The following is a 64404-nucleotide window of genomic DNA, read 5'->3' on the forward strand; positions in this document are numbered from 1 at the left end:
GTCCACCACTCAATCAGGCCAAAATTGGGGGTTTTGGGGGTTTACAATTTTTTGAAAAGGGTGACGAAGGCATCGTAGCCAGTTCCCGTATAAACCATTTTGTGCAGAATTTTACGGAAAACCCAATGGTGGAATCCGCAATGTTCTAGTTAGCATAGTTTTTAAGTTATTTAATAAAACTAAACCCAGAAATTGTAGTGTTTTTTCTTATTTTTGACATCAGTTTTCGGGCAAACCAGACCTTTAAAAACAAATCTAATTTTTCAGGATGAAAGATTTTGCCCCCCTCCAGAGACATCTTGCCCCGTTTTTATTTTAAACGGTTATTAGCAGAGATATTGGCAATTAAAAGTCTTGGAAATTTTTCGACATTTTCTGAAGATTTTCGCCATTGAGAGACGTCATTTCGCCACGCCATTTAGCGGCCGATTTTGAAAAAAAGCAAGGGAGATCTTCTTTTTTCTTCTGGCCATTAATTTTTTTTTCGAACTTCAACTATCGATAGCCCACCAAGCCCAGCAGTTTTACATCGATTCCATTCTTTTCTCAATCATTCAATCAATCAAAAATTAATGGCCAGAAGAATAGATCTCCCTTGCTTTTTTGAAAATCGGCCACTAGATGGCGATGGCGAACACAACATTTTTAAATTTTATTCCAAAAAATAAAAATTTAAAACGAAATTAAGATTTTAGTCTTTCGAATTTTTATTTAACAAAGAAAAGCAATATTCTTTGTTATTAAGAGCCATATCGAATTTTTGGCTCTTCCCTACCAAGACAGGTTTTCTGATATCGAAAAACGATTAATGCAGGGTTGTAGATCTTTTTACGCTGATCATTTTTAATATAGGGTTTAGGGTGTGCAAATGAGCGGAAGTGCCCGTAAAACGCGTTCAAAGTTTTGAGTTTTACGGAGCTGACGCGCAGCCCAAGCCGGCCAGAAAGGGGGTCGAGCGGGGCGGGGTGGCGCGTACCCATGGGAGAGGGGTGAGTGCAGGGGGGGGTATACCTGGGCCATACTATACGATCCCGTATTTCCCCAGCTGCACCCATGTCACCGGTGGTCTAATGGTCAGCATCAGGGGCTGATATGTCGAAGGATCGAGGTTCGAATCTCGGCCAAGTCGAAAAGAAAAATTCAAAAAAAATTAAATTTTCAAATTTTAAATTTTAATAGTATCAGTCACTGCTATATCATGCAGTCACATGTTGCATTACATAAAGCTATGTTTGTGGGGAGCTACCATAAGTCTCATGCTTTCCCTTAATTCAATCATGTCAATGGTAGCCTTATGGTCAGCGACTTGTGCTGCCATGCCAAAGGTCCGAGTTTCAAAACTCGGTCGAACTAATTCAATTTCTGATAAATTAAATTTAAAAATCTTCCGGAGTTGATGGAAGTGGAAGATCGGTGGTAAACTGGTAACTCACGACGACGCCACGCCTCCCGCTCTTGTCGCGGTCGTGAGTTACCAGTTTACCACCGATCTTCCACTTCCATCAACTCTAGAAGCTTTTAAATGTAATTTATCAAAAATCGATATAGTTTTCCTAAGCGATTTCGACCGAGGACCGAGATTTGAACCTCGGTCCTTCGGCATGGCTGCACGGGTCGCTAACCATAAGACTACCGTTGACATGATTGAGTTAAGGGAAAGCATGAGCCGTATGGCAGCTCCCCACAAACATAGCTTTATGTAATGCAACATGTGACTGCATGATATAGCAGTGACTGATGCTATTAAAATTTTAAATTTTAAATTTTAAATTTTTTTTGAATTTCTCTTTACTTTCACTTTTTTTTTACTTGGTCGAGATTCGAACCTCGGTCCTTCGATATATCAGACCGGGATGCTGACCATTAGACCACCGGTGACATGGGTGCAGCTGGGGAAACACGGTGTCGTATAGTATGGCCCAGGTATACCCCCCTGCACTCACCCCTCTCCCATGGGTACGCGCCACCCCCCGCTCGACCCCCCTTTCTGGCCGGCTTGGGCTGCGCGTCAGCTCCATAAAACTCAAAACTTTGAACGCGTTTTACGGGCACTTCCGCTCATTTGCACACCCTAAACCCTATATTAAAAATGATCAGCGTAAAAAGATCTACAACCCTGCATTAATCGTTTTTCGATATCAGAAAACCTGTCTTGGTAGGGAAGAGCCGAATTTTTGTAAATAAAATTTTAAAGTCACTCTTAAGTCGCTTTCAAACTCACGTTGAATTTTTTCGAATTTTCACTGCCAGTACCCATGACCCCAGTACCTACGATCCCAGTACCTACGACCCCAGTACCCATGACCCCAGTACCCATGACCCCAGTATAGCTTTGAAGTATTTTTCCCTTCTTTTATTCTTGCCACAAGCTTAGGTTGGCTTATAGCTTAGTAACGTAACGATTAAAATTTTTTCTAGATAACCGATTATCAGGCACATGAAAAGCACGGTCCATTTCTTGCTGGTATGATTCGATACTCCTGTTGCGGATTGAGGATTCTCTGTCTGCACGTTTCAATTCTGTTTGGCATTTGCATTGACTCATCCTGGCTCAAGAGAGATAATCTTTCAGCATTTTGAGCTTTAGATAAGACTAGTGTTCCAAGAAAGATCAGGTGATACCTATTCTCCTTTTTTGGAATCGTTGCCAGTGTTCCCAAGCTGTCTGCCGTTTTGCTTTCTGAAATCAAAATGTTTCAAATCATGCAGCATCACAACAAAGAGGATGTCCGTGAAATGGTGACTCAAAACCTGGCCGTTGTTTTCTGTCAAAGCTACGACATGCTCCAGATTGACGCGCTGATTCACGACATTTACCGCAACCTCAAAGAGAAGCCATTGGAACAGCAGCATGGATCCATTTTGACTCTGGGCTACACCGTCGGCTAAATCGTTCGCAGTAACTTGTCCGGGCCCGGTGGTAACCGCGAGGAGCTGGAAAAAAGTTGCCACCACCAATTCTCGCCTCGATTGTCGGCTGCCACTTCCTTGGTAATTGATTTCCTTTCGATTTACCACATCAGATGACGCTGAACGCCGCGTGCCTGTCTTTCGGCAAAATGGGCGGTCCCTGTCGGTTACGGTTCCTGCCTTGATTCGACGGGGGAGTCTACACGCGCCGTAAAACAGCTTCTCGCTGTTGTTGATGACGTCAAAATCGGTAGAAAAGTCAGAGAGAAAGCTGCACTCACTCCTGGCTATCTCTTGTTCAGCGAACTAGAATATCCTAAACGAAAGAACGTCATTGATCAATTTTTAACTTCCACTGAGGTGAGACTATTCATTTAGATCTTCTGGCTAAATAATATTTTTTTCATCGAATTTTAATAGGAAATGAAAAACACCGAGATTCAATTCTTTTGGGTTCAATTAATTCCCGCTCTTTGACGGTCAATAGATCCCGACTTTTGATGGAATTGAGACCCAAAGCGGCCTTGTACGAGAGGCTCTAAATGCAATTTCTTAAATGAACTTAGAAATACAGGCTGGCTCTAGTGCAAGATGGGGTGGCTGAGTCGAAAAATTATTTGGTCGTTGTGTTTGCCTTTTAATGACAGGGAGGAAATTATGAGCATTGCCACGTTTTCATTGGACGATTTGATCGTGATGAACGCTTCTGCCTGAAGAGAACAGTTCAAAAACGTCCGTGAGGGTGACCATATATGACTCTGTCGAACCTGATGTAAGACGTTCAATCCGAAAACAGTTTGCTGAGTTACACGAGTGGGTGATCAAAGTGGATGATGAAATCTTGCAATCCACAGAAGGATATGCAATACATATCTTTACAAGCAACAAAGATATGCACGTTGAAAAGTTTTAAAGAGAAAGTTGAAAAATCCGAGATAAGGGGCAGCTTAAAAGATCACCTATTGAGAGGGCTCTGTTTGAGAATAATAGCAAAAATTCTGCGAATGCATAAAAGATGACCGGTATCTTTTACTGTCTAATGCAACGTACAACGCCTAACCTGTCTGCTATAGTAGGCTAGTCTAATAGTATTTCTTCCATTTCAAATAAGGTTCCCGAATTCCCGAATGCAAAATATTCTATACTTTTACTTTTTCATAATAAGTCTAAAAAAATGACAACAAAAATGTCCCACATAGCCCCGGTCTCCCCTACTCTAATGCTCTTATACAAAATCTGAATTGCAATGTTTTAAAATAGTTAAAATGACCATACCATTTTCTTAGATTCAAAAATTGAACTTCACAGTAAATTTTTATAATTTGATGAGAGAATTTGGTGAAAATTTTCGGATATTTTAAATTTTCGCTGAATTCCTTGAAATCTATTGGATTTTTCAACTTTCTTCAGAATTTTCGGAAAATTTTACCTTTTTACTGGGAATTTTGAGAGTTTTCTAGCCCTTGTATCACTGGCCCCTCATTCCATCCATTTAAAGACATTTTGTGTAACAGCTTTGATCATCTCGTCCAACGGTGGCAATCCATCCGTTGTTTGTTCTTTTAGACTCAAATTCAACTTGCTTCGTCCTAACTGAGCTCAAACTCGCACGCAAACTATTCGTCTGCCAAGCAAGTGACCCTTATAATATACTAAGACACACTTCAACAGCTGCGCCAATTAAGAAATTATTGCTGACGGCTAAAAATCTCGTTTTCATAGAATTCATGACGCCTGGTTATTTTTATAATAATTAATTTTTTTTTATTGAGGGTCTGTCAGTGGATCGCATCGCAATGATGTTCTTGTTATTTTGTGCAACCACATCAGGAATTCCAATACATGATACATACTGTATATTACGAAAATTATATTCCACTTGTGTATTTTAGTTGTTTTAGTTCCCATCTTTATGTTGTCTGTGAAGTATAAGATGAAATCACCCAAGCATCGAGTTATGTGTTATGGAACGTTTTGTTTCCCGTGCACGTCAATCATAATGCCAAGTAAAGGTAAGATTCGCAGTCAGTTGCTAGATAGGTATGTAACGTTTAACGAAAGGTTTTTGCATTATCTTCACCATGAATCAATTCCTTTTTGGGCTGCTCCTCAACCGGATTACATCTTTACATCTATCTTTCACGCTCCTTTTTTTTCATTTCGTCTCAAACGGATGTATCAAATACGAGCCAAACTATTTCGTTACGCAGACGTGTTGTTCCGCCCTTAGCAGTTGTTTGTTGTCCACACCCACTCGTCCCCAGTATGATATTTACAGACATCATTTATGGATCATACGATTTGGGAAGGTCGATGGATATCTATAGGACATTCAATATTTTCTGTCCTTGATGCATCAAATTGTTCCCGCGCGCAAGGAGCCAGAATTGGAGGTCCGTACGACGACTTAAAAGAAAAATCCCATGGATATCCCTAGTAGCACTAGTTCCCAAAGAGACGAAACGTCGTTTGGACGAAGGGACTAACATGTGAAATCCTATGGATATCTTGTGCTAGCAGGGGTGGCAGTGTGTAAATGATTTTTTTGTAGATCTTGATGTGGGAAGATAGATAAGATTTGGGAAGGTAGATTGATATCTATAGGACATTCAATATTTTCTGTCCTTAATGCATCAAATGTTTCCGTCGCAAGGACGTAAGAATTGGAGGTCAAATTTGACGACTTAAAAGAAAAATCCTATGGATATCCCTAGTAGCCCAAAGACGAGACGTTGTTTGGACGAAGGGACTAACATGAAATCCAATGGATATCTTTTGCTAGCAGGGGTGGCAGTGTGTAAATGATTTTTTTGCAGATCTGAAGCCTAGTTTGAGGCTCTTCCATGTTCTTAAGCTGCTCGGCAATAGTTTTTATGCAGTAATGTGGTCCATAGCGCTGTAGCCTGGGTGAGAGTTCAAACAAAGAAAAAAGGGGAATATTTAGTCGTTGACTTTTAATTTCGAGTTTTAGACAACGGATAGTTTACTCATTTGGTATTAGTAGTTTAAGAAACTCCTCTTTATAATGTACTTGAACTTGCACACTTATTGTGCTATGAGTTTAGGCGAGTCCAAATCTGGAATGTTTTTTTACAACCAACCAACGTATATGGCAGATTCAGATCGATCGTATAGTGAAGAAAATGCGTCGTGTAGTACAGTCCCTGATTTCCCACTCCCTAATAGCGTCAGTGTTGATGATGGGTCCATATGTTGGAGGTGCTGGGCCTCATTCGACCGAGAAATGGAGAAGAAAAATAATGGATTCCGTTTAAAAGAGGTAAAATTACAATACATAAAATAATACATGAAACCTTTCAACTATTTTTTCTAGGGGACATTTTAGATAAGTCGTATGACAAATTCTAGGATCTGCTAGATAGATATGTAGAAGACCAATAATGTAAAAAAACCAGGGGTTGAAAAAAACAGGAAGGGGTGGGATGCATGCACCTAAAAGAATGTTTGCTCCATCCTCCATTCATGAGCAGACGCCAAAATCTGTGTGCTTTCAGCTGTGGGAAAAAGAAGGGGCAAATTAAATGAAGGTTGAGCTCATCCCACACTTCGAAATTTTCAGTATTTCTAGTGCATTTATTTTTTAACAATATGAGTAATAAGATCAAATTCAATAAATTCCTGGAATTTTTGACGGTTTTGGGTTAGTTATAAGTTTTAAAAAGTGTTAAATGAAGAGAGATTTTGGAGATTTTACGAGATTCTACGGGATTCTGAAGTTTCTACGAGATTCTGAAGATTCTTTGAGATTCTGTGGATTCTTAAGGAATTCTTGTTAGGATGTATGAAGATTCTGAGAGTTGCCAACCCCTCCGATGTGATCTTAGACGAGCATTCTCACCCCAACGATCGTCAACTTATAAGGAACCTTGAGATGAAAAATTGTTGCCGCCTGGAAGCCATAAACTCACCTAGATCTCTTCATCAAATTTATACAGATTAAACTGAAAGTTAAACATAATAAAGTGTAATGATTCTTGCATCAGAATCATCGACTTTATTTTGGCATCAGGCTAAGTGATTTTTTTTATTTGAGTGATACATTTTCAATCATAGCAGGTAGCTTTTCTGAAATTTCAGATTCTCGGGTGTGACCTTGATATTTTACCAGGTTTTGAAGGATTCTACAAAGAGTGCGCTCATGAAAGAGCGCAACCGAGAATTACAAGTTCCCTCGAGGACGTGCACTAGTTAATTGAGAATAGCCCAATGTACAGGCATAGCACAAGAATAAATTTCTGTCTCTTCAGTTAAAGTATATTGCTTAATTACTTTAGGATGTTGCTTAATGGGCAACACCAATTTTATTTCGAATAAGTAAGAATGATGATGACGATGAACTCGCTTTGGTTTTGGTCAACACTCCTATATTGCGAGTTTCACGAATTACGACGTAAATTACCATGGAACTTTTCGCTGCGTCCCGCGGTTTTCCAACAGCTGCAACCTTACACACTCAACCGAACCGATATGTAATGGCAAGATTTTTAGGGGGATAGACCTCATGAAATACCTCCCGTCAATCGACCTCGAAGAGAGATTGCTCAGCAGTTGAAAATGTTTTCCACCTGTAGAGGCCCTAAATCCAAAATCAACCTACCTGGCCACACCTTCTTTCCCAATTTTTCACAGGGACTTGGAATAATAAATCGTTTAGTGTGATTTTTCCATTGTATTTTAATTTCCAACAAAAATATGAAACAAATTTTCTTGTTTGGAAGAAACAAGGAATTTGAACTTTCATTAATTATTTTTTTACGAAGCATGTTCCCACCTTAAGAAGGGTCATCGGATTTTTACTTGGCATACCAATGTCTTGTCCACTTTGCAGATGAATCATCCACAAAATTCAATTCCTTCTCGGAAAAAACAAAAAACAAAAACGTATATAGATTTTTAGTGGGATAGACCTCATGAAATACCTCCCGTCAATCGGCCTAGAAGAGAGATTGCCCAGTCGTTGAAAATGTTTTCCACCTGTAGAGGACTTCACCTCTGCCCTAAACCCAAAATCAACCTACCTGGTCAAACCTTCTTTCCCAATTTTTCTCAGGGACTTGGAATAATAATTAATAAATCTTTTAGTGTGTTTTTTCTGTTGTATTTTAATTTATCCAACAAAAATATGTACATTTTTTTCTTGTATGGAAGAAAGAAGGAATTTGAACTTTCATTAGTTATTTTTTTACGAAGCATGTTCCCACCTTAAGAAGGGTCATCGGGTTTTTACTCGACATACCAATGTCTTGTCCACTTTGGTGCTTTTGGTGATTTACGCATTTCATGGATCGCGTTGTAAGTGTTATAACCCTTAAAAAAATCTAGTAACCTCTTTCCAGTCTAAGCTTTAACCTTTTTTTTGTGCAGAGTTGAACTTCCAGGGAGATCCGGCTCTCAATATGTTACCTCAGTTTCAGGAACTAAGAATTCTCATGGAAGCTATGGATCCGGATTTCATTGCATGTTTCGACGCCAACAATTGTGGCAACTTGATGTTTTTTTTTTGGTGGCTTTTGGTTCTCTTCAAGCGCAATTGTGCAGATTACCCGCAAATCCTGCGCCTCTGGGAAGTCCTTTGAACAGTAGGACCATTCCACGGTGAAACACAGTCCTCGGCAGCTAACAATTTTCACCTGCTAGTTGCCCTTAGCATGTTAGAAATCCAACAAGAGGTAGTTATTGAAAGTAGTTTACAGGCTGAAATTGTTGAGGTACAGAACCATTAAAGTATTTTCTAATTTCGTATGTTTTAATGATTTATTGTTGACAACATTTCAACAACCTGGAATCGAAACTCTCTGACCTAAATCCAAAATCAACCTTTCTGGTCAAACCTTCTTTCCCAATTTTTCACAGGGACTTGAAAATCGTTTAGTATGCTTTTTCCATTGCATTTTAATTTCCAACAAAAATATGTAAAACATTTTTTTGTATGGAAGAAAGAAGGAATTTGAACTTTCATTAGTTATTTTTTTACGAAGCATGTTCCCACCTTAAGAAGGGCCATCGCGTTTTTACTCGACATACCAATGTCTTGTCCACTTTGGTGCTTTTGGTGATTTACGCATTTCATGGATTGCGTGGTAAGTGTTATAGCCCTTAAAAAATCTTGTAACCTCTTTCCAGTCTAAGCTTTAACCTTTTTTGTGCAGATGATGAACTTCCAGGGAGATCCGGCTCTCAATATGTTACCTCAGTTTCAGGAACTAAGAATTCTTATGGAAGCTATGGATCCGGATTTCATTGCATATTTGGACGCCAACGATTGTGGCAACTTGATCTTTTGTTTTCGCCATCCCCAAGACCAGCGGGTGTTTAGTATAGGGTCCCTAAGCTAAAATTTATTCCCTATCCTATTTATATCAATTCATCTAGATTAGGCAATTTTTATATGTTAAATTCGTGATTAAATTCAAAAAATTTTTGAAAATTGTGCCAAAAAACAAATAAAATGTTTTTTTAATTACTACTTATTTATATTTATTCTTTTTAAAATAATAAAACAAGAATGTGAAAATGTCATTCTTAAATCATCTGTAGTTTAGCCGATAAGCGGAGAAATCTAGATCTATAAATAACACAAGACGTTCAAATAAATGAAATAGGCAATGTTGCGAAAGGCGCAAATTTCAAAAAATTTTGAAGTAAATGGTACAAATTTTGAAGTGGGAAAACTTTGAGGTATAGGGAAGGGTTCTCTGAGTTGGTTTTATTGTAAATCATACTTTATATTCGTATAAAGAGTCAAGAATTGTGCATCTTTTGGCACAAAGAAAAAGATTTCGCTTGATTTTTTGTATTTTTTGTATATGTTTGAAAACACCATACCTAATAAAGTGAACGATGCCGTAACGCAATGGGGTTAATCCTACCACGATTTCATGGATAAAAAATGTAGATCATCATTAGATCTACTCAAAAAAAAAGAAAACAAATCTAGCCCAAGCCGATCAAGAGTTATTGCACTTTTTCTAAGAAATGTAGTGCCATAAGAATGAACTGAAAAAAGCAGAAAAAAGGGGGGTTTACCTAATAGCTTGGTGGGTGCTGTATACAGTAGCTACCCGAAGTTTGGGAACGCGTGCGCGCGCGCGCGTGAGAGAACCTTATGGAGTTTGGCTTTTTTTCTCTGCGATCCGAAAAATCCAATTTTTGTCGGATCGCAACGAAATTTTTAAGTAGCCATTATGGATAGCATTAAGCTGATTTTTTTCAGATTTTTCCTATAACGGGGAGGGTAGGTTTAACATGGATCCCTAAGTTTGGGAACACTCTATAGTGCTCCATGCAAAGTAGGGTACTTTAAAGGGGAATAACTAAAGAACGGGTAGAGCTAGGAAGACGCGAAAAACTCTGAAATGATGAACTTTGCAAGCTCAACAGAAGTCTTCATTTTCAAATTTTTCGCGTCATATAGTTCTTCGTATTTGGGAATTGAAAACCGCTTTTTTGTTTCGGCCCTATATGACGCGAAGGTTGCTGAACCATTTAAATTGGAGCTTTCCCAAGGGAAAAGGGGATTTTTTTTTTATTTTTATTTATTTAATTTAGTTCCCCTAGACCTTTGGAAGTGTTGTCACTTCCCGGTAGATCGTGTTTAGTCATTATCAAGTTATTTCAAAATGTTTTGGGGGCGGCACCCAAGGATAGGTTCCCCTCTGCAGACTGCAGTCTGCACTGCCAGTCTGCCCCAAAGCCCAAGGGGTTCACCACAAAAAAATTTTCGTACACCCTGCCAAAAGTACGCAAAAATTACGCGAAATACGCAAATATTCGTACACTCAAGACCTCAGTGGTGAACCCCTCGCCAAAGCCAAAGGTAATTGGTCATCTATAATTCTCATTACAGTACTAAAAATAAGTAAATAACTTATTGATTTTGTAATTATAATTATAAGAAATAAGACTTTTTTGACAAAATCCACCGACTTGTGAAGGGCAGTCGATTAAATTGGCTAGACAATCGTTGACATTAAAAAAACAAACGGAAGTATCTATAACCGTAGCGAAAAATTAAAGGAGCCTTACTATATAATACGATTAAGATCTTTAAAGCCTTAAAGCTAAAGGCAGTCAAATACAAATAATACATTAAAAATAAAACTTTCATTTTGTCACGTTGCTCAAAATTCAAATGATCTTAGACTTGCTGGCTTCTTCCGCTTCCCGTTTATTCCTCGTTATTAACAGTTGATGTTATTAGTTAAATCCCTAATTTCTTTCAGAGGAAGATTTTATCGAACGATGATTTGGAATGTAGAAAAAATACTCAGTTAGCTACTCCATCTTTTGTAAAATTCTGACTTAAGTGTGAATTAAATTCTGGGGAATATTCAAATTTGAACCTTTTCGTACTACTACATCAACGCTGGAATTTGTATCAGTCAACTATCAGGAAAATAGTAGGGAAAACAAACGTAGCTTAATCATTTTGTCACACTTTTACCACCTAATCATAAACCTGATAAGAATAATCCCCCGTTCTGTTATCTTTTCGCGGTACCGGAAGTTGTCTTTAAGAATCTATGTGAATGACAAATTTCTTACAGCCGTCGTTTCTTTTTGAGTTGACTAATTTTGGTTTGCCAATAACATTATAAGAAAAGATAAGTTCAACACATCTTTCTACAAGGTCTCTAATAAATTTTAAAAACGTTTCATATTTATAATAATTAAATCCACTAGAAGTGATGTAAAATTGATTTGTGTCGTGTCTGGTAAAATATCAAGTAGGCCTAACTTCAGAAATCTTGTGCGTGTTCCAAAGTTTTTAGGGAATTATACATATTTAAGGAATTAAAATGGGTCTTACTCTTAAGACTTGAGAAATGAGAGTTTTCTGCTTTCCGTGTTCACCACTTCTCTTCTCCTGTCTCCTGCTCTCCTCTGGTTTTCGTGAGTCTCGTAAATCTTGAAGTTGTAAAATGCAACGCTGGAATTCGTAGCAGTCAACTATAAGAAAAATAGGAGGAGGGAAAACAAACGTAGCTTAATTGTTTTATGACACTCTTTTCAGTTTGCATCTCTATAATACCTGATAAGTTTTCCCTCGTTTTTATCTGCTCTGCTCACGGCTCATGACCATTATAGAACGAGCTAAAAGCCAGAAAACCAGCTTTTCCGAAGTTGTCTTTAAGAGACTGAACGAGTGAATGAAAAACTTCTTTCAGCTATAGACGTCTTTTTTTTAGAACTTTGGCCAATTGTGGATTGCCAATAACAGTAAAGATGAGGAATGTTTCTGTAAGTCCAAAACACATCTTCCTACAAAACTTCTAGTTATTTTAAATTTAAATTCATGTATTAGTTGAAACAACTAATGATACTCGAAACAACTAGAAAAGAGACTCTGTTATGCTTAAAATAATCTAGTCAAACTGTCTTATCAGGTTACTTCAGAAATGTTGTGCATGTTCCTAAATTCATGTTCTATTTAATCAATCTTTTTTCATATCTCTAGATGATGACGAGTGCTGTAAAACGAGAAGTTTTTCATCTAATTCACTGTGCTGCCTTAACTGGAACAATTATTTTGGTGATAAGTCTGGGTGGTGGACTGGGAGAAAATAATTCAATCGCCTTTGAAACAGAAGAAACTTTGAGCTCATGGGAACAGTATGGATTTTTTCTAGCTGCAGTTCTCTATGTTACTAGGTTCTTGACACTGTTGTGCCTACCCTTGGCTTTATTCAACTTTTTGGGTCTTGTGCTTTTTAATGCATTTCCTGATCAACCAAAAACAAAGGTGACTAGAAAAATTATTGTTTTTATTGTTATTTTGAATATGAACTGTCTACTAAAATTTAAAATATTATAGATTTTCTCAAGGCGCGACCACATCAGTGTTCCTTTTGTTTGCTTTCGTGTGGTTACTAAAGGAGATTTCCCCCAATTGGTACGCAATAATATTTTGAAGAACCGAAACATTTGTGAGGAAACTGGTCTTGAGCACTTTACATTTGAAGTTGTGACAGACAAATCAATATCCTTGGTCACTAGCAAAAAAGTACGTGAACTAGTTGTTCCGGAAGATTATGCCACCAAATCTGGAGCTTTGTATAAATCAAGGGCACTTCAATATTGTCTGGAAAAAGAGGTTAGTTGCGTTGCTAAACGTACATACAAAATACCACAGATTCATTTTCTGTGTGCGACGAAAATGTAGGTCAACAATTTGAATGATGAAGATTGGATCGTACATCTTGACGAAGAGACCCTACTTACGAGCGGTTGTATCAAAGGGATTGTAAATTTCATTTGCGAGGGGAAACATCATTTTGGTCAAGGCGTGATAACATACAATAATGACGAGGTAATGAAAACAATTGTAAAGTAAATTTTTCTTAATTTATGATAATCTTTCATAGGTCGTCAACTTGATGTTAACTTTGTGTGATTCAATTCGTGTCGCCGATGATATGGGAAAATTGCAATTTCAATTAAAGGTGATGCACATGCCAATTATGGGATGGAAAGGATCGTATGTCATATCGAATGTAAGTTAACTGATACATTTTATTGTTCTAAATAGTATTCATTATATATTGTTTAAAGGTGGGAGCTGAGAGAGATGTAAGCTTCGATCATGGACCAAGAGGCTCGGTGGCAGAGGACGCTTACTTCGGACTCATGGCAGCCAGCAAGGGCTACTCGTTTGGTTTCATCGAAGGTGACATGTGGGAGAAATCGCCTTTCACTATTAAGGATTTCCTGCGACAAAGAAAACGATGGCTACAAGGACTTTTACTTGTTGTTCACTCGTCAGAAATTCCTTTAAGGTAAATAGCCAAATTTTAATTTTTAAATTTAATATATCATTTTGACAATCTACTTATAATGAAATTTTAGGTTTCGAATTCTTCTTGGTTGCTGCGTATATGCAACAGCGACGGCACCGTTGTCCACTTTAAATGTGTTTCTTCAACCATTGTTCCCAATTCAGATTAGTCGTGTAATTTTACACTCGAGCACATCAATGGCTTTCTCACCCAATTAATTTCTATTAATAGTTTGTAGATCTCTGCGGATGCTTCGTTGGAGGCGTTATCATCTACATGAACCTGTACGGAACGTTCAGATCCTACACCTACAGTGCCAAGCACGTTGGGATAGGCAAACTCCTACTTCTATTCATCCTAGGATTTGTCTTGCAACCATTTAAATACATTTTGGAAATTATTGCTATTTTGTGGGGCTTAATGACACCCAAAAACGGGTTTGCAATAGTTGATAAAAATGTAGAGCAGAACGAAATGGAAAACACGGTTTCCGTAGTTCCTTGCTGAAATCACTCAAGTAATCAAAATCTATTTATACGCTTAAACTGCCTTGTCCACCCCATTGTTTCTGAATGCCTAGCTGTTAATGCTAGCGCAAAGTCTGGCAATATGGAAATTATGTTGTATTTTTTCATGTAATTTTATATGCCTTCTCTGCCACAAGTGTAGTTTCATTAAAGTATGTTTTTTGATGAAAATTGGCTGTTGAAAATTACTGTTCTTGTCCATCGAACCGACGCTTGCTGATGATCATGGTATAGGGTACGGTATCGTTGAGTATGGTCTTTTTTTTTCGCACAACAAATAAGATTGCAGAAATATGGTTAAGTATGTTACACACAAAAGGGATGCATTGTCCTTCATGGATTCTTTTTCAGACAGGAATCTTCAAAATTAAACTATTTATTTTTCTTCCAGGGCCTTGAATTAGGTTCAAGGCAGTTAACCAAAGACATATTACAACCGCACATCTTGAATTTGTGTGTTGACAAGTGCGGAACATGATGTCCCAAAAAGAATAGCCATCTCCATATTTTCTCTTGCACATATAACAGTTTCCGTTCAAACTGATTTTCCTCAATCGCGGCCTTATGATTAGTGATTACGATGCCATCAACCCAGCTTTGTTGGGTATCCATTCGTTAGAAATTGATATTTTGAGAGCTGTCCGTGTTTCGGTGTTTCACACACTTTTTGTCACTGGTTGTCGTTAAGTTGAAATGCCTTATTTTTCTATGATTATTATTTTTTTTATTTGAAACAATAGAGACTGAAACGAGAAATCGACTGGCATTCGATAGAATTCGCAGCGGCTTGCCGGCGTTGTGCCTCCTTAAACCCTAAATTTGACCGGCTGCCAGAGAACCGCTATCATTGCCTGCTGTCTCGCATTCTCGAATGGACATACCACCTGGAGGTCTTGACTAAGAAACCACCAGTTAGTATTAAACAGATCGATCATTACCTGCCCCCCCCCCCCATTTTTTTGTCCGTTTCCACTTGGACCAACATGCAACATGGGCGTCTACGGGCGTCTACGAGTTTAAGCACCCGGACACGGATTCGGTAAACTCCTCGAAAATAAACTCGCGGCCACAGAATTCCCGTATATATAGTATAACCTCTACGTACTGAGTGTCACCCAAATTTCCGGAAGCATTTATTTTGTCGGTTATTTATGATTTTTTATGTTTGTCATATTTTTAGATTGCTCAAAAGGATGTAAGGGTTGGGCGCGGAAACGCTCCAACCTTTCTGACGGGATGATGATTCGTTCGAACAACAAACGGTCGATTGGTAATGACTGCTGACATCAAGGACTCGAATCTTCTTTGGTTGCTCTCAGTTTGGGCCCGAGTTTGGGGTAAGCCAGCGCGGACGGAGGGCGGCACCGTCAACGCAGAAACTCTGCCCGTCTTGATGTCCCAGTCTCGTCGGGGTGATTTCAATGCACATATCTTCTTCTCGGGAGTTAACAATTACATTGCAATCATGCCGAAGCTCTCGGCTTCGGCCACTGTGATAAACCACAATTGAATCTCTGGGTTTCTGTATCACTCGCCGATTCATCTCTCTGAACACGACCCCTTTTTTTTTGTTCTCTGTTCGTCGTTGTTCATCGTTGTTCGTTCTCTGTCCCTTGCCGGATTTATTCCCTCTTTTTCCTTTTGTTGCCGGTGCGCACCAAAACTTACGGAAATTATCCCAGTGACTTACCAGAGTAAAGCTTTGACCACAGTCCTTAAGTTTTTACAGGACTTACCACAGTCTCAGCCAGCGCCAGCGAAGACACGATTATAATAAGCTTGGTTGTGGATGGTCTGATTCACAGAAATTAAGGGTGTCGCCAACCGAGCCAAGGAAGGCCGTTCTTCCTTCGACCATCAAAAGAATCGATCGAATAAGAACGCGCCGATCATTAAAAAGTCGAAATCAGAAATAGATAATCATAGTCACTTTTCTATGTTACAATCGTATAAAAAAATAGGCTATTGCGTTCCCGACCGCAAATTCGAAAGATCGTGTGTTGGTAAAAGGCCTATAAGCCGCTCAGTCACAAAGCTGGTTACCAAATCCTAATGCATACTAATGTTATTGAAACTAATTTGTCAAATCGAAACAATCTCCGTCGCATGTTTACAGAGAACCTGCGTCATTCATTATCCCTCCACAGTTAATCACTAAACGGTTCAATATCCCAAAACGAATCGATACTTATGTAAAAAAATTCTGTCTAATATTTCGTCAGAAACTGTGAGAAAATTTAGTATAAAGATAGCTCGTTTTATTAACTTGATCATTAGTTGAGTTTGAGTGCCAATGTCATTACTTGTACAACTCAGCCCGCTCAGCAGTATACGTCGTTCACTTTGCGCTTCACTTTATCGATAATAGAAATTTAAATATCTTTCACTTTGTCTAGTTGGGAATTGACATTGTAGAAGTGGAGAACAGTATGTGTGCTTAATTTTTTAACTTTAAAGGTCAGATGAAACGATTCTACCCAAAGACATCTTCCTCGACAAGCCCTCCAATGAAGTTAGTTTAATGGGTGCGGGGCTGCATTATCGTGAATAGGGACCGGCGCAATATAGGAGCAATCTTATTTGATCACCAGCATCACCTTTACGAAACTGCAAAGTAGACTGAACGGAAAGGTTTCAAAAAAAGTTTTACTGTACCCCTGACCTATTTTATAACCAATCTTCAATTTCAGTCTTCATCTGCAAAAATACTTGTTCCTCATTGCTTTCACTAATTCCCAAATATCCAAATTAATATTTCACCGGTCTTTGAGCTACGAATATTCCTGTCGGAAGGATCATGGGATTCCCCACATTGATACCGTCCATTAGTATCGTATACCGTATTGTATCGTATATCATGGGCATAGTACCGTAGTCCATTAGTACCGTTATACATGGTATTTACAGGAATTCTCCCACATTTCATTTCTTCGAATAACCAGCACTATTGTATATCAAAATGATAATCCAAATTCATTTATTTATAAGGGATCAACATGATAAAGCGATTCAGTAAAAGCATAAATAGTCAAAAATTAGGATTAATTGTACAGCCCCGTAGCACAATACGTTTATACGTGGAGATAATGTGAAGTTGTGACGGACATTATCCGGACATGGGCCGGGCAAGCGGATCGTGAGTCTACCGAGGCTGAACTAGTTCAACATTTTTTTAAACCTTATTAGTCCTTTTAATTAAATTTCTAAAAATTTTCAGCTAATTTAGTGGATTTGATTTTTCACGCGGATTAAAAATTTGTGATTATTTAATGATTTGTTTGGGTTTTATGAACTTCCAATCATAATAGAATGTGCAACCATGGTTTAATGGTTATGGCACGCAGTGTAGTTAATTATTAAGTCTCTTGTCTCCTCCGGTGGTTTCCGGGTTCTATTCCCCCTCCCTCCATGGTTCCCTTTCGTGCTTGCATAAAATAATCATGTATGTAAAACGGTACCGAACGAAATTTTTTTTTAAATTAAACTAATACTATCGACAAAATTGATAAATTAAACAAATCTAGTTAAAAAATAAATTTAAAAAAAAACTATCACGCCGTACGCCGTAGGCACTTTGAGCCTTTCATTCACCAAATCACCAGGCTAAAGCGTCGAACGGAAATACCATGCGTATATAGATATGATATGAGATTGAACTTTAAATATTATCGTCATAATTTTCATTTTTTAAAATTTTTATTGAATTGGAACAGTATTTCCCTACTCATACTCATCCTCGCTGAGTTGCCATGGTTGCTGTCCAAGAGAGAAAACATTAGACATCTAGCGGTAGAATTGCTAACTTTATGCATTCATATGATTGTGGATGGATTTGAATAATAAATTTGTAAATTCAAGGGTAATATGAAGCAAAATAACATTTATATAAAATATTGTTTAATGATTTATTCATGTTTAAATTGAACTTCCAATCAATATAGTATGTGCAACCATGGTTTAATGGTTATGGCACGCATTGTAGTTAGTTATTAAGTCTCTTGTCTCCTCCGGTGGTTTCCGGGTTCTATTCCCCCTCCCTCCATGGTTCCCTTTCGTGCTTGCATAAAATAATCATGTATGTAAAACGGTACCGAACGAATTTTTTTTTTTTAAAATTAAACTACTACTATCCACAAAATTGATAAATTAAACAAATCTAGTTAAAAAATAAATTTAAAAAAAAAAACTATCACGCCGTACGCCGTAGGCACTTTGAGCCTTTCATTCACCAGGCTAAAGCGTCGAATTTGGCCTTGTCGCTCTCGCGTTTCTTGGTTTCTTCCAAGGTTTCTTCATCATCATTGGGGAGTTCCAGACCCTCCTTGGTGACGGAGAGGGTAACAGCTGTCTTGAAAGTGAAATACATAATGTCAATAAGTCTCGCGTCATTCATTCGGCGAACATCATAGAGGCCTAGGGCTTGCCGCTCTTCACTTTTTCCTATTTTAATAAATTTTAAACTATTTCGCTGCCATGTAGCCTCAACCCCCCCCCCCCCCCCCCATGTTTTAAAGTATTATCCTTATTACACCAGGCTCTGATCTCCCGTTCGCTTTGACGTCATCTCCCATGCCCCAACCGCGAGCTCTTCTCTCCATTCGAACACACGTTTCCCTATTTGACACAATGGTGGGACTAAATAATAACCTTTTTGGACTCTTCTTCTTCTTTGATTTCGAGCCTAGACGACCTTTTTCGTCAACCGCACCACACTTTCGAATTTTTTTCTTTCTTCGGTCTTTGGTGAAATCCAGGTTTTTTGTATTGAATTTATCTTGGTCATATTCCTGACCAACATCAACCACTGCGGATCTATAGATCCAGTCGGAATTGGAAGTGGAAATGACATTTGGAAGTGGTTTGGATTTTTTTAGGAAGATACCGGAAGATACGATGAAGATGTTCGTTCGAGGACTTGTCATGAAAACGACTCAATGATTTCTAAGTGATATGTTACTTAGCCATTTCCTCTTTAAATCACTTCTTTTTGTGGACATGACAAACAAAAGAAAGAGGGTCGTGTTGAGAGAGAAGAATCGGCGAGTGATACAGAAACCTAGCAGCAAATAAAGAACAGATTAAATCGTGGTCTATCACATGAGTATTTAGCTTATATGGTATATATTCAACGCATAGTTTTGAACTCGTTGCGAACGATCACATCGACTCCAGTGGATTACAGTTCCAGGTCTCGTCAGGCTTGTCTGGCAAACCCGTCTCGAAGGAAGATGGTTTGTCGACCGATAACACGACATGTCATGATGCTGTCGTAGTGTCCGATTTTGCCTTTGTACGCGGTTGGACGTGGTCAGCAAATCCTTGTCCCGAACTCCCGTCTGTCCATCTTCCATCCAGGCAAAATGAAATTGCTGATTGACTGCTACCGTCACAAATCGACACGATCGACACATAATTAATACCTATAAGCACTTTCTCCCATACATCATCAAATAAATAACCATATACAGCGAGAATTGCAGCAAGCGTCATATTTATTTCGAGATTATTTAATTTTAGAAGATGAGTCCGTAAGGACTGAATTCAAGAAGGGAAAACGACATTCAAAACCAAATGAAACATTAAATTTATCCGGGAAAATGGACTATGCTAGTACGTTTATAAATTCAACATAGCTAGCCCTATTAATTCCCAATTAGGTTATCTTGATTAAATACTCAGGAATTTTTTGAGACGGAGACGACTGTTTCAATAAAGTTGTTGCAAATAATTTCTTTATTAAATATCAGTAGGCTCTTGGTAGGTGGCGTCATCAGTTTCATCAGTTGATCACTTATATTTATTTCATGGCCTACTGAAATAACGGCCCATCAGCTCGCTATCTCCCTGTTGCCGAATGGTTCCCAGCCCCTACCCCTTCCCATCCCCTACTTTTCATAGCCAGAGGGTCGTAAACTACTTCAGAAAGTTCCACATTCCATGTCATCTTTCCGCGGATTAAAATTTTTTTGACGAGCGGTAATAGGTTTTCGTCGAGGTTTTCGTCTTATAACTTACCGTAAATCTTGTAATTGGCGTGCTTCGTTCTTCGAGATAATTTGTTTTCTTCATCTGCTTTAGCGTCGGATCAAATTCTCAGTAGACGTCTTATAACTGAAATTCTATCAATTTTAGAACCAGCTCTTGACGATTATTAACTTATTGGCGATTCAATCAAATAATGAAATTTTTAAAAGGTATCTTCTATTAAAAAAGCGTGACGGTTTATAGAAACAAAATGTTTTCACTAAGTGACGTGTAAAAGAAATAAATGAAATTATAGTAGGCCTACTGAGTCGCATGGACTCGGGTGTAGTTATTCTCAGCAGCCTTTTGAAGTTGATTAAAAGATTTAATCGGCGGATCGTAGTAAAAAGTGTATTTCGAACAATAATCATTGATTACGATGATTGCTGTTGATCAAATATTCAGAGAATAAAGGCTACGGTTATAACTTTATAATGGGTGTAGTTGCCGGTGGTGTGCACACAGTCTGCCTTACTAGTAAAGGTAAGTTTACAATTTACTCGTTTTTTTTTCTCGGATTCAGTCTAATTTTCTAATTTTATTTTTAGGCGAACTTTATACACTTTTGGATGTACGGTAATGATGAAGGAGCCTTAGGTCGTCGTGACACTAGCGAAGAAGCAGCGAATTTGAACCTTGCTTGCTTTAGCTCAACATCTTATTGGTCCTACAACCTACAATCAACTTGGTACTTGGCAAAAAAAGCCCTTAAACAATCAAACAAATGAATAGGCGAAACAATATTTTTGTTTTTAAATGAAATTTATTGAAATCAACTGACAGAACAGTGACGACAAGTATCAAAAGTAAAACAAAAGAACCAAACACATGAAATTTCATCTTCCATCGGAAATATCTTATTAATGTCGCTGAATGAAGGTTTGTAGAGTGGGTGGAACCTTCTCTGCATCGTCGAATGGAACTCCACTTTGGCGTAAGACTCGTGCAGCCAAGCAGCTCAGAGGCAGTGGCAGAGCGTCTCTGATGAGCAAATGGAGGTTAAGCTCGTTATCCTCATCACGGTCGATTATTTGGTCTGGCCATTCCTGGAAGAGCATCAAGGGGGTCGTACTTGTGTTGTCCGTCTGGTCTATGTGAGCCCCGTATTCCAGCAGCAGCCGACCTTGAGCAGCGCTGCCACGATTCAAGGCCACCAAGTGGAGAGGAGTTGCTCCGTGCGAGTCGGCCGCGTTAGGATCGGCTCCGAGTCGAAGGATCCACTCGGTCACAGACAGCTGGAAATCCTCGTCTGGATCATCGTCGCTTTCGTCGTCTTCGTCACGAAAATCTCGAATCAGTTCAAAGTCCTCGTCGTCACTTTCGTCCGCAGACATCACTTCGTCGTTTCCGTGCCCACACGACGAACATCCGCTCACGTTATAGTCGTCACTGTAATCACTGAAGCTATCTTCATCCTTCAACGCACAAATGATGTCAAAGTCAAATTGGCTCCCGCCGGCAGGGTCATCATTCATGTCGTCATTGCTGTCCAGCAGATCGTTCACCGTGTCGCTGTTGTTTTCAAATTCGCCATGATTCAAGTCGCTTGTTTCATCCAGGTCGCTGCTGCCCATGTCTTCGCTAGTCACAGAGTCGCTGTCTCTGTCCATCAAATCGTGAATTTCAGCGAACGTGTGACTCGTACTCTCCAGATGGCAAATCGTGTGGAGAAGATTCTGATTGGCGTTTCCCCATCGGTGATCTTTGGCTATGAAAAGGGACAGGCTGCGCTGGAACTGTTGACGATCCACGACACTCCATTGCGGCACCAGCTGGTGGGCCCAATAAATCAATCCCACGATGAAACTTGCCAGACCGAGTCGAGTGCTCGGGTCAATCTTTTGTTGTCGGGGATTTTCTTGCAGATGCGCCATGTACTGAGTGGCAAAATCGAAGGTGGCCATCACACTAGCAAACGGAAACTCGTCTTGTTCCGGATTCTCTTGCAGATTGGTGATGCTTGACTTCATGATGTCCAGGGCCCAGTTGATGATTCGACTCGTCTTTAATCCCTTCCACTCAAGTGATTGTGATTGCTGCAGAACGAGCGTCAGTATGTGGATGGCGCGGCCGCTCTGCCCTTGGCGGAAGGAACACATCGAAGCCCATTGGGACAAGAAGGTGAGATTGAAGATATGGACACCAGGACGGACCATGTCCAGGACTCGCTGGCTGACCAAAATTGCTTGGGTGAAGAGCTCGAGTCTAGACAGCTGCTCCAGTTGTTCTAATGTGGTAAACTCGGAAGTCAAGCCGAAAGCCGAGCCATAAGCGTCCGATGGAAGAATCTTTTTAGGTATTAGGTCCGGTTCACCATCGACCGTCGACTGGCGAAGATGCGTGGCTGCCCTCCAGTACATGAGGCCGTTTTGCGGGGCTGGATGCGTTTCGTAAAAGTAAAAATTGACTGCACCCATCAGTTCCAGAATGTTGATCTTTTCCTGTCGGCCGTTGGGACTTGAGACGATGGATTCGATCATTTGGGCGGTTTGTTGATCCGATTCAAATTCCATGGAAAGGAGATAGGCGGCAATGTCCAACTCTCCGCAAACGATGGCCGCGTACAGTGCTGGGACGTCCAGGTATTCAACCCCATTCGACACCATTCGTCCAATTTGCTCGATAGGAACGCCCAGTTTGCCGACCAAGAATTTAACCATGTCCAAGTTTCCTCGGCGGATGGCCACCAGAAGAGGGGTCTGCCCATGTTCGTTGTACGATTTTGACAATTCGGTAGTCACTTTCGGTCCGTGGATGTTGAGAGTTTTAATCAAATCCTCCCTGGAGCCTCTGGTTACAGATTCGAAAAATGCCTCGCAGTCCGCGTAAGTTATCAGCTGAGGATTCGTCGCGGGGTGCGGGTACGAGGATGGTGGTGAATAATTTTTCGGGACTTGTTTCATCACTCTTCTCCATTTCTTGACCAATCCCGATCCCATATCCCAGTCGTAGTACCAGAATCTTTTCCAAACCTTTCTCCATACCATTTCAACATTCGCTCGAGATTCCATTTTGCTTGCTGGTTTTAATCACAGTAACTTTATCTAGAAGGCGTAGAAGCTTACAGATGGTGTACAATGGGATCATATGCGGTGGCGATCCCTTATGTATGAAAAAGAAGGGCAAATCTTTGTTCGCAAGTCGACTTCCTCCTACAATTACGGCTATATCTCGAAATTGTGTCAACCAATTAACTTGAATTTTGTTGCAGTGATTCCGTTTTAATTATTCAAATATTAATCAGTTGTTTTATTTAAGGTAGAGTAATACATTTTTATTTGATTATCGTTTCGATTCAAGATTCGTTCAGTTAATTCGCGCCGATCGTTATAGTGCGTAATATGCCCGCTTGGGGTGAATTGTGCAACAATTACGACATTATGTCAGTGCATTTCCAATTTACTCAAAAAGAAAGCGATTACAATTTTGTGTTGATTTTAAGAAAGTAGAAACAAATTTGTGTGTTTAATCACACATTCACACATCATGCCTGCTTTCTACAGTCTGGTATTTGGTAATAGGACAACACCGCTCATTAACGACATTCGCATTTCGCAGTTCGGATTTCGGAAGGTCGTCTGCACTCTTCAGGACTGCAAAAGCTGTTTTTGTAAGGTTAAGGTGTCACACAGTCACACTCACAGCAACACAAACAGCATTGACGGTAAGGCTGGCATGAGCATTATATTGCTGCCAAGTTGCAATCTGCGTTGTATGATTCTAGTGAGCATTTGGTATAACGCGGCCACGGGTGTCTCGTTATACCTTCTAAGTTCTAACGTGATTGTAAAACAATCAAATGAAGTAAATGTTTGCAACGGCCCATGTTCAGGTCACATTGGTGTAAGAAGTGAGGCATGAATTATTTCGCCTGCATTATTGGATCTCCCCTAAATTGTGCTACAAGAAGATTTATTTTTGTTTTGTGTGTTTTTATTAGGTAAAAATCATCCTACCACTAGGCTCCAATGAAACAAATCTAAGCTTTCAAGTGCAGTGTGACTGTCAAAGTTACCTCGGCCCATGGAGACGCCAGCAATGTAGAACAAATACTTAAAGCTATACCAACACTCATCTATATGTGGACTGCCATCAGGACGTTTGCCTGAAACAAGAAGAATTCCAATCTCCAGTCTACATGGTGATTGGCGTGGATTACAGTTCCACTATCGGCAACAACAACAAAATCTGTTGAAGAAAAGACACTGAGAAGAACGTCAATGCTGGTGTGGAATCGTCGATACAGGCAACCCAGTTTTGCTTACGTGTTTAAGATTCAACGGGAAAAAAACCGGATATTCGTTCAACATCTTCTACAGACATCCCTTACAATGTGAATAACAATATTATTGAGTAAGAATTCAGAACTCGTGATTGTGTGATTTGGTGAAAATAACCTTTTTTTTTTATATTTTAGCGAAATTCCTTATTTCTCATTTCAGACTCTGTAATCTTTGATTACAGCCGACCGCCTTCCAGGGTTCCGCAGGGTTCCAGGGTTTTCTTATCAATAATGCAGGAGTATTGTATTAATGTATTCCATCCTCCTAAAGAAACTGCAGATAAATTTGATGTCACCTTTCAGACCAATTATTTGGGTAGGTTTGGTGTATAATGTTAATGTATGTTGGTGAATGAAGTTATTTACTCATTGTTATCTTTCTACAGGGCATTTTCTTTTGATTGAATTACTGCTTCCAGTATTATCGGATCAAAGCCGCGTAATATTTTTGTCATCGGCTGCACATTTCTTAACTATAGATCGATGGTTAGACTTGAAGAGTGCATGTATTTTCGACAAAGGAGCACCGGAACATCAGCAAGATTTCAGAGTTACGCTAAAGCAAAGCTATGCTTATATTGTTGTATAGTATGACTTTTGCACGTTCCAAGGGTAAACTATTACATTACTATAATATTGCATTTTGAATCATTAATATTTTGGTTTTTTTAAACAGATAGAGGCATTCGTGTTTATTGCGAGCCCGAAGGGCGAAGCTAATAATCGCATACGCAGAAAAAAAAAGCCATGTCACTTTGTCTGTATGTATGTATGTATGTAACGCTCCATAGCTCGGGCGTTTTACGACACATTTCAGTTTTTGGTTTTAAAAATTACACAAAAAATATGGGGTGCGACCAGAACAAAAATAATTTCATTTACTTAATTACTTCTCCCGTAATTTATGAAAAACTGTTAAAATAATTGCTTAACGACTAGTAGCATCTGGCGGTTGCGACTACAACTTTTTCACTTTAGGTAAAAATAAATCACCACCAGATGTCCATAGCATCGCCGTGATGACACAATCTGTAATGTCCCAACCATGACGCAACAAGCAGATTTGCATTTATGTTTTGCAGTAATTAAACTAAAAGATGGTTATTTTTAAAATTCAATCATTGAACTTTATGTGTAAAAATAGGAAAATATGACTTGAGCAAACTAAACGTAAATAACTTGCAAGGATATTGAACAGTGTCGGAAAAATCCCGTTTTAAGACAAAAAGTCTGTGAAGAAAAGTGTGTATAACAGATTCACAACAGATTTCGGACTTTTTGGTCTTAAAAATGACACAAAAAATATGCGGTGCTGCCAGAACAAAAATAATTTTATTTACTTTGATAATGGATCGAATTAAAAGACGAAAAATAGATTTTTGGTTATAGCGCTGGATTGATAATGAAGAGGGTCATGGTTCAAGTCTCATTATAGATTTACTTTTTTTTAAAATGAAAATATTGTTTTGACCCATGCCCTTTGTTAACCATGACTCAAACAAATCAAAATTTCACGATAGAATTTTTTTCCAGAAAATTTCAGAGAAAAAACATAAAATATACAGAAAAATTCTGAAAAATTAGGAAGGCATTTAGCAAAAAGTCCGACTTAACAATAGGCCCTGAATTTTTCATTTAAGACAGTTTTCAACTGGCTTACGACTATCCCTTCGCGGCGAGCTGATAAGCTTGCTTTTCTATCTTAGTGTAGATCCTGGATCAGTGGAGTCACCGATATCGTCATTTTCCTTTCTTGTTAACCCGATTTTGAAAGCAATCCAGAAACCGATTCGCTTTATTGTAGTTCACAGTCCATTCCAAGGAGCACAGACTGTTCTTCACTGCGCCTTATCTCCCAAACTAGTACGTTTCAAACCGGCTTAATTTTTTATAGGGACCTGGAAACCAAGACCCCTTCCAATCTATCACAAGACATTCAACTATCGTCCCAACTGTACGATTGCAGTCGAGTTTGGGCAGGTTTGTCTGATTTTGAAAAGAGTAAGTCTGTCTAGTTTCAACTACTCTACATGGCCGCAAAATGACGTTGAATGGATCGAAAGAGTCAAATTGATGGGAAAATCTCAACCTGGCACAGAAGAAGGAAACCCAATATCGATAAAAAACGAATTCGGATTCTTGACTTGTGTTTACAGCTGATTGACAAGGGCGATGTGAGCCTATTCCGCGCCTTAATTTCACAGGCATCAACTATTCGGTGTTGAGAATTCTTGGGGTATGGCAACACAAATCTTTAATTTGTTTGTTTCTTCTTTTCTTCTGTGTGTTGGTTTTCTTTAGTGATTTCTTGTACAAGGTTTCTTAGATGTTTTCTTCAGAGACGTAGTCTTAACCTGACAAGGGGAGAGAAGGCCTGGCCTCCTCAGCCTGGCCTGGCAGCCAATAAAAATCCTTTTCTATTAAGTGTGTTTGGAGTATTACTTAATCTGTTAAAACAAGTGTACAGAGAAAATTGTGCATTCTTAGGAATCCTAAAGATAAGAATATCTAAATCCAATCACTTAAAATTACTGTTCGCCGTGGTATATAAAGACAAAATCGCAAATAAAATATATTTAAAAAAAAATTTTTTAAAAATAAATAAATAACGAAAGAAAAATTATTCTTTCGACAATCGACATAGCCCATTTTTAAACATTTCTATGGCCATTGTGTAATTTCTCTGTGAGATTGGGACTAATTAACATCTGTAATAGTTAGGGAAACATTTAAAAAAAGTTTATTTGAATTTGAAAGATTTTCAAAAATTTGGTTGAATCTTGGTAACCATAGCAACGCAGCAGACAATTTGTTAAAACACCATTTCATTCAAAACGGTTATGAAAGAACCCTTAGTCCTGACTGCCAGAGTGCCAGTCTTGACATTTCTCTGACACATAAATAAAGAAACATTGTTTCTGGGTTCTAACATATTAAAGTTCTAAATAAATGTCTTAAATTTCAGCCAATCCCTATCCTTGTGGTTCAGTTTTCAAAATCGTTTTTCAAATCTTTTGCAGGTCGGTGATTTTCGAAGACTCGAATCCATCTATTCTTTTTATCGTGTTTGCTACCAGTACCACCCTATCAGTGATTTTTAAATAAGTTAAAATTTCTTAATTTTTCCTTAAACTCCTTTTCCTTAAAACAAAGTAAACAACGGATAAATTGCTAAATAATAAATAATTTGGCAACGGTTAAAATTTAAAATTCAAATTCAGCCACTAGGGGGACTTCAGCTGTATTAATCCGCTTTCTCAGAACTATTCTGAATTGCTAATAAAGAAAGGCGAGAATTTGAGAATTGAGAATTAGATTCGTTAATAAGCCACACGTCCAGTCGTCGTTAAATATCTTAATCTTGAGATCTCTCTACAACTCACTGGGACACTAATTTGAAACGTTAAAGTTAGTTCGACGTCCAAGTTGACTATCTCGGACTATATCTCATTAGTCATTACAAACAGTGAAGGTGGCAATTTCGTTGCACACATGTTTACCTTGAAAACTGGTAAGTTACCTATGGTTTCTAATCATGTATTGATTAAAACTTAATAAGAGATTATCTTATTATAACAGATCATTCAAATCCAAGATGCCACAATTGATTGGAGTGAAGTCACTATACAAAACGTGCCTTGATTTTGTTGTAAACAACATGGCTCTGTTGTGTGAGAAACCAACCAGTGATTTTGATCAGTTGCGTAAGTTGTCAACTATTACTGATCTATCCATTAGTATTTTTATATTGTCTTATTTTGTAATAGCTAACAAGGTATTGGAGGAAATCATCATTGCTCTTAGAAACAGAGGATGTTTGAAAAGATTTCTTGGTTTACTGGCCGTTCCTCATTTGGAGACCTTGAATCTGGGATTTATGCAAAGTGAAGATGATCGATCCATTGACATTGAGCTTGATAATTCAATCAGATGTGTAGTAAGAAATTTTACATTTACACTTGCTTTCAAATCAAAACACGACACTTTTTCTATTTCAGAACTTAAAACATCTGGCTTTCCACTCAATTGCTTTTAGCGATGAATTCTTTACTTCTTTCATTCCTAAACTTTCAAAATTACAAGTACTGGACATTTCATATTCTAAAGCAGATGACAGCAGCTTGGAAGTAATAGGAACTTGCTGCACACATTTGAGGTAACAAGTTTGTATGATGCCAAATTTGTAAAAAACAATAATTATCGTTTCTTTCGTAGAGCACTAGATTTGTATGAATGCAAGAAAATCACAGATATTGGAGTTAAAGGATTGTGTGACGGTGCAAAGCATAATCTAGGAAGTGGAGTTGATGGATTGGGGCTGCCCAAATCTCTTGTACAGTTGCGTTCGATGGGTACATCAATTACCCACGCCGGAATCCAAATAATCTTAGAAAACTTTCATAGTCTTCAAGTCTGGGATATGGCTACTGTTCAAACCTTAGCGCGAATTCACAAAGAGTTTTTCTTGAACCAAAATTTGGAGATTCCAAAGTATTCTTTGTTATGTTTAAGAATCGCTTCCGCTTATTGTGACGTCTACATACCTAAAACTCTGGGATTTGTTGTCTCTCTGTGCCCGTCTGTGATCCAGGTGGAAATCAAAAGCTACAAAGGACTGACAGACAGTGATTTGCTTAGTTTGTTGTCTCTTAAAAATCTCCGTAATTTTAAAATGAGTTCGGATTTCCCTTCTAATGGTAACGTCACGTTTGGTGGCGGTGTGACCCCAATTTTAAAAGCCTTTGGGAATTCATCACTGAAGGCACTTTCCCTATCCAGGTTGAGTGATGTCAATATTCTGGAAATCACACAGCTTTGCCCGAACCTTCACTCCCTTGAACTTATCAATAATTTGAGCTATTTCACCGCCAAACTTGTTAAAGAATGGGTTAAGACTGAACCGACTGAACCTCAAGTATTAAAGCAACTGGAAAGGTTGGGGCTTGTTGGTAGTGGTATACCGCGCGAACATTTAATCTTGCTGTTGTCTTCGCCATTATTAGTGGAAATAACGATTAAGAGATGTTCTACGCTCAACGACGACATTCTCCAAAAGGTCGCTAGAATTCAAAAATTCAATAATCTTGAAAAGTTTGTCGTTATGTTTTGCCACAATGTGACCGAGAAAGGAATTGATATTTTCATGAATGCTCAAAACCATCTTAAAGATATCTTGATCGATCGGTGTGATGAAATATCGAAGAGTAATGTAGAGCGTTGGGAAGAGCAAGCTAAAAGGAACAATTGGCAATTACTCATCTATTATCAGTCAAGTAATGAGTAGTTTCACTGAGCATTGCATTGAAGAAGACTTATACGTGGTAAAATGCGTGGGAGAACTTTTTGTCGGTGATGAATGTCGGAATCGATCAGAATCTGAGAAAATATTTATTGCTTATTGAGAATCTTTTTTAAAAACAATGTCAATATAGCAACTACTGCTTACGTCTTATTTTGTTCCCTTAAATTTCCCTCTTGATCGGTCGTGAAGCTTCGTAAACTATGTCACATTATCTTTCATTCCTGTCATGTAGGCATGTAGCCAAATTTCAATTTTTTGTCTGTTGTAGTCCTACTACCCACTAATAAAGTTTGAAAATAGATTTCCACCAATAGTTTTTTTCCTCATCACTTGACTTATTCTATCTTATGAATATCCTGGAATACCTGATCGATGTTATCATATGTAATCGCACGATTAAAATTGCGTAGTTAACTCTTTGTTCTTGATTGAGCCATCCAGAAGTGGCCAAGTAGGTGTGACCTCATGCTGGATATCCATGAATTAAAGACGACGTCCAGAGTATGCAAATCAAATCTTATTTTTGATGTGTTAATTCCCATTTATTCTGATTTTTTGTTTGTTTTAGTTTACTCAATTTGGTGGATCGCTTATCCTGGCATTGATAACTGCTACCTGTTCTTACTACATAGGCTAGGAAGATCTGCATTTTTATTCGTTGAGTTGTGTTATTATTGCGTTTGAGTGTCAACTCATCTTCCAACCCCGCTATCCACCATCTTACTACCAAAAAGTTCAGTACTTCAGTATTTGTTTCAATATCGTTAATCAGCGTGGTCGTGCCAACACAATTCTGTCATCAACACTTTATTGGTCAACACATGGTAAAAATGCTTTCCCGCATCCATTTGTCGCAGGACAAACCCCTTCCTTGAACTGTACGAATTTGATCATTTTGATTCATTTTGATTTCTAAAAAAACCGCTAATTCTTATTTTTCTAGGCAGTCAGCCACCTAGTAGAGGATTTTCGTACTGCTTTTTGAAATCTCGTTTTATCTGTCGTCTGCTTCATTCAATCATTCGTCTCGTGGTCGCAGCAGAAACGATTTTTTTTTTAAATAATTATGGACGAAGTTATACTCATGGGAATCCGTCATCCTGCCACGATCCCATTATTTCAAGCACGGCAGACAATGAAGATCCTTTGGTTTACGAAGATGAGGAGGCGACGGAACAAGTAGCCACTGAAGGAAGTGGAGATGCTCCAGCAACGGAGGAAGTTAAAGGCATATCCATTCATAGCTCTGGGTTTCAAGATATTGAGTTCAAACCGGAAATTTTGAGAGCTATCGTTGACCGTGGCTTTGAACATCTTTCTGAAGGTACTATTTTTTATTTCATTTTTACAAGTACCCTTGCATTGTTCATTACTAGCAATTTCTTTTTTTTTTCAACAATCTTTAACGTAAAATTGTAGTAGTAATGCTAAATGCTATAACCTGGGGCATATTTCTGTACCGTGCCAACATGTGGTCTTGAGCTGAACACCAGGAACAGAGAAAGAGAGAACTTGCTTGCTTGACTTGACTTTTTACTTGATGGCAATTTGTTCTTGAGCTCCAAACTTGTGATATGTTTGTTTTTGGGTTAAGATATTCTTCTTAGAAATCTAACTCAACTCTTTAATGTCTTACAGTTCAGCTTGAGTGTCTTCCTCAGGCTGTTTTGGTAATGGATGTGTTGTGTTGTGTCGAGCCAAATCTGGAACGGGTAAGACTACTGTTTTTGTATTGGCAACTCTCCAACAATTGGAGACGGTGGAAAATCAGGTTTATGTTCTTGTTGTTTAACATTCTCGAGAGCTAGCTATCCAGATCTACAATGCATATGAATGTTTGTCCAGGCACATGACTACCATCAAGGTAAAGAACTTGTTACATGAATTCTGTAAAATATTAATTGAATTGAAATTATTTTAGGTTGGTGTATTCGTTGGTGGTGTGAATATTTGTAAAGATGAGGAAGCTTTGAAAATAAATTGCCCTTACATTGTGGTTGGAACCCCTGGTCGTTTAACGACGCTGCTCCGCACGAAGAGACTAAACCTCTGCACACTTAAGCACTTTGTTCTTGACGAATGTGACAAAATGCTTCAAGATACCTGTAAAGCGTTTAACTAATGTGTTATTTATTCAAGTTGAAATGTAGTATTAATTCATATTTTTTCATCAAGACATGCTTCGAGATGTACAGGAGATTTTCAGCAACACACCTCGTGAAAAACAAGTGATGATGTTCAGCGCCACGCTGAGCAAGGAGATCCGTCCTGTCTGCCAAAAGTTTATGCAAGATGTAATAAGCCCTTTCACACTCCGGTCAATAAAGCAACACGACCACCACATGAGCATCTAAAACATTTTGCTGGAGGGAGCCGAGGGTTGATTTTTGCTCTTATTCCTCCCCAATTCTCCAAACGACCTTCCATGTAGCGCCTCTTTTGTTTAAAAAAAATTGATCTTTGATGCAGCACCGAAGTGGACGTTGACGACGACGAGTCCAAACACACTCTTCGCGGTCTACAGCAGCACTACGTCAAACTAAAGGACGACGAGAAGAACGGAAAATTATTTGAGCTACTCGGCGTACTTGAGTTTAACCAGGTTAGCTGAACTTATTGTATTCGAGTGTTGCCGCAAATGATTAACCATTTCCCATGGATAGGTCGTTATCTTCGTGAGATCCATTGCGCGTTGTATGGCGCTCTGCGAGTCGCTAGTCGAGCAAAACTTGCCTGCCATCGCCATTCACTTTAGCATGACTGAGGCAGAACGTCTGTCACGTTACCAACAGTTCAACGACTCTAAAGAGGTATGCTAGATTAGATGAAATCACTTGTATTTTAGTTTTCATTTTCTATTTCTCTTTTTTTATCATCAGCGAATTTTGGTAGCTACACATTGGGTCGGTCGTGGCATGGCCATTGAACGTGTCAATATCGTTTTCAACTACGACATGCCTGAAAATTCAGACAGGTACCTGGATCGTGTCGCTTACGCTAGTCGTTTCGGAACTCAAGTAAGCTCATTTTCCTCTGACTGTCTTTTCACTAACAAATGAACACAAACAAATGTGGACTAGTCACTCAGCATTGCCCATTTGCGCGTTTGCTTCCCCTACCGTTACCAGTTTTCCGAAGCCTGTCAACAGGAGAAGGAGATGGTGAGCGTCTTCAAGTGGCTAAAATCGCTGCACAAAAAGCCTCGGCTTCCTGGACAAATAGAGCCACTTTATCGTGACGTTCGTCTTGTCAGTTGCACTATTTTCTATGCTGCTTTGTGACGACCCATTTGAAGTCAAGCTCCGTGATAACTACGAATTGTGCGAAGATGAATTTCATGAGAGTCTCAAACGTAAGCGTACGTTGCACGCTAAAATTGAAGAACTCCGAAGAACGCACCCACCTCTGACGCAAGTAAGTCTCCTAATCAACCCTTAAATGTTTCGTCCAATACAAATTTCGTTCACAGGGTAAAATTGATGAGCTGTATGCAAATCTGGGAGGCCGAAATGTTGAGATATTTGTTCAGCGAGCGCAACGCATGTACGAGGCGAGGCCGATGAGAACGGCTCTGTTCCGATGGGAAATGGAGCAAGTTGATTTGATGGCTTTAGCCGATCCATCTTTCCACGGTTACGTCAATGTCGTCCGCAATATCCAGGAGATGGATCCTGACTGCCCGTGGCCTGATGATCAAATAGATTTTATTACGCTGTGGTGTCGTGCAGTCCGTTTAACATGTCATCGATGGCGATTTTTACTTCGAGATTTCCCGCAACCGCTTATCGACATTCACGAATTGCTGCTCTTTGGTCGACTAGCCGGAGCTGAACAACAGTCCTCCTGGCGAGCTCGGCGGACCTGTACTGTTTCTGTAGCGGCCCCCTGGAGTGATGTCTGATGTACAAATCGAACGTGGAATGAACCAACTGAAATTTTACCATGATTTTTCTTGTGACGCTGAGAGCTGGCGTCTGGCCTACGGTGCTTGTTGGGAGCCAGTGATAGCCCAATGCAATCTAGCGTGGGATTTCGTTTCACCTCCTTCAAAGGTAAAAATAATCAGAAATGATTATAATATTAAACATTAAATTGACGTTTTCCCTACGAATAGGATCCAAGTCCAGCCTTGCCATTTTGGGATAAAATTCGTCTACTCCTCCACGGTCGAGTTACGTTGTCTGTTCAACAATTAACTCTACTACTCCACACATCACTTGATCCTTACAATACCACTGAAGAGATGGAGCTAACTTGGACCGATTTGGCAATGGATTGGACTAATGCCAATTTTATCCTAAAAGGTATTGAATAGCTTTTTATTCATCGACTTTCAAAATTAATTCATTTGAGTTGTTGCTTTTAGGCGAATTCAACGTCTATGTCCGAACGGTTTCCAAATACGATGATTGTCGTCTTTTGCATTTACCTCGACTGAAGCTGACCATCGGGTTGACCTGGCATTATTTGGCCGATCCCAACGAACATCTCGCTGTATAGCCCTGTGCTCCCGATCGAAATCCAGAATACTCGAGCAATCAGGAGCACGATTCAACGTCCAAGTTAGAGTGGGGCGGAGGAAATTTCCTACGTAGTGAATTGCCACTTCAAATTCATAACCCTCGTCTCTAAAGGTGTGACAGTGCCCCGCCAAATTTGTAATGCTTTTCGAGAACTAGGACTTTCATTCCAGCTTTGCTGAGAAGGGCTGCTGCGGTCATTCCTACATCACATAAGAAATTATTAAACATACACTAACGTGTTAATTTAATGTAACGGAGAAAAGGATCAATCGCACCTCCTATTCCCGAACCGATAACAATTGTGTCCCAGTTCCTCTCTGTTTTGTCGCTAGCTGCGTGCTGTAAAATCACCAGCAGAAACAAATCAAATTAAAATACTGACCCATTTTTACGAGTCAAGTGGATTGAAAGAAACTTCTTTTCATGACTTGATTTCGTTTGTTAAGATCAGTTTCTAATGGAGTTACTGGTCTTCTCGTATCTTTAGCAAAAGGCGATTTCCACTTTCCGGAATTCGAATTTTCAGGCGAATCGAAGAAATATTTTTTCACGAAAAAACCAATTACGACTGCGAAAATTATCCCAAGTTGATGTTGCATGTTGGAAAGAAACGCCACCGTGTAGGACATTTTGCTTTATTGTAATTGCGGTATTGGGATTGGAGATATTTACACTTTCTTGCTTCAATACCGGTTTTTGTCCAACGGATTTGTTGGCATCATTCTGGAGTAAAATCACTTTGACAGGAAATGTGGTTCAATTTCCTTTTTATGCTTGAAATGTCACTAGTATGTTGAACTGCGAACTGCGTTTGAAAGGAAAAGAGATTCTTAAACGAATTGGTACTCATTTTCATTTAAAAAAAGTCGTCAGCATCGTCAGAGACTGGAAAAAGTTGAATTATATTTATTTCTGGTTCCCAATATAGAATATACCCACCCGACTTTAGAAAATATTATAAAAAGTCATATTTTGTTGGTTTTTAGGAGATGATTACTTGGCAGTTGTTTACATACTCATTTGAAAATTTAAAGTTCATTATAGTTTGTTGATTGATTGCAGGGCTCATATATTGCTTTATAGGTGTAGGCGCCGCTACCGACTTTCAGACAACCACCGACAATAACGCATGTCGCAATAGCTTGAAGGGGTTCTATACTTTTCTAACATAATTAAGTTTTAAGTATATTACAGCTTTTTTAAATATCGATACACCAGTTTCTACAACTGTCAATCAATCCCATAAACCCATCAAAATTTGCCTTTTGATAAGATTATATATGGAGTCAGTTAAGTCATAATGAATTGCCATAGAATGACATGGCACTTGTGTTCGACTCCCATGGGAACTGGGAAGTATGATTTCTTTCTCAAGCTCTCGAGTTATGGAATGTGATGATGATGATGATGATTATAAAAGATACGAAGGGCCTTTCGGCTAGATTGTTGGCAAATACTGATTAAAAACCGGTGTTTCCATTATCGTACGGTTTCCGAATAGTTATTCTATAACACAGAGGCTACACGAAAAACAATTGAAATTCTTTGACCGGCGAACCGGCTACAAGTCAAATGAAATTTCTTCGACATCTGGCGGTCATCTCCTAACTTGTTTTCTTTTTATCAAACACTAGCTTAACGTAAGTATTTGCGCAAAATATTAGCTTAATGTTCGTTAGCTTAATGTAAATATTTGCGCAAAATATTTATAAAAAATAGTACCTGATAATTGGATAATAATAAAATAATTGAACATCCGAATTTCTTTTGTAAGTCATCGTCCAGTTGAAGTAATTGTCTATAAAACGACGATTAACAAAGTGGCATCATGACGGGCGTCTCTTGCGTGAGAAAAATGAATCGCTGATGTCTTCGCCGCTCGAAATTAGGCAACTGGAAAATTTTTAAGAACAACATGCAACTTGGCCTCCGATGATCGTTCAATACATGTTGAACATGCCATTGTAAGCCGAAGGCCATATACCGCACTCCCTGATTGGCCAGTCATCATCACGTGACAAACCCCCTTTCCCTATGTATTTTCCATGGCCTACTGAAATACCGGCCCAACAGCTGAAAAAAAACCCGCTAAAAACGTCCCGGGCCACAGCCCTATTCAGAACTATGGAATTAGGGCTGTGGCCCGGACGTTTTTTAGCGTTTTTTTTTAATGGGTTTTTTAGATGGGTTTTTCTTCTTCCGCGGGTCGGAGCGGGTTGGGCCAACAGAGTAAATGGGTTCGGCCCGGGCCGACCCATTGGTCAAAAAATTTTTACCGGCCGGGTAACGGCCCGGTTAAAAAATCGGGTCAAACACACTTCTTTTTTACAAAATTTAAAAAATTCCCTAAATTTCTTATCTTCTTCTTCCAACAATGACACGTCAATTCTGTGTTCTGAACACTTTTCTACAACTTATCCTACTTTTCATGCTAAATTCTCGTAGCATTTGGCGGCAATATTTTTAGGTCTTTCTTGATGCCGCTGGCATATAGAGAATAACGAGCTTCTCTATGTGACTACTAGATGGCGCCACCGCTGGGTTGGCCCGCGGACCCGGGGGTTCAACCCGTCGCCCGCCCCGTTAAAAAAAATGCCTCGGTGGGTCGAGTCGGGTTGGGTTTTTTTTCGTTCAGCCCAGGTGGTGGCCCGGGTTTTCATCGCCCGGGACACAGCCCTATATGGAATGTGGAACGTCTGAAGTGCCTTACGACCCTCTGGCTATGAAATCATTCGGCAACAGGGAGATAGCGAGCTGTTGGGCCGGTATTTCAGTAGGCCATGGTATTTTCCTTTCCGTCGCCATTTTGATTTTGCAGTCGTCGGTGTGTATTGTTTACAAAAAGTAAACAATAGTTTTAATTTGTTTCCAGTTATCTACGTGCCTTCCCTGGAAGATTAGGGTTTTATTTTAAATGTCTGAAGGGAGCACGAAAAAAACTGCTGTCCAACGAAAAAGAGAATGCGGTGTTTATCAGCAACTTAACGTAAGTTTTACTTGAATTACCCATTTTTACTTGCACTGTTTCTAACGTGAGTGTTGTTCTTTCAACAGGACAATCATTCGAAAAAAAGGCGAATTCATTCAGATAAACGCTCTACAAGATCCATGAGGATTAGTGGAATAACCCAGATAGGAATTTTTGTCCCAAGGCGGGACCAAAGCCGTGCGGCTGGTGCGGTGGGCACAGGGGAATCTCTAAGATGTCCCATTGTGAGCCCTTATTTGAATACGTTACTCATTTTTCATCTTGTCGGATACGTCATTTTTACTCCCTCTCGTAGAAGTCTCTGATGCGTCCCGTTTTTATTTTTTGGCTCCTTCTCGACACTTAGAAAATTTCGGAGAAACTGTCTTTGTCTTTTCGCGGCAAAGTTTGATTCTAAAATCTTATGATTACCTTTATCTTCGAATTTATATACATGAATTCGTGGCCCATCTGTATAGTACTGGCATCTCACCACGACGATCCGGGTTCGATCCCCGGTCCAGGTTGCATATTTCTTCAACCATGTTATTAGTACGCTGTCGATTTATGTAGTGTTTCCGGTAACCCTTTGCATACTTTGACAAATAAACGTCGTCCGGATATCCGAATAAGCGTTCGTGAAAAATTGTCGGCACAGCAAACACTCATAAGAAAAAGAAGAGGAAAGAAATAAGGAACGAAATTCAGAGTCCAGAAAAAGATTTATTATTCATGACATCTTGAGATCCTTTTTCCGTCCCAAGTACGTCTAAAGTCCATCCAATGGGACGGGATAAGGACCGCTATGAGATCTCGGCGAAGCGGACATTGGCCATACGTAAAAGACGTCCTTGGAATGTAAACTTGGGAATCTGCTATGTGCCAAGTACATCTCAGACGTCTCAAAGTGACGTATTTTGGACGTCTATGGGACTGCACTGTGCTATCTGGGAAGGGACAGGGTATTCTTTGTTAAACTGTTTAAGCTTCAATTGAATCGTAACATTTGTTTTCTTTAACAGGGCAGGTGGCTGACTGAAGATAGTAATGCCCAAGTCATTATATTTATAAAAATACCCAACGTAAAGGAACCAACCTTTCACACCTTTGTATCAGGGACAGAAGTAGCTGCCCTCCTTGCCACAGAGAAAGGGCAATCATTTAGAAGAAAATTCAAGGGGGATTTTGAAGAAACTGAAGGGTTCTGTGACAGCCAGGGAAATGGTGAAAGATCAAGCACGAACAATTCTTTACCAGGTATGGCTCATGTGGATGTTAGCAGACTTCCATTCATCGTTAATTGTATTATTCACTCTTCATGGTTCATCATTTCTTTTTGTATTGTAGTCAATGCAGCGGGATCTGTAGGCCTATCCACCAGTTCAACAGATGGCAGTTGTATGTCAAGCAATCCTGCAGGTTTCATCAATGCAACTCATCTAGCTAATGTTCGTTCCATTTAATCCACAGTTCGCACTGCGAGCAGGACTAATGCTCCAGGTCCGTCGATCCAATCAACAACAAATCCTGCTGTGTGAGGACAGTGTGAATGCCGGCCGTAAACGGGCCGAGAGCACACGTACAAGAGACACTGCCTTAGCTTTACAAACTGCCCCAACTCTACCCACTGCCCGTTCGAACATTGACATCGAGCAAGTTGGTGTTCCATTTAAATGTCAAAAGAACCAAATCATCAGTACCCTTGAAGGAAATCTTGTGAAACTTAATAACGGAAAAGTAAGCATTGCTTACAATTATTTGTTCAGTTTAAAATAATTCGATTTTTTGTTGTCCTTTTTTTTAGTTAATTCGAGTCATGACAGCCTGCAAGGCCACAAGCCACAGCTTGTGAAGCTAAATTATCCTTTTGTGGTTAGAGCAGCACTGCTTAGAATTGGATCAAGAACAATTGGATCTATCTCTCGAAGACAGTAAACAGTAAAGTGATATTTAGACATGTGATCCACTTACATTTGATTTTAATATTGAACACGTGTATTGAAGAAATGGCCAGCTCTAATGATATGAATAATGAATAAACAATTAATTTGATAGCATATTCTGTAAACATGATTCAAAGAAATAGAACATATCATGAGGTAATACATGAGTTAGACCGTAATAAACCTGTCAAGAAAGGGAGTAATGTAAAAAAACGCCAAAAGAAAAACAGAAAAATCTCAAACTGTTGAAGATAACGAACAAGATGGTTTTCTTTGGTTACAGATTTAATGCACAATATAGTGAAATATAACATGTTTTACCTTTACATTGACATAAAGCAAATACCCAATGAAGAAAGAGAAAATAAACCTAGGCTAGCACTGTCCGAAATCAAATGTTTTTTTAGCAGACATTGTTTTTTTTTGTAGCCTCAAGCACACTCACCAATATTTCCCTCAAAATGGCCCCGGTCCGAACGGTGATTGGCTATAAAGTTTTTAACTCGTTTATGATAAAAAACTCCATATTCTTCCATGATCTTTAGTTCATCAGATTCTCGGTGTTATAACGATTCGAAAAAACACCTACTGAGATCTGAAATATGAAAGCATACGAGTTCTTTGCACCTTTGGCTTCATATTGCCGGCCACTATAGACTATATGAAAGAGCCTACAGTATGTCCCTCGGTCTAAAGTGAAGGCCAGGAAAGCGTAGCTTCGGCTGTCATCCACCAGGAACGCGAGGGGGAGTGATAAAAAATGGTGACTAGGCTGGGTGGGAAACTTGTCAAAATTACACTTTACTAGATTGGGAATAACTCGGCCAATCTAATCCAGAATGTAAATTCCTTTTGGATTCGTAATAAGGGATGGACGAGAAAACTTTTGGAAGAATTTGTTTTTTTTTAAAGGTTAGCATTTACCCATAAAGCGATACCAAAGACCCCTCAAAATTGTTAAAATTTGAAAAAACCCAAACTTTAACATTAAATATCTCCCGAACGGCAGAGAATATTTAAATTCTGCAAAAACAGGTGAATCCGAAGTAGAAAATTGGATATGCCTGAATTATTTCAGATTTTTAGGTTCCATAGCGGAATGGGAAAAAAGTGGGGTCCATGGATTCGGTGCACTTGAGTAGTGGATTGCTTGTTAAGATATAACTGATGCACAACACTTATAGTAATTAAACACAAAAAATGTTTATGGAACAACACATTGTATTTGTAAATTAATAGACAATCGACGCATACATCTTAAGATCATAAGACAACAATCAATACATCTCATGGAATTGACACGGATCATCAAAACTATCACTTTCTTCGTCGTCTTCGTCAACTGTAAGCTCGTTTTCTTCTTCGTCAGTGAGTTCGTCAGCGCTATCGTAATCGCTCTCGGAATCTGAATCTTCTCCTTCTTCGGGTTCCAATAAACCGACGTCAAAATCAAGATCCTCCGTAAAGTAAGTTTAATGTAGTCCGAAATTTGAATCCAGTTTGAAAATTTGAAATGCGTCAGAAAATATTGCTGGCAGACGCATTACTTCCGTGTTAGCGATTAGAGCCTTTCCCCTGTAAAAGTCTCTTATTCGCTCGTTGTCAGGGAATGGAGTGTTGTCAGCCGCTTCAAAGTCGACGAGAACTGGTTTCTCCAATGAAATACGAGAGGCTTTCAATGAATTAAGATAATTCAATATCTCTAACTTCGTCTGAATGATTTCCTCTTGGTATCGCCACCAAAGCATCCAGGTATATCGACAATTTTATATTTGTCGCATGTCGTCACTACAACACAAAAATGTTATTAATATATAACACTAGGATGGCGACATTATTTCCTTATTACCCTGATTGGAAGAATGATCTGCTCTTTGAAGATTCCACGGGAAAGTTCCATTTTCAAAATCCTCAACGGAAACAGCTTGCTCTTTACTTTGTTCATTTAAAAGCTTCATTAATTATCTTCAAGGACTTAGCTTTTATCTTAGTTTGTGTTCGCCTTAACCGAGTTCTGTCTTTGCAGTGGGCTATAAGTTGCGAAAGAAAATAATAATCAATTTCAACGCATTACAACATGATACATATTCGTTTCGTTCACAGGCCTACCTGCTTCCCAGATAGCACAGTGCAGTCCCAAAGACGTCTCAAACACGGCACTTTGAGACGTCTGAGATGTACTTGGAACATAGCAGATTCCCAAGTTTACATTCCTTGGACGTCTTTTACGTCTAGCCAATGTCCGCTTCGTCGAGATCCAAAAGCGGTCCCTATCCCGTCCCATGGGATGGACTTTAGACGTACTTGGGACGGAAAAAGGACATTAAGAAGTTATAAATAATAAATCTTTTTCTGGACTCTGAATTTCGTTCCTTTTTTCTTTACTCTTCTTTTTCTTAACGAGTGTTTTTGTTGTGCCGACATTTTTTCACGAACGCTGATCCGGATATCCTGACGACAAGTTTATTTGTCAAAGTATGCAATGAGTTACCGATCACACTGTGAATCGACTGGATACGAACGGCATAATTGAATAAATATGTAACCTGAACCTGGGACCGAACCCGAATCATCTTGGTGAAAAGCCAACACTATACAGATGGGCCACGAATTCTTATTCACATAATTGAAGATACAGATAATAATAAGATTTTTGAATCAAACTTTGCCGCGAAAAGACAAAGACAGTTGCTTCTAAATTTTCTAAGTGTCGAGAAGGAGACATATATAAGATATAAGACATAGATCAATCTAGGCTCTTATTGGCAATGAAATTGTCGGAAGTCCAAACAATTCTACTTTTGAGCGCCAGATGGCACCACGCGGAAATGCTAAAATGTGAAGTCCCCAGCCTTACAATTTGTGCTGTAGGAGGCTCTTCCCCTTTATCTCTCTCTCTCCCTCTTTCATTGTTCTCACTCACGCGACGACCACGTTGCGAGAAGGTTCTCTCAGCAATCTATATTTTAGTTCTTTCATCTTTCGTTTCTCTCTTTCAGAATAACTGAATCAAATTTGTTTTGTTCTTGTGAAGAATCTGTGTGTACTACTCTTCAACAACTGGTAATTATTTGTTTGTTATATCACGCATTTGTACATGTGCTACGTCTCTCTCCCCTCAGCAATAGAGTGTTATCACTTGAGCTTCATTTCCCCTAGCAATAGAGTGTTATCACTTGAGCTTCTTTCCCCTCAGCAATAGAGTGTTATCGCTTGAGCTGAGTTTATATTCTTGTTACACATGTATCTGTCACGTGTTTATGAAATCCACACAAATGTCTTTCCATGTTGATCTCGTGATACCCCTTATGTCGAATTATCACCATTGTCTAAGTTGATTCATTTTTTTCTCCACACATGTGGAAAGCCTGTTCTCAATACAGAAGCCTCTAAGTCGATTCTTTTGTTTCACGTGTATTTCTAAGCAAAAAATGATAGAATCGATTCACAACTTAAAGTAAAAATGAATATTCTAACAGAAATACCTTTGCAAGGGGCAATTATCCTGCATAATTTTAGGTACTCTCTTATCGCCAGTAATCTGTACAACAAACAAATGTTAAATTTAGATAACTGAGGATATTGGGGGACGCAAATAAAATGTCTTTACCACTGCACCGAATCGTGTTTCAATAACTCCTGGGAAAATGCAGTTGACTCGAATTCCCCTGGGACCCAATTCCATTGACATTAACTTGCTTAATCCTAGAAGAGCTGTTTTGCTCAAAGCATAAGCCCCAAAAAACTCAACCTATAAACCAAAACAGGTAAACGGAAGTCAGCAACACTGCGGTGTTGATAAGTCGCACAATCTAATTTGTAATTTATTACTGCGCAATTTTGAAGGTATCCAGCAACAGACGAAACAAACATAATGGAGGCTTTGCCTCTCTTTTCCATGTGCGGAAGAGGTTTTTTAGCCAAGAAGAACGAAGACTTGACGTTAACGTCGAATATCTTATCCCAAACTTCCTCAGTGCACTGATAGATAAGAAAAAGAAAATTAAGAATATGTATAGTACTACTCAATGTAAAGGACTCACTTTCATCAGACGGCCTGAACCGGGATTCACTGCGGCGTTGGAAATCAAAATATCGAAACCTCCGAATTCTGCCGCTGTCTTTTCCAGGAGCCTAGTCCGATCTTCCTTGCCACCGGCGTGACAAACCATTTCCGAAACGGACAGACCTTCGCTTTTCAACTTGGCAAGAGCTTCGTCAACATTTTTCTGGTTGCGGCTACTAATGACAACGTGAGCTCCATCGACGGCCAAACGCTGGGCCATGGCGAACCCAATTCTATTTTCAAAACAACAATAAAATCAATCAGTAAATGATCGTACATTAATTAAGAAAATCGAACTGACTCATTGGTGGATGCGGTGACGACACCCACACGGCCCTGCAAGGATCTCCTTTGACGGGCTAGTTCGGAAGCTGTGGCCATTTGCCTGACATCCTGCCCAGCACTGGCGGCCGAAGAAGGAAGGAAACGACGAGACAAAAGAGAAGTATTTTTCAACATTTTGAAATTGTCTTATCAAACTTGAAAGGAACAGTTGAATAAAAGAATGGAGCTCTGAAAAGTCCCGATTCTTTACATTCTTTTATTAATGAGAAGGGGAAGTGTTGCTCTTGTTCTTTTCACTACCACTTATATACCCCGTATGAAACTTTTAGCTAGTTCTATACTAGAAATAGCTACGAAGTTAGGGGTATATAGCTAGGAATTTTAAGGCCAAAAACTCAAAAATTTTAAATTCCACATTGGGAATTTTAGATCAGTTTTAAAATTTTTTTCTAGCTAGATTTCTTAGATTAAAGGTAGCTTGAAATTTTCCCGCTTCCTTACCTATTGAAGGTAAAAAAAACTTTCCGCTCACATTCCCATTGTTAGCAGGGTCACACATCCACTTACTACTTCAGAGTGGTTTGCGCATATTCTTACTTACTGTTAAGGTTGCCCCGATCTGGTATCTTTTGATATACGTTTTAAAAATAAATATTTGATGGTATTATAATTGTGTTGATAGGCCTATTTCTTCACTAAGACTTCTAATTTCACTAATACAAAACATATATAAAAACAAACCATTTTAAATGTAAAAAGATATTTTCTAAATTTCACCATTTCAAAACGCGTACAGAAAACAAATACCGACTAGCTTTAGTGCCACTGACAGCATAAATTAGAAAACACAAAGTTCTTCTCAATACCCACGCGGTGTCGTGAGAAAACAAAACATTGGCACAACCTTCTCTCGACTATACAGCAATATAAGTTAGCATAACAGAAACAAGTTTTCTGCTATCGAAAAACGGTTAATACAGGGTCCTATATCTTTTTACGTTGATCATTTTTCATCTATGGTTTAGGGTGTGCAAATGAGCGGGAGTGCCCGTAAAACGCGTTCAAAGTTTCGAGTTTTACGGGGCTGACGCGCTGCGCGTCACGCGCAGCCCACGCCGGCCAGAAAGGGGGTGGCGCGTACCCATGGGAGAGGGGTGAGTGAAGGGGGATATACAGTCCCCTCCATAAGTATGGGATCACCCCGCGCCGTTCCATAAGGCGGCGTGTATTTTTCATATGGGTTTTTCGGGTGGCAAAAATCGAAAAAATGACATAAATTCACCAAACTTGGGATTTATGTCATTTTACGTTTTTTCTATTGTCTGAATTTTTTCTCAGATTTTTTCCCCTATTTTTTATGCCTAGAAAAGTGGCGCACAAAGTATCGGATCACTCCGACGCCGGCCGTGTTGTCTTATGGCGCAAATGGGCAGACAATGGACCCAGAGCTGCAAAATGAGTATAATCTAACATTTTAAAAATGTTCCTCGACTTCTTCGGCGATGACAAAATGCTCCCTGGGGACAAGGGAGTGTGAAAGGGGTGTTATGTTAAATACATTAAAATTATAACCTTATGACATCATGGATTACGACGGATTATGACTTGGACAGATTCTAAGTCCAACTATAATCCTTATTTTCGTCGACATCTACCTTTCTAAGTCCAACTATAATCCTTCTTCTTTTTTGCCGTCGGCATCTACCTCGTAAGTCCTTCTACCTATAATCCTTCTTGTGTTTTAGTTTTTAATCAGAGAGCTATTTCCTGTTGGGTCTAAGGCTCTGGGTTTCATATATAATAGTCCGGGAGCCACAATGACACAGATTTACCCCATAAGAATAACTTTTTTTAGGTTCTTAAATTGAAAGGCACCACAAAGTCAAGTAAAAAAACTTTGTCTTGACGATGGGCGATGGGGCGTTTGGGTGGGGGAAGGGATCAAAAATCGAAAAAATGATCGATTTTTGTGGAAAATTACCCCATAAGAATAAAATCTAGAAATAAGCTTAAAATTTAGAGTATAGACCTTTTAAAGATTCCTCGGTGTAAGCAGAGCGAAAAGTCGTGCGGCTAGTCGACTAGTGCGCACCATGGCGGGGGATAGCCGTAACTAGCTGCAGACTTGGCTTGATTCTTCGAATCACCTTGTTGTTCGGCGGATAGGGAGGAAAGGAAAGTCTGGTCCCTCTTTTTTTCATTCTTTCCTTTCCTCCCTATTCTTCCCTCGGGCACGATTTACCCGTCAAGTCTATCCGGGAACAACAAGGTGATTCGAAGAATCAAGCCAAGTCTGCAGCTAGTTACGGCTATCCCCCGCCATGGTGCGCACTAGTCGACTAGCCGCACGACTTTTCGCTCTGCTTACACCGAGGAATCTTAAAAAGGTCTATATAAAATAGAATTAAGTTACATAAAATCTGACATGACAATCTGGGGCTTTCATGTAATCAGACTGTGATTTGTAGCCCGACGGCTGATTTTTTTTTACTTTGCCGTAAATGGCAACGCAGCATTCGTCAAGACAATTTTGGATATTTTGGCAGTAATTTGATCGGAAGTTGGAGGGTTCTTTGGGCGTGTGTTAGCCCTGTCCCGATTTACAATACGTTGTAGATTAGTTGGATCTGGAAGTACCACATTATCATACGCATAATTTTCTAATAGCGGTCTTAAAATGTTGCTTGCCGAAACAGCTTTAAACTTTAAACCCAGAGACTTGGCTTTTCTTACTATAACATCTCTTTCGTAGGTGTTTGGCGCGGTCTGTATGACCGTAACTTGTCTGTAAAAAGTGCTAGTATAGACCCAGCATCAGTCAAATAAAAGGTGATTTTTGTTTACAACTGTACCAAAAAAACCCGAAGGCGTACCTGACCAGGGTCTTGTTTATCTTAAAATGTTTTTGTTTACAGTCTATATTTTGAAATAATTTTTATCCGATTTGGGGAAAAACCCAGGAAAAACCCTGCAAAAAACGTGCCATTAAAATTTGAACATACAAAGACATTATCAAATATTACATTTCAAAAGTTCTTTAAACAGTTTACATTCAAAGTCTACTGAGGTTTTTTATTCCATTAGGAAAAACCCAGGGAAACCATGTTTTCGATAACACTTCGAGGTTAGATTATGTGACTCTTTTAACCTTTTCGATGCATTTAAAAACTGAAGTAGCGGCCATTTACTTTTTGACGTTGTTTTCTGAGATAGTTCATAATGTGACGGTGCTAGATTTGGTTAATGGGTAAATGTAAACAAACGAAAATAGAATGACAGTTGCACACTTTTGTGAAAAGCAATCGTGAGACATGGTGAGAAAACTAAGTCATAGTCTAAAGTAGAGAGGTTAAAACTCAACCTATCCTCCACAGCTTGAGACAAACCTTTGTCTTAGTTATGGGTCACTCAATCAGACAAATGGTTTTCTCAAGAATGTTGTATTTTTTGTAATTGAAATTTTAATTTTTTAGCTGATATTTTTCTACCACATCATATTTTTCAATTATACCTATCTTTACGGCTTTTGGGTCTTTTAACGCTACATTTATCTTGAGACAACGCTTTTTCTCAATTTTATTAGTGCATTTTTTAATCCATCAAATGTTGTCAGATAAATTAAACTAAAGCTATAGTTTGAAATAATTGCCTAATAATATGGGAGCCCAAAACCGTCACTTTTTCAAATAAAAATGGTTTCAAAATCTTTAGGGAAGAATGAGGGTATCTGGCGTTCAGGTCAGTTGGCTCAATTGATTTCTAAATGGGTTCAAATTGAAATCAAAGATTTAAAAAATCAAAAGACGTAGATGTTAGTAATGCGCATCTTAGATCAAAATTTCATGGTGTTGCGACGATTGGTTAAGGAATGAAAAGTAAAATAATTGTTTTGTCTTAACAAGCGATCCACGACTCAAGTAGACCGAAATCCCGGAGCAGCTTTCCAGATCTAAATCCGGAAAAGGCCTTACAAATATATATAAAAAACATATTCATGTTTGTCTCTGCACGCCGGATTTACCTGCGTTTGCAGAAAGACGAAATTCCCACCCGTTTCCAAGATATTAGGCGTAAAATTTTTTTTTTTATTTTGTTAGAAATGGGGGGTGCTTTGACATCGCTTTTCTGAAAAGCGAAGGAGCTTTAGAAAAAACTAATTGTATATCTAACTAATTGTCAACCGTGCAAGCTGTTGACAATGTCCAAGCTGTGACATTGGCTAAGACTGCCAGTAAAAAACCTGCTGCTTCAATCATTATTGAAGATTGGCAGCTATCTGGAAAGTACAAGAGAAGGCCAATTTATCAGGAGGAAATAGACTTCATCAATGTAAACTTCTTTCATTATATGTATAGTACTACTATTTCTGTAACAAGATCTTTATGTTTTAACAGAGAGGAGGTCCCTAGTGATTTATTTACAAGGCATTAGTTTCTATGGTTGTATTTTAGAGTATTGAATAAACTTTGTGCTAATTCTTCTTTGCCAGACTCTGCAAATACAATCCTAAACCCTTTTGAACTGCATCAGTTTTAACAAAATTTACAATTTGGTTCAAGTCTGCTTCACGGGTCTCTGAAAGATCTTTAATTGCTGCTTCTCTGATCTTCATCTTGGACAAATAGCAAGCCATACCTATTTTTCAAAATCTTCAACTGTAGAAAACGTCTGAATAGACTGTTATAAATTTCATTTAATATACCTGGAATCTGGAGGAATTCTTTCAATTCTGCTTCGGCAACGGCAGTGGCAGTTTCCGTATCGGGAACTAATTTGTCAACCAAACCTATTTTAAGCGCTTCCTTGGGACTAAATAGACTTCCCAATTGAAGCGCACGTTCTAGTAAATTAAACAAAAATGTTTAAACACTGTTTTTATAATAAAAAGATTAATATTTATAAATTCTTACCGGATTGTCGCACACCTGCCAAGGAGAGAAAAAAAATTTAATTGTGAAAATAAAAAAGTAAAATAATAAGTATTAAAGTAACTGTTTACCGATGGTATTTACAAATGTATCCTTGACCCTCAATCAACATAAAATTATTATTTCCCGCTTCATCTAGTCTTTTGAGTATTTTGTCGTTTTATTACCATGAAGGCACAACTACTCCAAGCGTTGTTTCATTAAGGCCAATTCTGGATTTTCCATTTAACATAATTCTGGAATCACAACTTATTGCTAGTAAACATCCACCAGCAGTAGCATTCCCTAATACAGTTGTGTAAAATGCAAATTAATTTCCCAATAATTAAGGAAGCACATGCAAATTTTAATCAGCTCATATTGTAATCAGCTCATACCCTGCAAAAAAGTAATTAAAAAAAATTATTAATTTGTTTTAGTAGTGGATCTTTTAATAAATTTCTTACATTTATAAGGGCAACAGTTGCCATTTTGGAACCATACAATTGAAGCCACAAAGTTTGAAGCGAAGACCAAAATTGATTTAATCTGTCATCAGTAGGCTGGTAAATTTCACGAATGTCCAGGCCAGCACTGAAAATACCAGGGCAAGCCTATTTTTTTTACAAATACCATTTAGTACAACAATGGTAAGTGTAAATATGATTGGCAACTGGCAATACCGAAGTTAGGATAATTCCTTTACATTTGTTTTTCTCCAATTCAATCAAGGACTGTGACAATGCTTGAATCATTTCAAGGCTCAAGGAATTAACTGGGGGTTTCTGCATTGACACAACAGCATAGCCTGTTCCATGAGAGTTTATAGATTAAATATTTATAACAGTGCTTAAAATAGTGCAGTAAAGACGAACCTTGTTTTTCTTCTAGTTTAACTAAAGATGAAAGTGATGCGGTTGATTGAATTGTGGTTGATTTTCGAAGAACGGGTAATACTTTATTACGAGCGATGCTTGTAACCGACATCATTTTCGTATGATATTCGTCTTTGAAAAAATAAATGAATAAAATTACTTAATAAACTTCTCTCAAGGAAAAGTAAACAGATTCGTCTGTACACACCTGGCAGAAAGCCCAAAAAAGTAATCTGTATTGCGCCGTTTGGAGCAAGAGGTTGCCAGTGTCTCCTATCTTTTTAAAAAGATAGTATCTTTTTTAAAATAACGCCTCTTTTAAAGAAATTTGGCGGAAAATCTATCGGCGTAAACAATAAAAATTTAGCGCCAAGCTAGTAGACTTTCCGCCAAATTTCATTAAAAGAGGTGTTATTTTAAAAAAAGATACTATCTTTTTAAAAAGATAGGAGACACTGATTATTATAAACTTGCCTCATAGCAACGACCGTTCCCTCCCCCCCATTTTACAATCTTCATCCCCAGCTACTTGAAAACAATATGGCCACTCAGTCAAACGTCAAAAACCTCATGCTGGGTCTGTACTAGCACTTTTTACAGACAAGTTACGGTCATAGAGTCATACAGACATACAGACTTACAGACACGCTATTTCTGTTTTTCCGTAACGCAATCTACACTGCACATTGGCTTTACAGACATCATACGGAAAATGGGCGTTGCAATTTACTCAGACAATTTTATGTTATATTTTATATTTAATTAAAATATATTTCATTTTATATTATATTTTAACTTATACAATTTACGCATTTATTACGTATTTCAATGTTAAGTTTTTAAGAACACACGAAGACTGTGCGACGAACATAAACAGACAATGTTGAAGTCATGTGTGGTTGTACTAATCAAAAGTATTTGCTTCATTCTCATTGGTTGAACCTTATTTCAGCTTATTTTTCAGCTTTACAGACTCTCTCGCTTACGGAAAAAGTTTGAAACGTTTGAAACTTTTTTTCTTACAGACATACAGACATACAGGCATACGCTTACGGAAAATAGCTAGTGTAGATTGAACGGAATAAGCTTTTCGTATGTCTGTATGTCTGTATGACCGTAACTTGTCTGTAAAAAGTGCTAGTATAGACCCAGCATCAGTCAAATAAAAGGTGATTTTTGTTTACAACTGTACAAAAAAACCCGAAGGCGTTCCAGACCAGGGTCTTGTACTTGTTTATCTTAAAATGTTGTTGTTTACAGTCTATATTTTGAAATAATTTTTATCCGATTTGGGGAAAAACCCAGGAAAAACCCTGCAAAAAACGTGCCATTAAAATTTGAACATACAAAGACATTATCAAATATTACATTTCAAAAGTTCTTTAAACCAGATAGGAATTCTTGTCCCAAGGCGGGACCAAAGCCGTGCGGATGGTGCGGGGGGCACAGGGAAATCTCTAAGATGTCCCATTGCGAGCCCTTATTTGAACACGTTATACTCATTTTCATCTATTATTAGCTTTATCTTCAAAATTATGATATGATTTCGTGGCCCATCTGTATAGTACTGGCTTCTCACCACGACGATCCGGGTTCGATCCCCGAGTCAGATGCCATATTTCTTCAACTGTTATGGTTATATGCAGTCGAATCATGATGTGTGCCTGGTAACCCTTTGAATACTCTGACAAATAAACTTTGTCCGGATATCCGGATCACCGTTCGTGAAAAAATGTCGGCACAGCAAACATTCATAAGAAAAAGAAGAGTAAAGAAAAAAGGAACGAAATTCAGAGTCCAGAAAAAAATTTATTATTAATGACTTCTTGAGATCCTTTTTCCGTCCCAAGTACGTCTAAAGTCCATCCAATGGGACGGGATAAGGACCGCTATGAGATCTCGGCGAAGCGGACATTGGCCATACGTAAAAGACGTCATAGAAATGTAAACTTGGGAATCTGCTATGTGCCAAGTACATCCCAGACGTCTCAAAGTGACGTGTTCTGGGCGTCTATGGTACTGCAGTGTGCTATCTGGGTTACATTCAAAGTCTACTGATGTTTTTTATTCCATTAGGAAAAACCCAGGGAAACTGGGAAACCATGTTTTCGATAACACTTCGAGGTTATGTATGATGTAGGTTATATATAGCTTACCATCCCTCCAGCAGCTGTTCATTCAGCTGTTATTCTGATTTGTTGACACGATTTTGAGGCAGAAGGTCCCTCGCCCAGCCAAGAGCCAATATTCTAATTTCGCAGTGCATTTCTTTCACGTGTTTTAATTTCTAAAACTATTCATTGAATCGAACAAAATGTTTAGTATTGCAAAACAGTCTTTTCTGTTTGGAAGGAAGCTGGCAGGCATTTCAGTTCCAAGGTATATAGAGCGCGTTATCCCTGAGGGATTTAGTTTAATAAATTACCGAAGGTTTAGAGGCTCTTAACGTAGCACAAGTTACAGTAGTCTGCTAAGAGAGGCTCCCAAAAATTCTTCATTGGGAAATTTTCTCGGCGAATAAGAATCGAGGAAATCCGAAAAACACGATTTAGGGTATTTTTAAGGTTAAGTTTTTAACTATAAGGCATGACAAAGTTAGGTATAGAGCTTATTAGACACTTCTTACCTTAAAAAAAGAAACTATGTGACTCTTTTAACCTTTTCGATGCATTTAAAAAGTGAAGTAGTGGCCATTTACTTTTTGACGTTGTTTTCTGAGATAGTTCATAATGTGACGGTGCTAGATTAGGTTAATGGGTAAATGTAAACAAACGAAAATAGAATGACAGTTACACACTTTTGTGAAAAGCAATCTATGGTGAGCAGTGAAACGAACGTCGTTTTTTTACTTAAGTCATTTTTTGACTTAAGTCATGACTCATGACTTAAGTCGTTTTTTCACGAATTTTGACGTGTTAGTGACGTTTGACGTAAGCCTTTAAAAAAACCTGACTTTGACGTTGACTTTTGACGTTTCGGATGTGTAAAAAGACTTTTTCCCGTCCAAGTCAATAAAATGTAAATTGTAATGTTAAAATTTTTTGTGTGCTGTTTTCTGAAAATTTGTTGATTTTTCAGGCAAATTTTCTTAAAATGGCTAGCAAGAGTACAGAGGGTTTTAAAAAACGTCCTTTAAATTGAGTTAAAAAAATGTTAATCCAAAAACTATTTTTAAAATGAAAATTTGACGTTTTGCTGACTTAAGTCATGACTTTTGACTTAAGTAATTTTTTCAATGATGTTTGACGTTTTGACGTTGACTTTTACGGAAGAATCTTACGTGACGTATGACTGACGTTTTTTTAAAACGTAAATTTTTTCTGCTGACGTTAGAATCACTGATGGTGATACATGGTGAGAAAACTAAGTCATAGTCAAAAGTGGAGAGTTAAAAACTATTAATCATTAACTTAACAAAAACATAAATCCCGAAGGCGCCCAAGGCCAAGGGGCTTTATACAATTGTAGCAGTGCACCATTAATTGGGTTAGATTTTCTCAGTGAAGAAACTAAAAATAAACAATTATTTTATTTTTTTAGAGTTTGTTTTTTACATTATGGAGCTAGTAGCAATGTGGTAGCCAATGCAGTGAAGTTTGGATCACATGATGGTCAAAGGCGACCTACAGCGAAAATGCCCAAGTTAACTGATATTGGTTCTCGCACCTTATTTGGTCCAGAACAAGATTCTTTTAGAGAGACTGTGAGGAAGTTTTTTCAAAAAGAGATCACTCCTCATAGTCAAGCGTAAGTTAGGTCTTTATTCAATCAACTGATGACAGACATTTTACTCGATTTTGCACAATTTTACAGGTGGAATGAGCGTGGGTATACTGATAAAGAAATTTGGGAAAAAGCTGGATCATGTGGATTGCTAGGTATCAACATACCAGAAGAACATGGTGGTATTGGAGGTTCTTTTGCCGATGCATGTATTATAATGGAAGAACAGTAAGTGCAGCTAACAACAATTAATATGTTTTTTTTTTCATTTAAATGTTTGTATTTTTCAGAGGCTATGCTTCAACAGATGCACCAGCCTTCCCCGTTCATTCTAATATTATCATGCCTTATTTTAGCAAATATGGAAGTGAAGAACAAAAACAAAAGTATATCCCAGACATGACAGCTGGAAAAAAAATTTCGGCTATCGCCATGACTGAGCCAGACGCTGGAAGGTATAAAGACATTTTCTTTTTATTTCATTGAGCTTTCCCCTTTCTTATTATTATCCTATTGTTTCGCAACGAAAGCGATCTTCAAGGGATCAAATCATTTGCGCGGAAGGATGGGTCAGATTACATTCTTAACGGATCCAAGATATTCATCAGCACTGGGTGGTTAGCCGATGTCGTTGTAGTTGTGGCAGTAACCAACAAAGAAGCAAAATCAGCAGCTCATGGTATTAGTTTGTTCATTGTTGACGCAGATACTCCTGGATTTAAAAAAAGCTGGCTGATGAAGAAAATCGGCTTGGGGGCATCTGTAAGTTTATTTTTTAAGTTATTACACCACGTTTGCATGTCATCAAATTTCATTTGAAATCAAAAGGATACTGCGGGTTTGTTTTTCGAAGATGTCCGTCTTCCAGCCAGTGCACTGCTGGGAGAAGAGAATAAAGGATTCTATTACCTAATGAATGAATTGCCGCAGGAGCGTTTGCTCATCGGCGTCCACGCTTGTGCTCAATCCGAATTCATGTTTGAAGAGACAAAACAGTACGTGATGCAGCGCAAAGCCTACGGCAAAACACTTTCCAACTTGCAGGTTCACGGTCACAATTTGTCATTTACCCACTTGGAGTGCGCGACCCTTTATAATCTCACATTTTTACACAGACGATTCAACATAAACTCGCCGAGATGAAGACCGAGATTTGCGTGGCACGAGCTTTTATCGACCAGTGTATCGCGCTCCACGAAGTGCAACAGCTCGACGCCCAAATGGCTTGTATGGCCAAAATCTGGTACTAGGACAATTTCCCATTGTTTGCCCTTGCCCACAGCGCTGCTGCTCATTCTTCTATTTGCCATTTTATTTTTCTTTCTTTGTTGCCTTTCTAGGGTCTCGGAGTTGGAAAATAAGATTGCAGCCCAATGTTTACAGTTACACGGAGGAGCCGGATACCTTTACGATACTCCTATCGCTCGCGCTTACCTTGACGTCAGAGTTCAGACCATTTACGGCGGGAGCAACGAAGTCCTGAAAGACCTCATCGCTCGCCAGATCCTAGCGCCTGCCAAGAAAATATAATTGATATTGCAACAGCGCACGGTAACCAATTTTAAATAATTTAAAATACAAAGTAAAAAGAAGAAGAAAGACGAAATCGAACAAGAACATCAATACCAAATAAAATCAAATAAGAAATACTCTCCAGTCTCCACTCATATAGCAGAAAACTTGTCTTGCTAGGGAAGATCCAAACTTTTTTTTTCATTTTGTTTACACTGCTGAGAACTCGACAGTTGGAAGGTTACGCAAAAAAAGCGAATTCACTGCCTAGGATTCGGCAACCAGCTAGGTAACAAGTACGCAAATTAATTTTTTTAAACAATAATAAAAACAAATGAAAACTCCACTACACGGTGTATCAAATTTTGACAGAATTATGTAAAAAATTTGGTGACGATTGGTCACTCAGGGAAGAAACGTATGAGGAAAAACATAATGGACATTAAACCCTCAGAATTCCACTCTTAGCTACTACTACATTACCCCCTATACCGCACACCCTAATATTGTTAAGGACCTTCGTATATAAATATACCTCAGTAAATATACCTCAGGTATTTGACTTCAACCTGTCAATATTGATATGGCGAAGTTGACAATACTGGACTTGGGACAGGCAAGACGCACGTTTGAGTTCGCTGAATTCAAAGGGTGAATTATTACTTATAAATAAATCTGGTTATTAAGATTGACATATATAAAAAAACAGAGCTGCCAAACACCCAGAAAATCATTTTCCGCGATTACAAGTGGGAGTTTAATTGGTTATTACTTCCCTAGTAACCATAGGTAGAAATAATCACAACTTCACCTGCGTACGTATAACCACGTTTTGCGTTTGAATGAAATAAAAATATTCAAATTAACAGACCGTCGTCTTCTGTCCATTCGTATATCCTAACACAGGAATTCTCACAATATTGCAAAACGCAAGGACAGAAAACAAATACCGAATAGCTTTGTGCCACTGACAGCATAAATTAGAAAACACCAAGTTCTTCTCAATACACACGCTGTGTCATGAGAAAACAAAACATTGGCACAACTTTCTCTCGACTATACAGCGATAGAGAACTACTGGTAATCCTATTGTTGGAATTGAAACTGACCAGCAGAAAATAAATCAAACCATTAGCTGTTAGAACCATTTAGTGCAATAACCGTTATGGGAAACAACGAGGACGACCCAGACGAAGGTCCAAGAGACCTGAGTGAAATGGCGCTTAGTCTTCTAGACCGAGATCTGGACGGCCGAGTGTCGTTAGAATATTTTCTTCAGTCAGTCCAGAATGACTATCTTTTGATGGAAATATTCGAATCTTGTTTTCCATCAGGGGCCCGAGCTGCGGCTGTTTTGGCTGTATTAAGTGGCAATGGAACACTTCCTATTTCTGTCCCTCCCCCTACTGCGTTAAGTCGTAATTCGTTTGCATGATAAAATGTCATGTTCATTTTTTTACACGGTCTATTTACCCATTTCACCAGTTGAAGTTATAACAAGTATTGGCACGTTATTATCGTAGACTTTATGGAATTGTTTTTTTTTATAAAATAAAATAATAATGCTTTTTACCTATAACTATAGCGCCGATTTTTAAAATAGCGATGAGCGCTGGGCTTTGACATCTCATTTTGGAACAAATTGATATTATCATTTATTTTATTAATTAAGAAAATGGTTTAATTCATGAATCATACCTATTAAAAAATAGATTGCTACACATGTGATTGATTATCTTTATCAGAAGTATTAAGAAATAAGCTCGTCTGTCATTTTCTGTATATAAAGCGGTCTGATGTTAATGCCACAATTTGGAATTTCCCGATTTTCTTATTTTTGCTTATCTTCTTTCTTTCTCAAAACAGTTGTCGTGAAAAAGGTGACAATGGCTTGTTGATTGCACATGTAGGGGAGACTGGAGTAAGACGGAACGGTTTTCGTTTTCCCGCTACATCTCCCAATTTGAAAACCCTATTTTATTTTTTTTTTACATTTTTATGTATTTAACATGTTAAGGTACCCCCCATATTTTTTATTTAATTTTAGAGTAAACCGTTTACCCGTAGGAGACGGCTAAAGATTTCAAAAATTTGTGGGAGGTGCCTATTTTGAGAGGTAAGTGAGGGCACTATTGGTTGGGGTGGGACGTTTATTTTATAATCCTTAAAATTTGCTAAAAAATTTTCAAAAAAATTTAAATCGTGTTTCCCTATATCAATTCTATATGTCTGTAAAAAAAATTGGAATTATCGTGTAAATTGAGATTTACATTTAATGAAAAAAATAGCTTAGCAACGCCCCATTTGAGGGCGGAGCTCCCTGCCTATCTAAACTGCAGTAAAATTTGCTGTCCTAAATTCCCGATATTCTGTCTTTTTTTAAATGTCTATATTTCCTAAACTAATGGGTCTAAAATTCCAATTTTTTTTAACGATAAAGAAATGAACAAAGTTTCTTTCCATGTAAATATAATATGCATTTTTTTGTATTTTCCCGTAATACCTTTTATGGCGGCGAAAAATTGTTACGTCGAAAAGCCGTTTTTTTTATTTTGTCAATAACTCCTACAGTTATTGACAAAAACACACCAAACTTCAACCACGATTAGATTACATGTTTTTACATGTCACATTAAAAAATCTTTTAAGTTATTTAAGTTAATTAATAATTTCTGTTCGATCCCAGTTGAGGTGGAAAATGTAGTGAGTAGAAAACGACTTACACAACGATCTTACAATATTTTTGAAACTAAAATATTGAAGTGGGTGGGATGGGGTTGATTGAGGTTGATGGTGGGTGATGTTGATGGATGGTTTTCACACTCAGCAAAAAACTATTTCCTTTCCCCTTGAAGGGGATTAGTTGATAAGAATCGACGTAAAATGTATACGGAAAATTACCCGCGTTTTTACTTGTGTACCGATGAAAAAGTTGCGTATTTTCACGACAAAAAAACGTCGTGTGATATTTACGGACTCATCTGTCGTGTAAAAACACAACAATTGTCGTCTTTTTCAAGACTTTTTTTAGAGAGTTTACCACCCGTAATTTGCGATTTATAAATAGCCGCGCGTAGAGAACGAGAGTCAAGACTTCTTGTATTTTCTCTCAAACGATTTCACGATGCTGGAAAAATTTATCAACAACGATGATGGAATTGAAATTGACAACAAATTTATCAACGTTTTAGCCTACATACAAAGGTGTATATAGGCTTATAGCCCTTCACATTTCATAATATCTCGTGCGTCAAGGCCATTTGTTTGGGGTTTTACACACATGAGTTTGACATTATTAAAGAGATAACTGCTGTGCGTTTTGTTGACTTAACAGCATATCTTCAATCTTATATTGATTCTACCCAAACAACTCACTGCTGATATTCCCTTTTCTATCTTTTTTGTTTTGTGTAACTAGAGGCAATAAGTAGATGGGTTTTCCCTTAAGGTATTAGATTAAGGGCTATTTTTGTTTTATTTTTGTTATGGCGCATGTTGGTTTAGCTATGCTTTTTCTGAGGGTCCAGCCTGTGACTGTGCAAGGCGGTTGCCAATCAGATTCCGTCGATAAAATTAACGTATCAAGAGTCACATATAAGTCCGTAAAGAACAAATCGTAAAAACCAATTGGGAAAACCCAGTATAACCTAAGCCTCAGAAAGATTTGACCCACGACTGCAGTCCGATTTAACAAACAGTTTGGAAAATATATATTGGGTTTCCTTGGCTTATCTTGAAAATTTTCCTGGTTTTGCGTATAGTGGTAGTGAAAAGAACAAGAGCAACACTTCCCCTTCTTATTAATAAAAAAAGGAAAGAATCGGGACTTTTCAGAACTCCATTCTTTTATTCAACTGTTCCTTTCAAGTTTGATCAAACAATTTTAAAATGTTGAAAACTACTTCTCTTTTGTCTCGTCGTTTCCTTCTTTCTTCGGCCGCCAGTGCTGAGCAGGATGTCAGGCAAATGGCCACAGCTTCCGAACTTGCCCGTCAAAGGAGATCCTTGCAGGGCCGTGTGGGTGTCGTCACCGCATCCACCAATGGGTAAGTTCAATTTTCTTAATTAATATACGACCATTCAGACAACATCCCTGGTTTTTAAGCGGTATAAAAACCGTCCCTTCCGTACCGTACAAACAATCCGGAAAAAATACGGTTTTTATACGTCTAATTGAAACGCTTAAAAACTAAAGGGTTCCGTCTGACGCCCCTATTGTGCCAGAAAAAAAAGGACGGAAAAAAGACGGCTTTTGTCCTTCCAATTCGTGTGGTCCCAAATTGGTTTTTTTATGGGCACGAATATATAAAGTTCCGTTTGGCCCAAAGCAGTCTAAAACTGGTCTCGTTTCTGTGTTTTGGGTTAGTGAACAATGACACAAAGACACGAAATGCGCGAAAATTCTAAGTCCAAATGCTATCTTAAGAATCAATTTTTTTAAACTTCTTTTATTTACAACAGGATTTGGGTGAGTGGTTAGAGAGTCGGACTAGTAATTCGAATATGAGAAAATGTTGCGTTCTAACCGCAGAGCGAAGAGAACTTTTATATTTGAAATTCGGCTTCAGAAAGTACGATTTAAGTGATTTAACCATAAATTTATTTTTAAATAATAAAAAAAGAAATTTTAGCATGTTTTAGGCTAAATTTAAACGAAAATTTGATTAATTAAAAAAAAACCACAAATAAACCCAAAAACAACGGATTAAAAACCGGCATTGGCCCAACATAAACCCCCTAAAAAGCGGACACATTCCCTTGTTTGCGCCTGATTTCATCCCATAAAACCTCGTCTTTAAAACGGTATGCGCGGTCCCAATACGTTAGAGAAAAGACGGCTAAAAGACGGAAGGGTGCTGTCTGTATACTGATCGATTTTATTGTTGTTTTGAAAATAGAATTGGGTTCGCCATGGCCCAGCGTTTGGCCGTCGATGGAGCTCACGTTGTCATTAGTAGCCGCAACCAGAAAAATGTTGACGAAGCTCCTGCCAAGTTGAAAAGCGAAGGTCTGTCCGTTTCGGGAATGGTTTGTCACGCCGGTGACAAAAAAGATCGGACAAGACTCCTGGAAAAGACAGCGGCAGAATTCGGAGGTTTCGATATTTTGATTTCCAACGCCGCAGTAAATCCCGGTTCAGGCTGTCTGATGAAAGTGAGTCCTTTACATTGAGTAGTACTGTACATATTCTTAATTTTCTTTTTCTTATCTATCAGTGCACTGAGGAAGTTTGGGATAAGATATTCGACGTCAACGTCAAGTCTTCGTTCTTCTTGTCTAAAGAAGCTCTTCTGCCCATGGAAAAGAGAGGCAAAGCCTCCATTATGTTTGTTTCGTCTGTTGCTGGATATCTTCAAAATTCCGCGGTAATAAATTACAAATTAGATTGTGCCACTTATCAACACCACAGTGTTGCTGACTTTCGTATCTCTGTTTTGGTCTATAGGTTGATTTTATGGGGGCTTACGCTTCGAGCAAAACAGCTCTTCTATATTCTGATTCTGATTCTGATTTGAATTCTGATTCTAATTCTAATTTTTTTTATGATTATAATTCTGATTCTGATTCTGATTCTTTTTATGATTATGATTGTGATTATGATTCTAATTCCGATTGTAATTCTGATTTTGATTCTGAGCATTGGAATTGCCCGTATGGAAATGTCCCAAATAATCATACGATAAATCATGCATTCCACGCGATTGTATATGATTATTGACAAGTTTTCCTGACTAATTTTCGTGTTTTTTCCGAAAAACATTCTTTTTTATCATGTGAAATAATTTCAAAGTCCAGGATCTGATCTCAATTTAATCACGCCAGTGAAAATCAGGAATACATCAATAATAAATCACGAATAACAATGTATTTCATCCTGGCGAATGCTGAACATGGCATTGAGTTTCATCCTGATTTATATTTTACAAACATATTTTGTTATTACCTGTTGATTCATCACTCATTATTGGTTGATTTAATAGACGTAACTTTCAAAATGATTTTTTGATTGATTTAATGATGATTCATCTTACAGTTAATTTTTTATCACAAATTTAAATCCTGATTATATTTCTCTGTTCATCATTGATTATTCGGTTATTTATTCCATTACGTTTGAAGTGTTAAAGCCCTGATTATTGGGGAATTTTAGTCATGATTTTAATCGATTTTAATACTGATTTTATCACTGATTATTCGGCCATTGCAACCCTGATTTATGATTGATTATATGTTCATTTTAACTGTCATAACTGGTACAAGTGTGATTTTAATCCTGATGTAATTCCTGATTTTATTGTGATTTTCGCAATGATTCAGCATGATTTTGTTCTCTATGATTATTTCATGACGATTTGGGACATAATCAAATTGAAATCTACTGATTTAATTGTGAATTTAGCTTGAATTTTGAAATGATTTATAAGCAAGTAAAAGCTTGATTATTACACTGTAATTTTACTGGCCTGATTATTAAATGATTTAAATCCTGATGTTTTCTATGATTTTGGCATTAATTATTGGGTGATTTTAGACATGATTAATTTTGGAATCAACTGGTTGCTTGATTTTATCCATGATTCTTACCATGGATTTAGCGATGATTATAGAGTGATTTAATCCATGATATGAGCGCTGATTACTATGTTGTGACTTAATCATGATATTCAAAAACCGTTTCCCGCACTAGTCTAACCAACTTTATTACATGACAATGTCTCTTTAGCTGAGTGGTCTAAAGCGTCAGATTTTCAGGTTGTAGTCAAGGGTTCGAATCCAGAAAAGTTTTACATTTTTAGCGTGCCGTTCACGTGGTACGGCATTATCCATGTATAATAAAAGAACAAGCTTTTGTGGGAGGAGCCTGTGTCTGTCACGAACATTTTGGGGGAGGAGCCTGTGTCTGTTACGGACATTTGGGGTAGGGGCTTATTCATGTCCCAATGCACAAACGCTGTGATTGGTCAGTCGCAAATCACCACCAGATGTCTATAGTATCGCTGTGATGACGCAATCTTTGATGACTAAACGACCAGATTTGCATCACCACCAGATGTCTATACCATCGCCGTGATGACGAAATCTTCAAGTAAGGTACTGACTGGGCAGATTTCCCACGATAAAATCTATTATGGGCAGATCGTGCCATTAAGCTACAGAAAAGTGAATAGCAAAACAGTCCGACTTTACGCTAGACCAAAGTTCCCCGGATTTGACCGGGGCTAAGGTTATATATATAGAAAATATCCGACTGGTGCAACATAACTGACACATCACTGTATCAAATTCATCTGAATGGAATTGGAGCTGCACCAGTATCAAACCTCTAGAGTCTCATGTCACGACGATTGGCGAGATCGTTAACCACTATACCATAAGATTACATTAAATAAAAACAAAGAAAAAGAAGAATTTCGTTCGTAGCGTGGTCGATTCTGTCTAGAAACGTCTAGAAACGTCTGCTACAGGAAACGAACAAAAAGAAACAGTCATCAACAAAAATTAATAAAAAATTAACCAGATTGAATTAGGGATAGAAATAAAAATTAGGTAATAAAGAAATGAATAAAGTATTCACTGTTAGGAAGAATCACAGTCATAGATAAGAAAACAATTTTTTTACCGAGGAGAAGTTGGTTTTCCCATAAGACGCTGTAGGCGACACAGACCAAGTTGGACACAAATGAGATTTTCGCATTTGCGGAGAATGCACAACGCAGGATGTCCAACTGCTCCATCGTTCGGTGGATCATTCCCCGAAAAACGTAAACAACACTTCTAATATGGTAGAAGAGGGGATGGTATGTTCACGCACTAGAACTTTCCCATAAGTCGGTTTTTCAGGGTTTTTCTCAAAGCCCTAGTAAATTGTGCTGCCACCTAGCGTAGCGTTACTGAATCGTGTTTTCTTGAATTGTGCTTCCAAAAAGGGGTTATTATTCGCAATTTTTGATTTGCTGTCATTAATTGTTTTCCAAGTTGGGAGAGCGTCCAGCATCCATTTGAGACGACGTAAGTTCAAATCGACGGTCATATTTTTTTTTATTTTTCTTTTTTCTATATTTTTAAAGCGAAAATGATAGAATACCTCGATTCTGTAAAAAATACGAGTTTTTTCACATTTTTTTTACAAAATTCTAATTTGTTTTCTTTTGCTAGGACGTAGAAAAAAAAACGTGTTCAGACATAGTTCTGGAGAAAATCCGCTTGGTGTCACTCCATATACCGGGGCAACCTGGGATCAAGCCTTATGGAAAAATTCTAGTGAGTGAACATACCATCCCCTCTTCTACCATGCTTCTAAATAATTTAAAAATAAATAAATGGGAATTCAGAAAAAAAAAGATAAATACATGAAAAAATTCCCCGTTTAATTACCTATTTTAGTCCTACAACTTATTTGTTCCAATATTCAACTAGAAAACAACTACGGACTGTAATCTCAGGGACCCTCATCCCTCAAAAACCCGTAAGAACTCAACAAAGCAGAAAAACGACGTGATCCCAAATACGGCCGCCTCCAGGTTGCCATGGCTGGGGTACGCGTCATTGGTTTGCTCTATATCTTACCACAGATAAAGACCACGTCGTCTTTATCTATGATCTTACAGTCAGTCTTCATCGAAACACTTCAAAATTGGTGACTATAATGTTGTAACAATTTTGTGGATCGAGCCAAAATGATCTCCGTTTCAACCTTTTTGGCAATCCATTCAAAATTTTTCTTCTTAGCAGTTTCGTTAGATGTTGTGATTCACCTTTTTCTTTTCCTTCTACAATTTTTAATTTTTTTTTCTAAGTTTCCAAAACCCATCTGATAACATTTTTGACAAAAGAAAGCTTATCAGCTTTTGTTGATTTTGTTAAAATTTATGTGTTAAGATGTTTTTTTTTTTGTTAAATAACAATACAATTATTTATACTACATTACTAGCTAATTAGTCCGCTATTTTTTTTTGAAAATTTAATTTCGTTTTGAAAATGGCAACAACGTGTGTTTAAAAAGAAATTGTTAACAAACTTACCGCTAGGGTGAAAATGGTGCCAAAACGGGAGAGACGGGACAGTAAATTCTGCCATTTGCACCTTTCTTTCACAAGTTGCTGCCATTGCTGTGGATCGATTCGAGTGTCCATATTTTGATGTGCAACAGTTGCAGACTTGCAGTTTCCTATTCGGAAATATCGTTGCAATATGGTAAGCATCCCTTGTCTATAAAACGAAAAGGGCGAAAAGGGGGAGGAGTTTGTGTGTGTATCTGTTTGTTTTTTGTAAGTCCGGATGAGCGCATGCTGTGATTGGCTCACGGGCTACTACCTGCGAAAGGGTCGCCATCGCCCAGGGCTACGACTGACCTCGCTCGGCGACTTGACCAAAATGCTGCCTAAAAGCTCCAAACATCCAATAAAGGAGATGGCTCGCGGGCAAGGGATCCACGGGCAAGGGAAACGGCACGGGCAAGGGAATTTGCATAACGGGCTAATTTACACTAGGCCAACTAACGACCGGCCCTGGACGGGCATAAAGTTACTTGTCCCTAACTAATAAAAAGAAAAGGGCGAAAAGAGGGAGGAGCTTTGTTTGTGTATCTGTCTGGAAGTCCGGAAGTCTGGAAATCCGGATGAGCGCACGCTGTGATTGGTCAACCGTTTTCTACCTGCGAAAAGGGTAAAAAACACCCAAGGCTACGTCTGACCTCGCTCGACTCGACAAAAATCGACCAAAAAGGTCGACATCACCCTCCAATCGTACAGAAGGGCTGA

At 38.4% G+C, this 64404-nt stretch overlaps 7 protein-coding genes, 1 long non-coding RNA gene and 1 pseudogene across 12 annotated transcripts; 7 read left to right on the forward strand and 2 right to left on the reverse strand.

The window, feature by feature from the left end:
• The first annotated feature begins 10478 nt into the window (after window positions 1-10478).
• On the forward strand, window positions 10479-14404 carry LOC124328487 (beta-1,4-mannosyltransferase egh-like). 2 transcript variants are annotated; one of them, XM_046787276.1, is made up of 8 exons: window positions 10479-10747; window positions 12389-12673; window positions 12746-13024; window positions 13094-13240; window positions 13296-13424; window positions 13483-13706; window positions 13777-13879; window positions 13938-14404. In XM_046787276.1, the coding sequence occupies exons 2-8, from the start codon at window positions 12389-12391 to the stop codon at window positions 14211-14213; spliced, it is 1443 nt and encodes a 480-aa protein (XP_046643232.1). In that variant the 5' UTR covers window positions 10479-10747; the 3' UTR covers window positions 14214-14404. The 2 variants fall into 2 exon arrangements, with proteins under 2 accessions (XP_046643232.1, XP_046643223.1); XM_046787267.1 differs by lacking the exon at window positions 10479-10747 and adding an exon at window positions 11854-12171.
• Window positions 14405-23681: 9277 nt separating this feature from the next.
• Window positions 23682-25235, forward strand: LOC124320962. Its single transcript, XR_006914088.1, has 5 exons — window positions 23682-23921; window positions 24198-24610; window positions 24675-24855; window positions 24926-25151; window positions 25216-25235. It is a non-coding gene; the product is annotated as an uncharacterized LOC124320962 (long non-coding RNA).
• Window positions 25236-27791: 2556 nt separating this feature from the next.
• Window positions 27792-30167, forward strand: LOC124320668. Its single transcript, XM_046783528.1, has 5 exons — window positions 27792-28050; window positions 28119-28243; window positions 28307-28476; window positions 28538-28695; window positions 28755-30167. The coding sequence occupies exons 2-5, from the start codon at window positions 28135-28137 to the stop codon at window positions 29821-29823; spliced, it is 1506 nt and encodes a 501-aa protein (XP_046639484.1). The 5' UTR covers window positions 27792-28050; window positions 28119-28134; the 3' UTR covers window positions 29824-30167.
• A 380-nt stretch (window positions 30168-30547) lies between these two features.
• Window positions 30548-34826, forward strand: LOC124322108 (annotated as a pseudogene).
• Window positions 34827-37113: 2287 nt separating this feature from the next.
• Window positions 37114-39389, forward strand: LOC124321039. The gene is made up of 7 exons (XM_046783954.1): window positions 37114-37350; window positions 37419-37489; window positions 38285-38294; window positions 38355-38589; window positions 38680-38730; window positions 38803-39069; window positions 39137-39389. The coding sequence occupies exons 1-6, from the start codon at window positions 37279-37281 to the stop codon at window positions 38868-38870; spliced, it is 507 nt and encodes a 168-aa protein (XP_046639910.1). The 5' UTR covers window positions 37114-37278; the 3' UTR covers window positions 38871-39069; window positions 39137-39389.
• A 2793-nt stretch (window positions 39390-42182) lies between these two features.
• LOC124321276 (long-chain specific acyl-CoA dehydrogenase, mitochondrial-like) lies at window positions 42183-54661 on the forward strand. 3 transcript variants are annotated; one of them, XM_046784195.1, is made up of 8 exons: window positions 42183-42338; window positions 52949-53155; window positions 53222-53359; window positions 53422-53586; window positions 53662-53893; window positions 53960-54175; window positions 54247-54374; window positions 54472-54661. In XM_046784195.1, the coding sequence occupies exons 2-8, from the start codon at window positions 53043-53045 to the stop codon at window positions 54659-54661; spliced, it is 1182 nt and encodes a 393-aa protein (XP_046640151.1). In that variant the 5' UTR covers window positions 42183-42338; window positions 52949-53042. The 3 variants fall into 3 exon arrangements, with proteins under 3 accessions (XP_046640151.1, XP_046640149.1, XP_046640150.1); XM_046784193.1 differs by lacking the exon at window positions 42183-42338 and adding an exon at window positions 51580-51787; XM_046784194.1 differs by lacking the exon at window positions 42183-42338 and adding an exon at window positions 51580-51787 and having other exon boundaries at window positions 53488-53586.
• Window positions 42561-43603, reverse strand: LOC124321280 (dehydrogenase/reductase SDR family member 4-like). The gene is made up of 2 exons (XM_046784199.1): window positions 43319-43603; window positions 42561-43256 (listed from the first exon to the last, which is right to left on the reverse strand). The coding sequence occupies exons 1-2, from the start codon at window positions 43559-43561 to the stop codon at window positions 42999-43001; spliced, it is 501 nt and encodes a 166-aa protein (XP_046640155.1). The 5' UTR covers window positions 43562-43603; the 3' UTR covers window positions 42561-42998.
• LOC124321277 (enoyl-CoA delta isomerase 1, mitochondrial-like) lies at window positions 48054-49669 on the reverse strand. The gene is made up of 9 exons (XM_046784196.1): window positions 49617-49669; window positions 49409-49540; window positions 49217-49341; window positions 49001-49147; window positions 48722-48840; window positions 48626-48654; window positions 48537-48551; window positions 48329-48466; window positions 48054-48261 (listed from the first exon to the last, which is right to left on the reverse strand). The coding sequence occupies exons 2-9, from the start codon at window positions 49521-49523 to the stop codon at window positions 48098-48100; spliced, it is 852 nt and encodes a 283-aa protein (XP_046640152.1). The 5' UTR covers window positions 49524-49540; window positions 49617-49669; the 3' UTR covers window positions 48054-48097.
• On the forward strand, window positions 54562-60642 carry LOC124321278 (dehydrogenase/reductase SDR family member 4-like 2). 2 transcript variants are annotated; one of them, XM_046784198.1, is made up of 5 exons: window positions 54562-54682; window positions 58588-58689; window positions 59542-59797; window positions 59860-60009; window positions 60090-60642. In XM_046784198.1, exons 2-5 carry the CDS (start codon window positions 58610-58612, stop codon window positions 60360-60362), a joined length of 759 nt encoding a protein of 252 aa, XP_046640154.1. In that variant the 5' UTR covers window positions 54562-54682; window positions 58588-58609; the 3' UTR covers window positions 60363-60642. The 2 variants fall into 2 exon arrangements, with proteins under 2 accessions (XP_046640154.1, XP_046640153.1); XM_046784197.1 differs by lacking the exon at window positions 54562-54682 and having other exon boundaries at window positions 58213-58689.
• The last annotated feature ends 3762 nt before the right edge of the window (window positions 60643-64404 follow it).

This window comes from Daphnia pulicaria, chromosome 1, assembly GCF_021234035.1.
Source record: "Daphnia pulicaria isolate SC F1-1A chromosome 1, SC_F0-13Bv2, whole genome shotgun sequence".
NCBI lineage: Eukaryota > Metazoa > Arthropoda > Branchiopoda > Diplostraca > Daphniidae > Daphnia > Daphnia pulicaria.

What these genes read in the sequence shown, in the direction of transcription:
- LOC124328487 (XM_046787267.1), top strand. An exon ending in CTGATCAACCAAAAACAAAG is followed by an intron (nt 12,674 to 12,745) that starts GTGACTAGAAAA and finishes AAAATATTATAG; the next exon opens with ATTTTCTCAAGGCGCGACCA. An exon ending in TCGTCAGAAATTCCTTTAAG is followed by an intron (nt 13,707 to 13,776) that starts GTAAATAGCCAA and finishes ATGAAATTTTAG; the next exon opens with GTTTCGAATTCTTCTTGGTT.
- LOC124321277 (XM_046784196.1), bottom strand. Translation starts at nt 49,523, where the DNA reads ATGATGTCGGTTACAAGCATCGCTCGTAATAAAGTATTACCCGTTCTT. An exon ending in TAAACTAGAAGAAAAACAAG is followed by an intron (nt 49,342 to 49,408) that starts GTTCGTCTTTAC and finishes CTCATGGAACAG; the next exon opens with GCTATGCTGTTGTGTCAATG. An exon ending in AGAATTCCTCCAGATTCCAG is followed by an intron (nt 48,262 to 48,328) that starts GTATATTAAATG and finishes TTTGAAAAATAG; the next exon opens with GTATGGCTTGCTATTTGTCC.
- LOC124320668 (XM_046783528.1), top strand. Translation starts at nt 28,135, where the DNA reads ATGCCACAATTGATTGGAGTGAAGTCACTATACAAAACGTGCCTTGAT. An exon ending in ATAATTCAATCAGATGTGTA is followed by an intron (nt 28,477 to 28,537) that starts GTAAGAAATTTT and finishes TTTCTATTTCAG; the next exon opens with AACTTAAAACATCTGGCTTT. An exon ending in ACTTGCTGCACACATTTGAG is followed by an intron (nt 28,696 to 28,754) that starts GTAACAAGTTTG and finishes TTTCTTTCGTAG; the next exon opens with AGCACTAGATTTGTATGAAT.
- LOC124321039 (XM_046783954.1), top strand. Translation starts at nt 37,279, where the DNA reads ATGTCTGAAGGGAGCACGAAAAAAACTGCTGTCCAACGAAAAAGAGAA. An exon ending in GTGTTTATCAGCAACTTAAC is followed by an intron (nt 37,351 to 37,418) that starts GTAAGTTTTACT and finishes TTCTTTCAACAG; the next exon opens with GACAATCATTCGAAAAAAAG. An exon ending in CACGAACAATTCTTTACCAG is followed by an intron (nt 38,590 to 38,679) that starts GTATGGCTCATG and finishes TTTGTATTGTAG; the next exon opens with TCAATGCAGCGGGATCTGTA.
- LOC124321276 (XM_046784193.1), top strand. Translation starts at nt 51,723, where the DNA reads ATGTTTAGTATTGCAAAACAGTCTTTTCTGTTTGGAAGGAAGCTGGCA. An exon ending in GCAGGCATTTCAGTTCCAAG is followed by an intron (nt 51,788 to 52,948) that starts GTATATAGAGCG and finishes TTATTTTTTTAG; the next exon opens with AGTTTGTTTTTTACATTATG. An exon ending in TGTATTATAATGGAAGAACA is followed by an intron (nt 53,360 to 53,421) that starts GTAAGTGCAGCT and finishes TGTATTTTTCAG; the next exon opens with AGGCTATGCTTCAACAGATG.
- LOC124321280 (XM_046784199.1), bottom strand. Translation starts at nt 43,561, where the DNA reads ATGGCCCAGCGTTTGGCCGTCGATGGAGCTCACGTTGTCATTAGTAGC. An exon ending in GTTCAGGCCGTCTGATGAAA is followed by an intron (nt 43,257 to 43,318) that starts GTGAGTCCTTTA and finishes CTTATCTATCAG; the next exon opens with TGCACTGAGGAAGTTTGGGA.
- LOC124321278 (XM_046784197.1), top strand. Translation starts at nt 58,532, where the DNA reads ATGTTGAAAACTACTTCTCTTTTGTCTCGTCGTTTCCTTCTTTCTTCG. An exon ending in GTTCAGGCTGTCTGATGAAA is followed by an intron (nt 59,798 to 59,859) that starts GTGAGTCCTTTA and finishes CTTATCTATCAG; the next exon opens with TGCACTGAGGAAGTTTGGGA. An exon ending in GATATCTTCAAAATTCCGCG is followed by an intron (nt 60,010 to 60,089) that starts GTAATAAATTAC and finishes TTTGGTCTATAG; the next exon opens with GTTGATTTTATGGGGGCTTA.